Source organism: Magnolia sinica, chromosome 1, assembly GCF_029962835.1.
Source record: "Magnolia sinica isolate HGM2019 chromosome 1, MsV1, whole genome shotgun sequence".
Lineage (NCBI taxonomy): Eukaryota > Viridiplantae > Streptophyta > Magnoliopsida > Magnoliales > Magnoliaceae > Magnolia > Magnolia sinica.
The window spans coordinates 14,281,502-14,353,590 of record NC_080573.1 but is presented as its reverse complement, the minus strand read 5'-3'; the positions used below and the strand labels follow the sequence as shown (position 1 = coordinate 14,353,590).

Genomic DNA, 72,089 nt, shown 5'->3' with positions numbered 1-72,089 from the left:
AGAGAGAGAGAGAGAGAGAGAGAGAGAGAGAAGTTTCCATGAATTCAGAAAACTCAAAACGAACAAGTCACAATCAATGATAAGTTAAAGAAACTGAGGGAGGATAAGAAGAGAATGGATTTACCCTTTTCTCTTCCAACTCTTTCGAAGAGGGCAGGTCCAGTGAAAACCTAAAAATAAAACTAAAAATAAAACAAAATAAAAACAAACCTTCTCAGCGTTCTCCGTCTTTTCCTTCTCTTCCTCCCTTTCTCTTTCGTTTTCCCTTCTCTTTCTCTCTGATATGTCTCTCTTTCCGTTTTCCTACGAGTCTTTAGCTGCAAGTTTATATTACGGGCGCGAAGCGCTCGACGCGGTTTTCCCGCGAAAGCCTTTCACATAAGTTCCTTTCTTTTTTGTCTAAATTACACACGCACACACACCCCACACACTCACGCTAGTGGATTTTCACCACCTTTGGACACTCGAACGCTTGACGGCGTGTTGAAACTCCCGAGAGTCTACCACCCGAGCAATAGTAAGGATCCAGATTCCACGTAAGTTCCTGCGCTCGAAACCTGGGTGGTCCCACTGTGATGTTTGTGAGAAATCTACTCCGTACATTCGTGTTTTTTAGTTCATCTAAGGACATGAGGCAAAAAATGAGATGTATCCAATACTCAGTCGGCCAAAAACGTGAGAATTGAACGTCCACGGTTGAAATATTCGTGGGGTCACAGCAGTTTTGAATCATGCTAATATTTATTTTTCAGTTCCTCTTATTACTAGTGGAGTTATCAACGGTATGGATGACATTTAAACATCACTGTCGACCGTAAGAAAGCTTCAACGGTGGGAATTTCCCTAACCACCTTTTCCTATAATACAGCCTACTTTATCCTTGGATTCTGCTCACTTCTGGTGTTTTAACCTAAAATGAGCTCACAAAACAGATGGACGGTTTGGATCTCTCATAAATACCAAGGAGCCAGCAAGTTTTCAGCAGAGGAATTTACTACGACAGGCATTAGCAGGAAATCCGCGTACCGAATTGCCGCGAAACGGAGCGGATTAGGTGAAACCCCGGATCCTCCGAGGTGGGTGGGACCCTGACTGTGGGGCCCACCGTGATGTATGCGACTACATCCACGGCGTTCATCTGTATTAAAAGCTCATTTTAAAGCTTGTTCCAAATCCCAGATGGACCATAGTACGGGAAACAGTGGTGATTGACCATTAAAAACTTCTTACAGGCCACTAAAGCTTTGGATCATGATGATATTTGTGTGATATCTTCATCTAAGTGTTTGTGACCTTATCAACAGGTTGGATGGAAAATAAACATTTAGGTGGAATCCATGAAGTTTTTAAAGGATTCAACCACAACTGTTTCCTGTGGTGCGGTCCACCTAAGATTTGATTCGGCTTTATTTCTTGAATCATGCCCTAAGATGAGCTTTTGAAATTAGTTGAACGGTGTGGATTTAAGGCATATACATCACTTTGAGCCCACAGTCTGGGATTATGGCCTTGCTCCTGCAGAAGAAAACGGGTTGTTTACTGAGTTACTCAGTGTGCTCTTATGGTACAGAGTAAACTCAGTTGGGCCCACCTTGAATATTGTATGTGGTCTATCCACGTTGTCCATCTGTTTTTCCTTCTAATTTAAGAGGTTGAGCCCAAAATTGAACCATATCCAAATATTAAGTGAATCAGTGAGGATAATGATTTCCACCGTTGAAACCTTTTTAGGTCCACAGTGATGTTTATTTGTCATCCAACCTGTTCATGAGATTATACAAACATGGATGAAGGGAAAAAACAAATATAAGCTTGATCCAAAACTTCCATGGCCCCCCAAGATTATTTTTTTATAACCATAGATGTTTAATTCAACTATTTCCTAAGGTGTGGTCCACTTGAATATTGTATATGATTTATTTTTGGGCTTAAGCCTTAAAATTATCTTTTAAAATGGACGGACGCACTATAACAACTAGGGGTTTACCCGGTGCTTTCAGAGTGATCTTTTGCCAGCACTGCACAAAACCGGGTGATGGTAAAACATCTATGAAAATAAAAAATAAAAAATAAAATAAATAAATAAATAACCTACTCCTTACTCCCCCTTCTTCTAGTGATGGTGCGGATAAAATAAATAAATCATGGTGGACCTCATAGAGTTTTCTCAGTACATAAGTGTAGTGAGTTACTCACTACGCAATCCGCTTCCGCTATGGAAGTTAGATGGGACCCACCATTATGTTTGTGAGAAATTCATTCCATTTGTCAGTTTTTTACCATCATAGTAGAGCTTGGGCAAAAAAATGAGGTAGATCCAAAACTAAGTGGATCAAAATAGAATTGCCTACTCCAGAAATCGGCCTGGTTCACCATAATGCATATACGTCATCCACGCAATTCATGAGTTCATTCCCACTTTGATTAAATGAAAAAACAAAAATATTAGCCTGATTCAAGACTTCAAGTCCCATAAATGTTTCAACAGTGGACATTGAATTTTCCAGTTCCTTGGTTTGCAGCATGAGTTTTGGGTCTACCTAAATTTGAGCACTTTTGATCTCAGAAAATCAATGGAGAGGGTGGATTTCTCGCAAACATTATGGTGGCCCCACTCAACTTATGTTTGCAAGTTACACGCTTCTCAGCACGCAAAGGCTAGTGGGCCACTGTGATTTTTCCTGGAAATTTACCTGGTCCATCCAACGTACCGGATCAAGTTCAGAGATGGTTCCAAAACCAATGCAGATCTAAAACGCAAGTAGCCCGTTCAACCATAAAGACTCTGGGTTGGACCGCACCGTTGAAATCTTGAACTATTCTGGAGGTCGTAAGTTCTAGATACGAGTTAATATTTTCATCTTTCAGTTGACCTTATGAAATATGAATAACACACGTAAGATAATGGTGGGTTTCAAGGTTTGGCATTTATCTATCTACTTTTTCCCATACCGTGGCCCACTTGAGTTTTTTATCATCCCTCATAACATGATTTGCAAATCCTATAGATAAAGTGCATTCCTCACAAACATTGCAATGGGCCGCAACTAGCTTCTCATTCATAAGGTTATGGCTGGCAACCCGGAACGGATTAGGTGAGCAGGGGCCTCACCAAGTCGGTGTTACTTTGCCTTGGGTCCACCTTAGGTTTTTGTAACATGATCTAGTAGGTGAACCCTATTATAGGAAGTAGTGGTGATTGAACGACCTACCATTAATTAAAAATTTCCTAAACCTACTAGGATGTTTACTTAATGTCATTTATCATCCAACCCATTGATAAGGTCACATTGTTTGTCATTGTTTTCTGCATTAGGTGTGTGGGTGTGCTAGAATTGACGGCTTTAATTCAAACTGAACAACAATGACCCCGAGTGTCGGGATAGGAAGACACGTAGTTTATGACCGAAATCAGTTGCCTATTCAGCCACTCGTTCAATGTGTAAAATCAAATCAAGCAATATTCAAAGGGTGGGGTTCGTTCTCTGATGATGAGTTACGCATTTGTCTTCCGTACGAAAGTACTTTCCAATACAAACAAAAAGAAATGAGAAAGAGATCCTTACAATCGATCGTGAAAAACAAATGCGAAAGACCTTTCCGATAGATGAGGCGAATCTAACACAGGAGCTTAGATTCAAATTACAGCTAAAGATTACCAAATACTTGGCTATTGCTACGAATTACACTACGGAATGTAAAGCAGCATGCTTGAAAAATAAAAATTACACTAATAAATGTAATTTGCTTGACCAGGAAAGTAAGAGATTACACTATGGAATGTAAATTGCTAGGATAATTCAAAATGGTAATTTGAAAGATAGATTTGATTTGTTTGGTTTGATATGAGACCCCTTTCTTTGCCATTTTGCTTTGTTATTTATGTCTTTGATCTAATCATCTGGGTCATTCTCACATTCCGACGGTTTCCCTAACCGTTTTTCATTACTGTTCTCTATATGCTTCCCATGTCTTAGCTCTACTACTTAGCTTCTTCTGCTCCTCTTACCACTTGTCACATAACTGTTTGAGCACGATTGCTCCTTCATTGACTACTCAAGCAGTAAACGACACTGCCTGAAACGTTCCGGCTACACTTATCGAGAAATCTCCTTGTACATATCTGCAAATCTCGAATACACCATGCGGATCTGTACATATCACACGTGACTCCGCCTGATTGGCTGTTGCAGAGTATGGTGATAATGAGAATGAACATTTCCCCCCATGTCACTTCACCTTTAGTAGAAAGGTGACAATGACGTACAACCCCTCATTAATAACAAATTTATTATGTACACGTGTTCCCATGGCATTAATGTTCACAACTCCAAGTGTAAGGTCGCGATGTAGTAATAATCTCAGTAAGACCGAGGTCGAATCCACAAGGACTGAAACTTATACATTTCTGAAATTAACTAGAATAAGATGTGAAACTAATTTTGAAGTATTTGAGAGAGTAATTGTGAATAAAGTAATTAAAATTAAGAATTTAAATGTGGAAACTAGAGTGCCAAGGATCCACTTGTAGTGATCAGGGAGCCCTCTTGCTTGATTCAAGTAACATAATTAGAATTGGAGTCTTATCCTATCCAATTGGAAAATACATCAATAAAATCAAATCTAAACTTCCATTGACCTAATTCTCAATGAAGGAGAACTATGATAATTGGTAAGGATTTCATCACTAAACCATGCTCAGGAGACAATGATAAACAATGAGATTTACCAATCCCATAATCTCAAAGAAGGAAAATTGTGAAGATTATGAAGGACTCCATCACCCTACCGTGCTCAAGGGACGATGATGAACAACAGGACTTACTAATTTCACAATATCAAATCAGAAAAAGAAGATACTCAGAGCTATTACAGATCTACTGTAATTTGAGTCACAATAAACCATAAAAAACTGAAAGCATTCATTAAATATCAAATTAAAATCCATGGAGTTCAACATAAACATGAATCAAAGCAATAGAAACATCTCATCATGTTATAAGCTTCACCTTTTAGCCTTAGCTAAGAGGTTTAGCCAACCATAAACATTATTGGACCAAAGTCTCTTAAGAAATTAAAACATGAAAACAACTAAGGAAGAAGAAGAAAAACTCTTGGCGATGGCTTCTCCTCTCTTTTGCTTCACTCTTTAAACCATCAACGATGCCTTGGAGGATCCTAGGGAGTCCTATTTATAGTTGTGCAACTCTAACTTTTGCACATAGTTGAAAAACTTTAGAAACCGCCTCAAATTACGCAGTTCCCAAAATTGGCTTCTACGCAATTTCACAGAATGACCCAGAAGTTCGGAATATGCTTCTTCAGAACACTTTCAGGAATATGTTTATTTTCAGGACAATTTCAGGATTCCTTTTCTTTACTTCAAATAGTATGACTCCTCATTAATAGCACATTTATTGTGTACACGTGCTGCTAGGGCATTAACCGTCTTCGACTGACTCGTTGCAAGACGTCAGTGACGGTCACACGTTATCGAAGTGAGGGAGGAACCCTGTGCTGACACATGCACCTCCATAGATTCTAACAAAATCATAATGATGCCCTAATAAATGTTTCATTCCTTCGGTCAATATAAGTGGCATTTTAAATTCTTCTTCTTCCCTATGCTCTCATTTTCTTTTCCTCTATTCAAAACTTCTTGCTTCTAAAATCCCAACTCTTTGTCTCAATTTCAAATAATGGTTGTCTCTTCCTCTTCTACTCATTCCTTCGAATAAATAGATCTAATGGCCGTGATAGAGGCTCTTGTTGACAAGTGCATCGAAAAGACTATCTTTAAATCGCCCCTAGGAGATTATCTTTGCTTGGGTCCTGCATTTTCTCATGGATAGAGATGGAGGAAGTTCAGGCCATGGATCCTTTATTCCCCATCTGCCCTGGCGAGACACTTTTGATTCAACCCGACTCGATCTCTAATGCTGCGAATGCCTCGAAGAGTCTTAGGACATGGCCAAAACCACTCTTGGACTGGGAAACCTGGTTTGTTCGTGTGTCTTCTCAGTATGAGGAAACTTGGAGAGAAGCTGGTATTTACGAATGCATCAAGCTTTCTGTCCGTGAGTATCCAGCGAATCCAGGGCTTCTCCTTGCTGCTTCAGCTTTCTGGAGCACGTCGACGAACACTTTCTTTTTTGGTTGTGGTCCTATGAGCCCGACTGTCCTAGACATCTTGGCTTTGACTCAGTTACTTGCCTTTGGCATCACCGTTTATCCAGGTTTTACCCCCAGGTAGTACAAGAATTTCCTCAACAAGAATGTAAGAGCCTCAACTGCTTTTATGAAGACCTATTGCAATCTCAATGGCCCCGATCAATGAAGAGGAACACGTGGCCTTCTTGCTTCTCTGGATTTTTAGGCATCTTCTCTATGTGAATGCTCAGTAAGTCACTGCAGAGTATGTTACCTTTTGGTCGAAACCCTCGCCTTGGGCCATAGGCTTGCTCTTGCTCCCTTCGTGCTTGACCACTTGTATAGGGGGATTTATGAAGTCACCCACAAAATCTTGTATTATGGAGGATGATCACTGTGGCTCCTACAAATATAGCTTTATGAGTATTTCCACCATAATCTTGTACATCATACCATGCATTCTGGTATGAATTACACTTAGTATGGTGAGCAGATCATCCATTCCCTTCAAGAGCATCACTCTTGTGAAATCTTCACGTCTACATTATTTTTCTCTTTGAATAAAAATAAGAAGTCTTAGTCCTTCATGCCTTTCTCCGTAGGAGAATACGCCCCTTGCTGGCTCACTGATCACTTTGCATCAGATGATGAGGAGGCAGCGACCCAGTCGCATCAGGCTTGGGGGAGCTATCTTATCAACCGAGATCTTCCATATGGGGGGTCGGTCGAACAGGGCAAGAATGCCAAGGCTGGGGTGGAATAGTACTGCCTCAGTTACTTGCTCGGCAGTTCAGCTTCGTTTAGTGCATCCCTTGCCCCTCACTCACAAGACTTGTAACCAACCACTATTAAGTCACCATGTTGTGACTGACTCAGGCCTCTTCCCATCTTTGAATTCTTCCTACCGCAAGGCTGCTAATGCTCTCGAACTCTCCAGCTACCCCAACCGACCACAATCAATGGATAACTTTTTTGAATGGTGAGAGAATCATTATCAAAAGTTGCTGAAGAAATACCCAAGAGAGATCGCTTGTCACTTCTCTTTGCAACTCGAGTCGAAGGGGAAGAAAAGAGTAGCAACCTCATTGGCCACAACACTAACCAAGAAAATAATTAAGCTGAAGACAAGGTTGGTCACTCTCTCCCCTTCTAAAGCTCCACCGACCGAGTATACTATTTCAACAAGCTAAGAGGTCACGACAAGGATTTTTGTTGCCTCTGCATCTCCGCCAGCTTCACAACCCACAATAGCCCCTCAGCCTCCAGCCCTAGGGAGAATTTTGGACGTGGGAGCCCTGCTCAGTCCACCTCCTAAGGCATTAGTTCTAACCCTTCAGCATGTTAATCCTCTTCAACCAACATGAATAATCAAGGATCGACCACTACTAGCATCTTCGGGGCCTCGACAACCATCAAGTACTTCTTCAATTGAAGTCATATATTCTTTTGAAACATATTTCAAAACCAAGTACTGGCCAAGTCTCTCCATTATTGATTACTAAAAAAATATCGAGGAAGGCTTAAAACGTTACCAGGAGGCTCATTATAATAAATACTGGAATAAATAATTGTAGGATAGAGAGAGATTAAATGACCCTAATCTTCCATTTGATGGGAAATATCTTACTCCTTATCGTCCTAATCCGCCACCATTCCGTACTTTGACTCGACCGCTGGCAACAATAATAAAAAATCCTCAGGCCATTGGTAATTGGCTCATCGTCTATGTCATCCGATCTGACTAAGTTGGATTTCGCTCACTTATGTTTGCCATTGTTTTCTCACACAGTGAATGCGTGCGTGTCCAAATTGGATTTACGACTCCAATTCGAACCGAACAACAATGACCCTGAATGCCGAGGTAGGCAGATGATCGAGATCTGGAGAGATCGGTCGCTTATTCAACCACTCGTTCAATGTGTAAATTAGATCAGGCAATTTCAAATGAAGAGGTAATTGTGAGGTAATTGTGCCATTGAAACATAAGCCATCCATGATGAAACTAACTAGATGGATGGTCTTGATTAGTAATTCACTTTGTGACTTGTGCATTATAGAGAAATTAAACATTTTAGATGATCATTGAAAATGAAAAATCTTCAATGACCTTATATCGAGAAGTAAGTGTCGGAATTTAGAACTTAGTTGACAGTGGGTTACACGATTTAATTGATTTAATTTAAATTAATGTATGTCATTCTCTCGTGCATTGAGTTATTATCAGTATGGATGGTAAATAAGCATTACAGTAGGCTCTAGGAAACTTTTGATGCTGGGCATTCAATCAACACTGTTTTACACACGCGCACACAGACCCTCACACACTCACGCCACCTATGGGTATTCAAACCCTTGACCAGGTGTTGACATTCCTAATAGTCTACCATGGGAGCAAGAGTAAGGACCCTCCATGGGGCTACCTTGATATATGTATTATATATCTGCTGTCCATCCATTTTCCGAATCATTTTAAGATGTGATTTCGAAAATGAAGCAGATCTAATTCTCAAGTGAACTATGCCATAAGAAATAGTGGTGATTGGCCATTAATAGACCACAAAATTTTTTGATCAAATTGATATTTGTTTTATCCCTTCATCCATGTTTACATTACCTCATCAATAGATTAGATGGAAAATAAACATTACATACACCTTAAGGCGGGCCTAAAAAATTTTAAATGTAGGACATACAGTATCCATGAGATTTAGGTCTTCTTAATTTTTGTGATCATATCCTAAAATAATACAAAAAAAGGGATAAACAAAGTAGATATAGAATACGAGATGGGCTGTGAAGTAAGAGACGCACTATCTTGGCTGAGGATAGGCCGCACCTAATCCATTTCCTTAAAATTCCCCAGTCCATCCACGTGCTCACGCAAACAGAGGTAACAAGTAGCACTAGCATTCAGATCTTAGCGCGCGGAGCATCCAACTAAACATGTGGAGCGGATTAAGTGCCGCCTCGCCCCGCCTAACACGTGCAGCACTGAATGTGAGCCCACTTCTTTTTTTTTTTCAATTTTTTGAATTTCATTTTAGTAAATGATCCTAAAGATAAGCAAATCCAACTCGCAGGTTAGCCATACAACAGGAAACAGTGGTGAGTGATGATTAAAAATTTATTGTAAGCTACGGTGGGCATTTTGATGGACGTTCAATGATGGACGTTCAATCACCACTCTTTCCCATGGTGTGGTTAACCTCGTATTTGGATTGCATTCGTGTCCTAAAATGAGCTCAAAAAATGAATAAAGGTGAGTCCATGGTCAGGGCCGCACCGTGCACCATTGGAGATGGCTGGCCCACTGAGAGAACCAAGTGGGGCTGTTCAACACCATCAACGGCTAGAATATACGGCCAGCGGTCTTCAAGTGGGTGAATGGTTAGCACCATGGCCTTTCATCTTGTGGCCCACTTCGTGATTGGTTCCAATCAGTGACAGTGGACCCCCTTTTGTGGAGAGCGTTAGAATTTCCGTGGCGGATTCTATCAGGTGCGGAAAACATGAGTTCGGTCATGCGGTGACCGAGGAGGCCACCTTAATGTTAATGTATTTGTTGTATATCTATGCTGTCTATCCATTCTTAGGTGGACCACACCATACAAAATAGTAGTGGTTGATCATTAAAAACTTGTTGTGGGCCACAAAAGTTTACGATTAAGCTGATATTTGTGTTTTTTCTTTATTTAGACATGCACGACCTTATCAACAAAACGGTAAATAAAAATTACAGTAGGCATTAAGAAATTTTTAATAGTGAGCATTCCATCACCACTATTTCACGTAGATTGGTCCACCTTGATATTTGGATCTACTTCATTTTTTGTCTCATGCCCTGATATGATTTGAAAAAGCTAACGAACAACATGAATATAACTTGGGTTGACCTGACTTGGGTTACTTCTACCTGACCGAATCCGCTCCCTAGAATATTAGCCAGTGGTGGACAGGACGACAGCAAAAGGCTACTTTTTTATGCACGACTTCGCTTTTTGAGGTGAGTGAGGAATCTCGGACCACAACTTCTACGAGGCCTGGCCCCAGTCGTCGTAGGTGACCGTGACTGCTAGACACGGACAACACGACCTCCACATGAATCTGAAATAGGGCTGTTAACTGGACGGGCTTCGGTAGGTTTCGATACGGATTTTGAACCGTTTCGGGCCGGGCCATCGGGTACGCTCTATTCAAATTATCTGATTTTTTTAAGCCAGGGGCCGGCCTACTGAGGGTCCTTACTCTTACTCCGGGTGGTAGACTCTCGGGAGTTTCAATACCTGCTTGAGGGTTCGAGTACCCATAGGTGGTAAAATTCCACTACAGCGTGAGTGTGTGGTGGCGTGTGTAAAAAAAAAAGAAAAGAAAAAAAAAAAGGGAGGCCGGCCTATTGACACCCACTGAAAGAGAAATAACTTTGATACTCTCTGGCAGAGCTTGATGATTGATACACAGGCGCCAGGAAAATGCATGTTTGACATATGGGTGGCATAAAAAAAAAAAAAAAACCGTCCAAATTGTGGATCCCAATTCAGAGGGCTCATATGATTTTAAAAAAATAAATCACTGATACGATCTCAAAACTGGCTGATTGGCAAACATTCATGGACGGCTAAGATGAGAAAGATTCATTGGTTCTGGTTCAACAATGAAATGACCATTAATCAAAGGTCAAATTATTTTAACCAATGCTCCTTTCTACAGTGGGTCCTGCAATGTGGGCAGTTTAATTTAAATTATTTTTCTACGCGTGCATTAACTAAGTGTCTGCGTACAAACAATCACCCACCATCAGACTATTAAGTAACTTTCCACGGGTATCAAATGACTATTCACAGTTATAAATGTATGGCATCATACCGGGGATTGTTGATTTTTAATGATTTTTTACTTCTGTTATTCAGCTGTGTTCTAACTCGACATTGACCAGCACTATTTGAGAATATTCCGTCATGGAAATTGTAAGAACAGTGGGCCCACTATGATATATATATATATGACTTATCTATGCCATCCATCTCTTTTATAAGCTCGTTTTAGGCAGCCTCGTTCTAACGCAACATTGACGGGCACTATTTGAAAATATTCCGTCACCGAAATTGTAAAAACAGTGGGGCCCACTATGATATATATATATATATCTGTTTTGGGCCCAAAGAGATGTGGTTTTCAAATCCAGCCCATCCATTATGTGTGTCCCACTTTCATGAGGGTTCGGACTAAGTTTCAGCAGCATTTAAAACTCATGGGGCCCCACCAAGTGCTTTTATATGTTTTAATGGTGTTTCACATGATTTTAGATGGTATGGCCCACGAGAGTCGTATACGCCTGATTTTTGGGATATCCCAATTTAGAGGGTACCCATCAAATGCAGGGTGTTGATGTGTGCGTCCCACCAGATGTATATGTTTTATCCACCACCACGCCCGGCTAATTTTTTGTATTTTTATCCCAAAAATTAGTATATAAATATGTGTGTGTGAGAGAGATATTATCTATGCCATTCATCTCTTTTATAAGCTCATTTTAGTCTGATTCAAGGCCAATCTCCCCATTGTCAAATAACCAAAAATAGTGGGATTTGAATGTACACCACTGAGAACTTCTTGAGGGCATGCATTACGGTGGGCCCCTAAGAAGTTTTTAATGGTGAGGTAGATGACCATTTGATTCATTGGAAATGTGTCATAGGGCTACACTAGATTAGCTGAGACAAGTTAGATTCGAATTTTTATGTACGGGAGATGATGGACATGGATCATTGGTGACCATACCACTACCTTATCTAGTAGGGGAATTTTGGTAGAATCTACACTTTGCTCGTGGTCTAATCAAATTCCGTTGTAGAAGAATATGTCAATGAGACCAATTCATTCCAGAAGACTCTCCTTTGGAGTTCAAAGCACCGTACTAACACTCCACATTTGCAAGTATAGTTAACAACTTGTTCAATTTTAGAATTATGTTGATCCATACTAGTAACTAAGTAGGATAATATTCTAACCATCCATTTTTGCTATTCAAAGTCTATTTAAAGTTCTTATATACGTACAACAAAATACAATAGAAATTCACAATCCTTCATATTTTCATCAACTTGAGTATATTTCTATATGGTATCAGAGCTCTACTAAAAGACCAACGTCTACTCCCTTCCAATCCTCAATGGCCTCCTCATCCTTTGAAACTTCAAATAATTCTACCAAATCCCCCCACATCCCAACATCCATGACATAATTTCTTCCACATGATATGTGGCAGGTGATTGATAGATTAAGTCTACCCTAAAATTGCACATAAATGGCTTTCGTTTAAAAAATGAAATCCATTAGAAATCTTATCAAGGGCCCATTTAGATACCACCAAATAAGTTACTTACAAAAAAAAAAAAAAACCTTACAACAACAGATAAGTAACTTACTTCAGATTAGCTAGTTTGGTTTTATAATTAGTTATAAGTAACTTTTTAACCACTCAATGCAATTTAACGGTGGGCGTCACTTTCCCCTCTGTTTTTTGTGGTGGGGTCCTCTCCAGCTTTGGATCTGATTCATTTTTCGGATCATGCCCTAATATGATCTCTCCAAATGGATGGACGGTGTAGATACAAAACATGCATCATGGTGTGGCCCGCAGAACTTGGAGACGTCATTTCCCTCTCTTACCGAAAAAGTGCCGCACGAGTCCTCCTTCAAGAGACTCTCTTTTGCGCAAGTCTCTTGAATCCCAGCTGATGAAGGGATCTAACGACTGATAACCGAGCTCTCATTTAAGGTCGGTGCGGCCTTGTGCGCAGGAGACCGGCACTCCTCTATATATATATATATAGAAAAGGTACTATGCGCTCCACCTCACCATAAGCTCCCGTGAGGTTGAGTTGTGTGGGCCCCACCGTGATGAGTATCGACCATCAACACCGTGCATTTGATGGGTCTCCTCTAAATTATGGGATATCCCAAAAATCAGCCATATACAAAACTCAGGTGGGCCATACTATCTAAAATCATGTGAAGACACCGTTAAAACATATAAAAGCACTTGGTGGGGCCCACCTGAGTTTTGAATGCTGCTGAAACTTGGTCTGAACCCTCATCCAAGTGGGACACACATAATGGATGGGCTGGATTTACAAAACACATCTCGACGGGCCCAAAAAATGATTATGAATTTTTTAATGATGCACGGCCCCTCCCCACTTCTATATGTGGTGTGGCCCACACAAGTAATGGATTGACTTGATTTTTGAGACCTAGGCCCACGATGGAATGGTGCATTTGACTGATGGGGTAGATGTTGAAAATGCATCACGGTGGGGACCACACAGCTCGACCTCATGGGACGGACTCATGAGGTCGAGCCCATGGTACCTTTTCCCATATATATATATATATATATATATATATATATATATATATATATATATATATATATATATATATATATATATATATATATATATATATGTCTTATCTATGCCATTCATCTCTTTTATAAGCTCATTTTAGGACATGAGTCAAAAAATGAGGCAAATTCAAAGCTCAAGTAGACCACACCACAACAAATAGTGGGATTTGAATGTACACCACTGAGAACTTCTTGAGGGCAGAAGTTTGGGATGAAGCTGTCTTTTATGATGGAGAAGCAGATGACCGTTTGATTCATTGGAAATGTGCCGCAGGGCTACACTGGATTAACTGGGACAAGTTGGATTCTGGATTTTTATGTACAGGAGATGATATGGGCGCGGATTGCATGGTGACCATACCACGACCTTATCTAGTGGGAGAACTTTGGTGGGCCCTCTTTGACAACTTCAGGTGGTCCAATCAAATCCCCCCACATCCCAACATCCATGACATAATTTCTTCCACATGATATGTGGCAGGTGATTGATAGATTAAGTCTACCCTAAAATTGCACATAAATGGCTTTCGTTTAAAAAATGAAATCCATTAGAAATCTTATCAAGGGCCCATTTAGATACCACCAAATAAGTTACTTACAAAAAAAAAAAAAAACCTTACAACAACAGATAAGTAACTTACTTCAGATTAGCTAGTTTGGTTTTATAATTAGTTATAAGTAACTTTTTAACTTAAAATTACTAAATCACTTCAATTATTATTATTATTATTATTTTTAGCTTTTGTACTTTTCATGGGTAGCTGAAGAGACGCATCAAGACAGATGGAGGGAGGAGAAGCTGATAATTATGTTATTTGCCAAATATACTTAGCTGCTTAACAAGTAGAAACTAAAATAAGCTACTTGAATCATGAATCATAAGTGGCTTATCTTAAACTTGTTTTCTACCATGCCCGCATTGTAAGCTGATGATAAGTATATGATTGTTTGATATGAACACCTTAAAGAAATAAACCATCCATGCTGGTGCCCAACAGATGGCCGGACTCAATTTACACATCACCCTGTCATATGTACAGAGAGGATAGATCGGGCCATATCCAATTCCTATTGTGCCATTCCCTTACAAGGAGTTCTATGAAAAAAATTCTCATAAATCTCAAGTTTTTCAAAGAATTCTCTCATGGATCAAAATACCAATGATGCTTTTGGAGGAAGTTACATAAATACTCTTATATATGGCTTTTCTTTAAAAATTGCCATAGTTTGAAAATTTTTCACCAATGTGTATGACATCAATTTAGATACTCACGCCAGTAAAAAAAAAAATCTTTCTAATCTGATCGCCAAATGAGCTATTCATGCATTTTATAAGTGGTGTATATTATTTTTATGGTGTGGCTTAACTTATATTTAAATCGCTCAAATTTTTATTTCTTTTATGAACTTCATAACATATTACATCTATTGGACGGGTTGGATATGATATAAATATCACATGGGCTCAATAATTCTCTACTTTATTATCTTTTAAACAAAAATATATGTAGAGCATAACAATAATTTTATTAGTTTGTGAAGGCATTATTTAGTAAAATTCCCATAAAGTTCTAAATTTAAAGTTCCAAATTTATATAATATCCAACTCCCTTTCAAATTATTATTAGATGATAAGTATGATTGATAAAAAAAAGTACAAATTTAAAAATAACCACATAAGTGCTACTCATGGTATATCCGAATAGTGGTAAACATTGTGAATTTTAATAATGACTTCATGAATCCCTAGAGTTGTACACGAGTTGAATTGAATTGAGCTTGACATATTTTGACTTGGCTCAACTACTAGTTGACCCTAGCTTGAACTCAGCTTGGCTAGGTCTTTAAGCTTGACTAACTAGCTCAGCTCAGTTCAGTTAACAGCTTGGGCCAATTTGAGCTGAATTCAAGCCTATGCGACATTTTCTTAAATTCATAAAATGTACCTTTAATTTCTCACAGTTTGCGAAACAACAACAATAGTTTATAGATATTTAATCAAACACTCAGTGAGGAGCATCAAAATTAAGATTCAAGGTTAGTTTTATCATATAATATTTATTTCTTTAGTAGTGATTTGTTTAATATGTATACACTCCTTGCCATTGGTTGATCCTACAAAGAATGCATCCATCCGAAACAACAATTCATTGAGTCATTTCATCAAACACTTGGTGAGCAACATTAATATCAAAATGACTGAGTCATTGAACTAGCTCAATTTGTGTTCGATTTAACTCGAGGTTCGATCCAAGTCGATTAGAGATCGGCCAAGTTCAAACTAGCTCAAAATTTTTTCGAGCTCCAAAAATCAGCTCAACTCGGCTTGAGCTCAATTTCGAACCGAGTTGATTTAAACTTTTTTAACTACAAACGAGCAAGTTAACTGAGCTAACTTGGTTCGTGTACAACTCTACCAATGCCTGTGGTGTGTATTGGTCCTATTTACAGCCAAACCCAACTAACGGAATCCAAATGTGAGACCTAAATCTAATTAAATGAAATAAGCTATTTGATGATGGAGATGTCATGCTTATCAACTTTTTTTCCCTAAAATAAACGTTGGCCACGGGGCCCATCTAATGAATCTAGTCCATTTAATGGCCAGTGGGAGGCACCGTGATTGAGATGCGTCCCGACATGGGAGCGGATTAGGTGCAACCCGGGCTCACCTTACAAGGTGTGACCATTACCGTCGGGCCTACTTTGATGTATGTATTCTATATACACACCATCCATATGTTTTTTCAAAAATCATTTTAGTGCATTATCCCAAAAAAAAACAAAGCAAATCCAATTATAAAGTGGACCATACAATAAGAAAGAGTGTTGATTGATCATTAATGGCCTACTAAAGTTTTGGATGGAACTGATATTTATTTTACCTTCATTCTGGCTTACGTGATATTATGAACAGCTTGGATTGCAAACAAACACTACGGAAACATTACGTTATGACGTGAGAAGTTTTTAACGATGGTAGGCTGTTCAATCACTAATGTTTCCTAGATTACTATGATCTTCTTTCATTTTTGGGAATTTTGACTAAAATGATATGGAAAAACGGATGACGGTGTGGATATAGAATACATACATCAAGGTGGGCCCCACGGTAAGCACCGCACCGTATTTGGTGCGGCCGGAGTCTCACATACTCCGCTCCCACACGCATCATGCCGCGTGGACGGTGAATGCATTGCCACTGGCTTTGCCCGGATTGGGGAATCGGAATAGCATCTGTGTATAAATATACTGCCAGTGTTCTTGCTCGCTCTCATTTAGGGCTTCGTTTCTCCTCTTTTTTCCTGGTACTTTCATTCTCTCTCCCCATTTGATTTTTTATATTTTGATTTTCAAGCTTTTTTGTTTGAATGTGAGATGTTTCTTAAATGAGTCTGATGACTCTTTTTTTTTTTTTTTCTCCTGTTAGATATTCGATAACAATGGAAAATTGATAACTGATTTTCATTTTCCAGTAGTGCTGATGACTGGAAAATCATGGAAATTATATTTTAACCCCATTTTTTAAAATGTTTATACTTCTCTTTACTTATACTTTTTTATGCTTTGATCGTCTAATTTTGGTATTTACTTATACTTTTTTATACTTTGATAGTCTAATTTGGGTATTTACTTATACTTTTCTATGCTTTGATAGTCTAATTTGGGTATGTACTTATACTTTTTTATGCTTTGATAGTCTACTTTTGGTACTGTTCCGGTCCCACAAGTAGATAAAAGGGTTGAATGATAGACATAGGGAAGTGGATTGTCTGTTTTACCCGTCTCTGGCCCAGGCTCTGTGGGGCCCACCGTGATGTGTGTGTTTTATCCACAACGTCCATCCGTTTTTCCAGCTCATTTTAGGACATGAGGCCAAAAATGATGCAGATCGAAAACTCAAGTGGACCACACTACAGAAGACGGGGGATTGAACGCCCACTGGTTGAAAACTTCTTGGGAGCCATGGAAGTTTTGGATCAAGCTTATATATGTGTTTTCCCTTTATCCAGGTTTCTGTGACATAATGAACAGGTTGGATGGAAAATAAAATATCACGGTGTCCCCTAAGAGGCTTTCAACGGCGGGTGTTCAATCCCCACTGTTTTCTGTTGTGTGGTTCACTGAGCTTTGGATCTGCATTGTTTTTGGGTTCATGCCCTAAAATGAGCTGGCAAAACGAATGGACGGCGTGAATAAAACACGTACATACGGTCGGCCCCACAGAGCTTGGGCCACATCGTGCCACAAGGTTATCCCTGCAGCGGTTGCAACAGGCAATCCACTTTCTAGAAAGCGAGGGAGTAGATATTGCATTTCCTGCGGAAGTCGGAAAATGGACTGATGCTTGATCGATCTGGGATAAACTAAAATAGAGATCTTGCACAATGCAGGCAGGATCTGCCTTTCTGTGATCAAAATCATTCATCTGGTGGACAATGGCCAAAATTTAAAAAATCCACTGTTTGCATTGTTGTTTTGACATTGTCTGGTTTGTGGGCCTGGTCCGTCCATGAACAGTATGGCTGTATCGGAGTGATGCGTAAAAACCAAGTTGCAAACCCATGCATGTTTCGTCAATTATTGGGCTTTTGGTGTATTGGTTAAGATCTTAACATTTGGTATCAGAGCCAACACCACGTCCTGTGTTTGAATCCTGAAGGGGGTGACTGATGAAAAGGGCAATCTGGACCAGAGTAAGAGCTGCCATAAGGTTGAATTGAAAGGGCTATGTGGAAAAGAAAATAGAGCAAGTTCCACTTGAGAGTAGGCTGCCACGGGCTTTGGCTGTGGAGCATGGTGGAATGCTATGATCTCTAGGGGTTTAAGGGTCTAGCTTGACGTGTTCCATTAGTCTTGGGGCTTTTAGATTCACTTAAGTTGGCTGGATTGAGCAGGACCCAAGCACGGTTCGAATTATAGTCCAATACATCTCAGGACTTCTAGAAAACCATCATGATACCTTTCTTGCATGCACCACTGTCACAGGGCTTAAACACAGCATGGTAATCTGGCCAAATGGTTAGTAAAATATGAGTAATTTTCTGCACGGGTTCTGGATATCTTTATGAATATGCTCATGAGTGTCAGAACATGAATTGACATGATAATGGTTTGGGAACTCATCTCTTTAATGTCTACCAAAGCCATATTCTTTCTCATTGATTGAACTTGACCCATGAGCCATCATTGAAGCGCTCTTTTGTATTGTTTCATGGTTTGATTTGTGCAAGATGCCAAGTGTTTCGGTTGGTGCATTACTCGTTTGTATTGTTGCATGGTTTGAATTGCTAAGCACAGTTCAATTGGTGCATGATGCAAAACGATCAATCATCTAATTAACTTCTGTGGAATCCATAACAAGTACAAGAGAGAGTGGGAACCCAGATCTTATGATACCATGGAATCCATAACCCTTCCCATAATCATCCAACTTGTTACAGAACCCTGAAATCCATAACAAGTACCCAACCTTCCTCTAATTACTTAAATTGAGGTGTAATAATCTGTTTAAATTGTGATCCGCACAGAACTTGTCCTGATGGAGAACTGTATCTTCATTGGATTTTTGCTATAAGTCATACAGAAATTTAATTTGAATGAAAATGGGCAAGTTATGAGATGTCAAGTAATTTGCTGAAAGGAGTCTTTAACATCAACAATTTTGCTTTGCAATTGAATTCTATTCTGTACTGGATTTAATGATGCAACAGGCATCTAGGGCATTTTACATGACATTTCATTGGTATTGTCGTTTGTTCCCAATTTCGATGTGATTGAATAGAAATTCAATTTATGGTAGTCATAATCAATGCCTCATGTTTCAGATGGAAATGGTCATTGGTGATGTTCATTTTTCTTGTTGTTTCTGAGCAAATAGTTGTAGCTGACATTTTTGTAATTTGAACAGACAGATCAGATTCGGTTGAGTTATGGCCTCTGGAGCAGAAGCTGAAACGGGTCTTTGTAGTGAAAATGTACTAGAATGGGCACAAAAAGACAAGCGTCGCATGCTTCATGCTGTTTATAGAGTTGGGAATCTTGATCGAACCATAGAGTATGCCTTCTTTTCGCAATATTATTTCATCTTGAATCCATTCATTATCATGATGTGGAATTTCAGAGCAATGTTTTCTCTCAGTCTCACACAGTTCAGTATGTTACCAGATTCTACACAGAATGCTTTGGCATGACGCTATTGAGGAAAAGAGACATTCCAGAAGAGAAATATTCAAATGCTTTTCTTGGGTTTGGGCCTGAAGAGTCTCACTTTGTGGTAGAGTTGACATATAGTATGTTCCTAACCCTATTCACTCATATGTCCTGCATTTTTGTATTTTCATGATATAATTTCAGACGAATATTAACCATAGCCAGCTCCTAATTAATTTGTGAAACACTTCAGCCTGGTGTTCATATGTTTTAGGTTTTCAATTCCTATTCTATTTGCTTATTGAATTCACATCTTTTGCTTTACTTCACAGATTATGGAGTGGAGAGTTATGATATTGGCACAGGCTTTGGACATTTTGCAATCGCAAGCCAAGATGTGTGTATCATTTTTTAGTTTATGGTTGGAGGGAGTGGGTTACTTGGCTCCGGAGGCACAATACTGTTGTGCCTATAGAGTGTGTACCACACGTGGCACATGCATATGATGATCTAAAGTCTAAACCATACATCCTATGGGCTCTGCCATTGATTGACCCCCGACCAAATTTTTCTTTGATTGGACAGTCTTAAGTATCTAATGAATAGATCTTTCCTCACTTAATGGAAGCCCTTGCTGGTTTTTGTTTTTTAGTGTTTAATTGTATACGACCATGTTAAGGGCTAGAACTTTCTAAACATTGTGATTTTGGACCATGGTCATTCACTATTGGAAGCACAAAATGAACGGTTTCGATCTTATCCATATGTGCTGCGTATTTAGAGTGATATGGAGGAATAGAAAGTGCTGTGCCTCTAGAGTCACGGAATCTGCTCCCTTGGTTGAAACAGATGATTTTGATTACATAATATGGGATCTATATTCTAACATAAGAATCTTTGTGGGTTCCTAGGTCTATAAATTGGTTGAAGACATACGAGCCAAGGGTGGTAAGATTACACGTGAACCAGGTCCTGTAAAAGGTGGGAAGACAGTCATTGCTTTTGTGCAGGATCCAGATGGCTACATTTTTGAGCTTATCCAGAGGGGCCCCACTCCTGAACCTCTGTGTCAGGTTATGCTACGCGTGGGTGATCTGGATCGTTCTATTAAGTTCTATGAAAAGGTATTACAGTCTCAAATCATGTTCTCTGTGTTGATTAAATTTATAAATGCAGTTACTCATGGAATGCTTATTTTACTCTGTAATTAGAATCTTAATTTGCTTACACAATTCTTCTACATTCGTTTTTTTATTAGCACGGAATCAATCAAAATGATGATTGACAAAATGTCTCATGTGATTCTTTTTTACTGGTTGCTAGTTTTCTTTCCTAGATCTTATTTCACTTCTTTTTTTTCTTTTTTTTTGGGATTTTTGTTTGAATGTCATTCACCAGTTAGTCACTAGTTTTGGGTCTTATTTTATTCATTATCTGCTCTTCTCAAAGAAAATGATAAGGGGATAGGAAGAAGTGGAAAAGACAAGCTTGCTAGATGCAAAATTTGACTTGATTCAGCAAAGACTTTCCAGTCTTGAAATACTTGCAATAGTTTTCTGTCTTATCCGGACTTGGTTTTTAACCTTCAAAGGTTTACTTGAAATTTCCCCATTTCCAGAACTTGTGTGGAAAATCGTAAAATTAGTGGACTTGTTTGCCTTAGACATCTGTGTGTGGTTCTTTCATTGTATTAATCTAGCTTATGAATTTTGTATGTAAAGAATCAAATCAGATACGAATTATTAAAGGTATGTTACACTGAGCTTCTCTACTAGGATTAGATTTGCATACCTGTTAACTTTAAAGACTACACTGGGGGAGATCGTGTGTCTTTTATTCTATTGAGAATCACGAGTACATAAACAAGTGGTGGGAGATCTGTAGGAGGTTTCAACCAATGCACATATATCCATCTATATATACCTATCTATGGTATGTATACATCTACAGTTGTAGATACATATCTTATACTCAAATGCCAAAACTCAAGGTGCTCTAAGGAGTAGCTTGAGTTGGAAAGGCATGGAGAATATTTATTTTGAAATAAAAGAAAATTTCCACAGAAAATTTGACTTGCGACAAGTGGCATGACTGCACTTCAATTGACTTCTAGGAGGTAAACCGTTGATACTTCTGGTGGCTGGGATTTGAATCATTGGCTCTTCTAGTGGCTCTAGAATGTTCCAGCAGCATATAGAAGAAACAAATCTGCGATTAGAGAAGAGGAAGATGCTGGATCAACAGCCTACATCATAGATGGGCTCCGATACTATGTTAACTTTAAGGATTATATATGGAAAGATCGTGTGTAGTTTATTCTATTGAGAATGAATATACAAGAGGTGGGAGATTGAGACCCAAGGCTAAGACGAGCGAGCCCAAGACCAAGGCCGAGCCGAGAAGGACAGAAAAATCCACAGGACATTAGGTGCTTCATCTGCTCCAAAACAGACTATGCGACTGCCCGCAGTTAACTGGATATACATGCATCCATCCGTATATTTGTCTATAGTATGTACAATTGCACATGTACAGCTGTAGATACATCTTATACTCTAACTATAACCATCTTTGCCTGTTGATTGCAAAAGATGATGATGACATGGATGTTGGTTCATCATCTTAGCCTTTATCCGAACAAGTTGGGGTTCCCTTTTAGATGGTACATTGGCAAACATTCTACTACCAGCCGCCTGCTAGACCAGACATTGACCTTCCTCCTTTAGCTGGGCTCTTGGAACCAGTCATGGCAGAGGCTTATGTTGATCCTAACATGCGATCATGGTGCCACCTAATATTGAACCACTGCCTAAATATGACACGCACTTTCCTAAGGCTGGTAAAGCAAAGTAGGGTCTATGGTGGGGCAGTTGCAAGAAAATCTGCTAAAGCCCAAAGGACCCATGCATGAAATGTCGTTCGGGTAGTAGAGTTCGTGAAATAAGAAACAATCAAACAACCCACTCAATACATGATTACCAACATGCTCACATGGCAACACGACTGTGGCCCTACAACATCTATTGGACACCACCCATGAAGGAGGGATGCAGACAATTGATGTTTGGAGCATGTAGTGCCTACAACGTATTCAATAATGGTAATGGTGGTTGTAACTGCCAGCCTTATGGCAGTTACGGCCCTGTAACGCTCATAATTTTCAGCCTCATATTAGACCATTACTCCATTATGGGCCTTCTTTTATTTTATTTTATTTTTTCAAAATGGGCATTATAGCCTCTTATTGAGGGCCTCCTGGTTTCTTGGCACACTGTTGATGGAGAGAGCTTGGGCAGGAAGAAATGGAGGCCGCTGCTGCTTGTGGCTGTTTGGGCCATTTGGGGAGAAAGCAACAATAGGTGTTTTTGCAACAAAAGCCTTTCTATAGCTGGGGTCTTCAATAGGGTCCTCCTGTCCTCTGATATTGGGCCCCTTGATCTCTTGAGTTTTGGGGGATTTGGTTAATTTCTGGGGTATTTTCAGTTGTGGGGTAGCTGCTGTTGTAGGTTTTTTCTTTTTCTTTTTTCTTTCCTCTTTCTTTTGCTTTTTTCTTCTGTTTTTGGTTGTTTTGTTTTTTGTTTATTTGGCTTCAGCCTAATAATATTTCATCTTTCGATTATTATTTTTTTATTTATAGCCTCGCATCACATTAATGGCTCCCACCATTACCGTTACGCAATTGTTTTTAAATACCATGAGTGCCCAACCACCCCTTTAATCCACTCACGCATGTCACGAGGTATTTGGCAATCTTAAGAAACTCCCAACTATGAGCCAGTCAACCTGTGGCTAGATAATTTGACATATGATCAACTTAATGGAAAATCTCAATAATTTGATCATTTGAGTTTGGATTTGGATGCAAATAGTACCCAAATAAATAAATAAATAAAATTACAGATTGAGCTGCAAAGACATAGCAAAGTCGTGCATGGTAAATTCAACCATCCAGATGCGTGTGATTTTCTCAGGCCCATCTCTCTTCTGCTTCTGAACAACAAAGTGGTGGGGGTTCAGTAACTTCAGTCAGCATGTATTCATTGCTGTGATTTCCGAGAGATAAGAGATACCATAGGTAGTGGTTGGTGATTGAAAATGTCGTATATTGTATGTTTGCCACTGATCAGAAGCTAGAAACATTTGCCAAGCACTTGTGGTGGTAGAGGCATTGCCCTAGCCCTGTTCTATATTCTGTAAGGATATACAAGCTTTATTTCTGTGGTTACTCTCTTGCTTCAACCCAAGGATCTGTTATTCACCATTTTGCATGTACATTAGCTTCTGACAGGAAGATTGAAATCAAATTCCTTGAGCAGTCGATGTGGTAGTTAAATACTTCTGCATTGTATTCCACAAGTATATAAAAGCTATATGCCTGCCCGTTTCTTCAATTCAAGGAGCAGTTACCAAATTCGATCTGTCATTAATACTACTCTTTCTGAATCTTTCTCTATGCAGGCCTTGGGAATGAAGTTACTGAGGAAGTCTGATAACGCTGCGTACAAGGTAAATTTTATAGTTGACATTTGAATTTCATTGTGGTAATCTTATTCCAACGAAAGCTAAGTACTTTCTCTGAAATGTCATTGATATCTGTTGGACAGTACACTATAGCTATGATGGGGTATGCGGATGAATATGAGACGACTGTTGTGGAGCTGACGTATAATTATGGTGTGACCGAGTACACAAAAGGAAATGCTTATGCACAGGTTAGACACTATCACTTACCCAGGTCTCTTACATGCCATCTCTAAGTAAATATATTCCTAATGCACGTAATGTATTCTTTTCCAGATTGCTATTAGCACTGAAGATGTGTACAAAAGTGCTGAGATGGTTAACGCAGTTACCCAAGAGCTAGGAGGGAAGATAACTCGGGAACCAGGACCGATTCCCGGAATCAACACCAAAATTACCTCTTTTCTTGATCCAGATGGCTGGAAAGTGGTCAGTCTTTCTCCTCAATTCTGGAAGTCGTGTTGAAATAAGTGTCTTATACATGCTTGCATATATCACTTTGATTTAAGGTTGGCTTTTATGTTCTCTAAATCTGGCAACCGCTTAACATTTTTGAGATACTCCATACCAAGTTAATGGATTTTAATCCAATCATTTTATCTAGAGCTATAACTTTGGTTGGGGTCAACCCGAACCTGACTAACCCAACGCGACTTCGGGCTGGGTTGTTAGGGTCCTCAGGTTGGGTTAGGGTTGGAAAACTCCAACCTGATTTGAATCAGGTTGGGTTTAGGTTGAGCAAATTCGGGTCAGGTTAGGAATAATCACGTGTATTTGGGTTGGGTCGGATAGGGTTGAGTATATTGGTATTCAAATTCGATTTGGATTAGGCACCTTGGGTTAAAATTTGGGTTAGGTTGGGTCAGGCTCAAGTTCACCCTCAAACTGACCCAACCAGCCCGAGTTGCACCCGTAGTTTCATCTGATTCTCAACTTCTGTGAAACATATGCACCTGATAGTTGTTATGACTCACTTTGGTCATGTAGTGTATACTTGTGCTCAATCCACCAACACTAGATATTATCAAGTAATTTTACTTTTGAAGGTATGAGGGCTTATGTTTGTATGCCCTCCCAGGCATTTTCAGTGGCTTGTTTCATCATTGTCATCCCATTCAAGAGTAAAAGAACTTGAGTTTGCTTGTCTAAGATGTTCTGTTTGTATCATCATGTTGATATCATTGTCTGAAATCCCGATCCACCTTCACCCCACCCATGGTCTTGAAAGCTTTCAGACTTCCTACATGTTTACTGTCAAAAGACTCCGAAGGAGTGCGCCTGTCTTTTCTATTACCATGTCGGTACGCATGTTGAATCTGCTTCTCTAGCTGAGAGACTCTGGCATGATTTTTTTACTATATTTTTATGAAATAGCCCTTCCTCAACTTGCTTGGTGTGAAGGGACAATTTATTGAGAGATGTATGACTTAGATACATGAGTATGTTGGTGTTGGATACTGACAAGATGCCTTTTTTATTTTTAAATGTTAATACCGATGAGATGTCAGACATGGGAACCCTAGAAAAATGTTGTGCTGACACATTTGTAGAGTTATATTTTAAAGGAACAATGCATACATATTTGATTGTGGTGGCTGTTCCTCCTTTGCTCCCTGACATGGTCGAGGCATGCATCAAAAAACACAGAGTCAGCTGGTCCTATGAAGAAAAAAAAATGCTCCTCCCAAAATTTATTTAGAATTTTTCATGAACTCATGAGATCTTGATTTCTTTCTTTTATTGGTATTTTAAGCACTACATTGGTCTTCTTGAAAGCAATTTGAGCTTCTATTTGTGTTGTAGGAGATGTTAAAGATGAATTTGGGATTTTTGTAGAATTGGAATTTTAGGTTAGACGATTTGGGATTTTGAAAAAATGGATTTTGGTTGAGGCCTAGTTGGACAATTTAGGGGAGTTGATGAAATTTGTTAAATTTCAGTTGGAACTTGGGAAGATTAGGGTTCTGAATGCAGGATTTAGGAAAAAATGGAGATTTGGATATTGCTCTTAAGGGTTGGGAATTTCGTGAAATTAGGATTATTCGTAGTTGGGAAATTGGGGGACTAGAAATTTTTGTGTTTCATGGATTCATTGGAATGTTTGAGTAGATGTAAGTTCTGAAAGTCGTGTCCAACTATTAAAAAATTGAATATGTATCTACATATACAGCATATACGATATAAAAATAAATTGAATAAATTTGTACATGGATTCCTCATGAGTGTGTACAACATATACGATATAAAAATAAATTGAATAAATTTGCACATGGATTCCTCATGAGTGTGCCTAGGTACTTGGGGTGTTCCAAGGGTGCTTGCTCTTGGCTTGTGCGTAGCTCCTTCAACTACACTCTGGTGGTAATCATTAGCATGTTTGTTTGTTTAATCTGTTGTTTGGCATTCTTTTTCAGGTATTGGTCGACCACTCCGATTTCCTGAAGGAGCTGCAGAAGGAAGAGTGATCAATGGAAATGAGAACAACCGTTGGTACTGCTAATTCACTATAGTATGCATGCATGTAACTGAATCGTCCATACCCATCATAGCATATCTATAGAACGTGTGTGTGTGTGTGTGTGTGTGTGGCTAATAAACTTTGTGGTCTGAAACTATCAACTGTGGTTGTTGGTTGTTTCGTTGTAATCGGTGGTAAATGGATGCACGTAGGCAAAAAAGATCATTTGGTTGATGGTAAACGGTGGCTATTGGAACCAATGCGAAATGGAATGCAGCAAAACTATGTGAATTGAAATCCTCTCAAAAGTGCCAAAAAATGGTGGGATTTTCGAAAGTGGTTCCCTTGTTTTTGGCCGAAGTATATATTTCAATGGGCTTATTACAAGTATTATAACAAATGTCACATACACTTGGGAAATTAAAACTGATTTACTTGATGCATTCAAATTTCAGGCATCCAAACACAATTTTTGAGTGTATTCTAATTACAAGCATAGCTGATTATTCCAATTGGCATAAATTCCATTTCCCATATTCCCATTACAAGCATCCAAATGATTATGAGCATGCTTTGTACAGCTGTTATCTAATCACTATATTGTCTTAGTAACTAGCGTAGAACTATCCATGGGAATTGGGCCTCTTGTGAGTTGTGCCGTGATTGGAGTTGGGATCTGTTTGATAGTGGGCGCCCCTCCATTCGTGTTGTGGCCTCAACGTTGGTCATTTAGGGCACGTTTGGATTACTTAAGCTACTTATACCTTAATATCTTGGTTTCTACTTGGCACATAATATTTGGCAAACAATGTAAGTACTCCATCCCTTAATTTTGTTTGGTCCGCCCGTGATATCCAACGTCCATCATGTGGTCTTACCTCTACGGTGGATCGTTTATCACTAGGGGCTGACCTTTGATGTGAACTGTCCTCATGTGGGGCCTACCATCAATGTTATTGTCCATTGTGAGGGCCCAGATTTTGATGTGGGCTGTCCATCATGTGGGGCCTACCTACCGTGGGTTGTTTATCACTAGGGGCTGACCTCTGAAGTGAACTGTCCTCATGTGGGCCCTCCATCAATGTTATTGTCCATTGTGAGGGCTCTGCCTTCGATGTGGGATGTTCATCATGTGGGGCCTACCTTGGATGTGATCCATTCATCATTAGGGAGCTGATCTTTGATGTGGACTGTCCATCATGTGAAGCCCACCTTTGATGTTGGCCATCCATCATGTGGCCCCACCTTGATGAGGATACATTGAGGGTCGCAGACATTGGACGCTCCCGTGCTCCCGTCTATACAATAGTTTGGAATATTGGAAAACAGAAAAATCTTCTTAGAATTCAGATAAATAGAAATAAAAAACGACATTGGAATTGTAAGGTTTTTAAAATACTGAATCACTTCAACATAGGTGGTGAATGAGGATCATCCATCAACTGGCCACTGCCTTAGATTGCCCATGGTCCAAAATCCACACTAGGACGACATTTCTATCGATTTTATCTCACCTTTCCCCATGGATTGCAACCATCGATTATACGTTTTATGATCCGTATAAAAACCAGGCCATCGATGGATTGTTATGAATTATTCTAGCTGAGGAATAAGATTTGCCAAGCCATAGGATACCATGATATTTGTCTGAATGGCTCACGTGTGAGTCATCCACTCCATTCATGTTGATGGAACTTTAAATCTCATTATTTTGACATGGACCTGACCTTACCTGGTCAATTCTCGAAACCAGGGTCCAAAGACCTGATGGGTACCCGAACGGCTGAGACGTGGAACAAAAGAGATCCGGACCCGATCAGCCAAGTCGGGGAACGATAGGACCATTCCTAAACCCATCTTGTTGATAACTTACCATTTACTATGGATTTAGCAGCATCGTTTTAGAGTGCTATGGATATGGGAGCAGATACCGTTCATTTCAGTGATGCACACATGGCTCACATGGATCAGATCGACACCGTCCATTAGTAGGTTCCATAGTCCAAGAAAACACTTTCTTTACGCTGGCCATAACCCTATAATCTACGGCAAAGGCTCACAACTCAGTTCGGGATGCGAATTTCTTTATTATTATTTTTTAAAAATAAATAAATAAATCATGTTGTTCTACTCTTTTGTAGCGACACAGGGTCTTGATTTCTTTATATATATATATATATAACCAAAAACGAGTCCATGGGATGAATGCTTTGGATCAACACACACATGTGCCACATGTGTGGTATACGCTCCATGGATGCATGGAAATGGAATGCCTGCAGCTGACAATGGCGACAGCCCAAAGCTTTAAAAGGCACGATTGTATAATCAATTCATTGATTTGGATCTCCACTCATTCCGCACCACACAAATGTACCGGCCTTGCCACACGTCCCTTACGTGGACAAGATCCAGGCCATTAATTAATCATGTCCAATAGTAAATGGCCATAAACTAATAAAAGTAATCAGGCAATCAAACCATTGTCATCTTTCTCAACCAATGTATGCATTTGGAAAGGCCTAATATTTTAGACAGGACATGTTCATGAAAGTGGCATCATAAATGGCTGATCTTTCACACGTGTGCACCACAAACCACCTCTCCAATATCTTTTATTGAAAATCGCATAACTATTCACTATACAAATATTATAGGATTTATTACTTAAATGTATAAATCATCACAACAAGCTGGAATAGCTCAGTTGGCTAGAGCGTGTGGCTGTTAACCACAAGGTCGGAGGTTCAAGCCCTCCTTCTAGCGATTATTTTTTATTTTTTCATTTCAAATCCAAATCCAATGATTTCTTATTTCTTCATAGGATTTTTATTTTTATTTTTATTTTTTTCCATTTCAAATCCAATGATTTGCTTATTTCCTCAGAGGAATAAAATCACAATTATGCTTCAATAAAATCCACAAATGGATGTTTCAGTTGTCCCATGCTTATATGCTAACAGAATTTATTTCCTTGGACAACTAATTTTTATTTTTTCATTTCAAATCCAAATCCAAATCCAATGATTTCTTATTTCTTCATAGGAATTATTTTTTATTTTTTATTTTTCCATTTCAAATCCAATGATTTGCCTATTTCTAAAATCACAATTTTGCTTCAATAAGATCCACGAATGGATGTTTCAGTTGTCCCATGCTTATATGTAAACAGAATTTATTTCCATGGACAAATAAAATCACCATTTTTTTTTCTCAACAAGATTTGTCATATCATAATTTATTTCTCAAAAATATTATAATTTGCTACGAAGCGATAGCAAGTTAGAAGGTATATATTAAGTAAAAGTGAATTGTTAGGAGTTGGTCTCTCCGCATTCAAAGTTTTAGGCCTTACGAATAGTTTCAATGTCATGCCGCTCCTCTCGAATTCACATATCTTGGGCTCTCTTTATGTCTTGTTATCTAGCTAATCTGTTGTGGGACTTGGTGATGAGAGATTTGAAGAAAAGTTGGTGAAGTAGAAAAGTAAGCATGTATTTATAGGTGGCTGTTTGACTCTTATTAAAGCGGCTATGTCAAATCTTCCAATTTATTTCATGTCACTTTTTAAGTGTCTAAAAATAATGTTATTTAGGCTAGAAAAGTTAAGATGGGATTTTCTATGGCAAGGTTCAAAAGTAAAATGCAAGTTTCATTTACTCATGTGAGATGAGTTGTGTGAGCTGATTGAGGAAGGAGAAGCGAGTTTTTGGAAGCTTTAGCAAATGAATATTTTCCTTTTAGGGAAATGGATATCGTGGTTTGGAGTGGAACAAGAAAATCTATGGAGAGAGGTGATTGCCAACAAATATGGAGTGCAAATAGAGGGCAGTGGATGAGGGTCTCATCTTTGTATCACTTTGGAAATTGGTAGCGAGCTTAAGACATAAATTTCTAGAGAATCTCAGTTTCCCTTTGGGAAATGGTATAACTGTTCAGTTTTGGGTAGGATGTTTGGTTGCGGAAAATGCATTTTGTGAAGATTTTTTAGGTTAGAAAGAATTTCAATGGAGGTAAATATTCCAATGGATACATGTTTCTCTTTTTGAGATGAAGAAGTGATTTGGGCCCCTTCGTTTTGTAGAAATTCATTGGAATTAGAGGTGGAGGATGTAGCAAAGCTTTTGTTGGTTATAAGCAAGGTATCTCCATTGTTGGATGAGAGGGATGGGTTATTGTGGAGGAAAGAAAAATCATGAGTTTTCTCCATAAGTTTTTTGTGTGAGTCTCCTGTCAGTAATCATGGTTCTCATACAACATTCTCCCAAATGTGTGTATTATATGTTTCAGAGAGGCTGAGTTGGTAGATCATCTCTTTCTCTTTTCCTTTTGTGAGAGGCATTTGGGATTATAAAGGAATCTTAACGATTTGAAGAAAGTCAACCTCAAATTAGTAGGATTGAATCTCCATGATCACGCCAAGTCATACACAATCCCAATTGATCCCGCCAACTAATGTAAATCAAATTTTGAATATCCTCAAAATTTATAGTTGCAACAAATCTGTTAACTCTATATATTTGTTGTAATCCTACACGATAATACAAGAAAGATACAGTGAGAAAAATTATTTTCTTCACATGGTATTAGAGAGTAATGACACCACATCAATGGTGTCACATTCTTCCTACTTATCACACTTATCTACAAACATTCATCACTTCTTGCCAATCAAACTCTCGCCAACCATCTTCTATGGCGTTCTCTGTTTTTGCCAGTAGTAAAGGGCTATGAGCTTATAGGGTTTGTCGATGGGTCTAACCCGTGCTCATCATAGCTCTTATCCACAGACAAAGATGGCATCGGAGAAGTCAATCCCAACTACGTCGCTTGGCATCGTCAAGACCAACTCCTACTGAGATGGATAATCTCCTCTCTAACTGAAGGAGTGCGTGCACAGGTTGTTGGGTTCTCAATGTCCAGAAAAGTATGGTCGCATCTAGCAACAACCTATGTGAGCCACTCCAAGGCACGAATTATGCAGTTTTGATTATAGCTGCATCAATTAAAGAAACGTGCAAACTTCATGTCTGATTATTGTTGAAGGCCAAAAGCATTGTTGACCAGTTAGCAATGGTTTTGAAACCCGTTGAAAATGAGGATCTCATTCTCTATATCTTAGGGGGACTTGGGCATGAATACAGCCCGTTCGTAACCTCTATTACCACACGAGATGCACAAGTTCGACTCTCTAATCTTCAAGGCCTTCTGCTAAGTGAGGAGATTCACATTAACGACTCCCAGATCCAATCAAGCAACATTGTTGCCAATGTTGCAAATAAAACTCACACAACACTGATCGAGGACGTCAAAATCAAAATATCTGTGGACGTGGGCGCGGCCAAGGCAATCATGGACATGGGAGAAATTAAAACTTTGGACATGGGAACCATCCTCAACAATCTGATACATTTCCCTCGGAATCAGGACATGTCAACTGTTAAGTATGCCATCGACGTGGGCATTCGGCATTACACTCTTATCATCGATTCAACCATGCCTATGGCACAAACAGTACTCCTCCAAATGCTCTTTATGCTGCTCAAAATCAAGGATCCTGCTCAAAATCAAGGATCCTTCAATGAAGCATGGTACCCCGACTCCAAAGCAATTAATCACATCACCCCTAATTTAGCCAACTTATCCATTCACGCCGATTACAACGGAAAAGATACTGTGAAGATTGAAAATGACACAAGTTTGCCAATCTATCAAATTGGATCATCTTCTATAAAATCTAATTATAAGCCCCCTGCATTGAATGATATATTACATGTGCCATTTATCTCAAAAAACTTATTATCTGTTCAAAGACTTACAAGTGATAACAACATCTTTTTTGAATTCCATGCTAATTATTTTTCTATCAAGGACCGGGACATGGGGAATGCACTTCTACGAGGAACGAGTAAAAACGGCCTATATCAGTTAGCTACTGGTCACGTAGGAAGCAATAAAGATGCGTTTATCGGTGAACACACCTCAGTTCGGCACTGGCACCATCGGCTTGGTCATCCTACACTCCCAACTGTTCCACAAGTGATCAATAACCATCACCTACCAATGATTTCTTTGAACACCAATACACTTCGTGACGCATATCAACCAGCGAAGGCACACAAATTACCATTCACAAGGTCCATGTCATCAACGACAACTTCCTTGTATATGATCCACACTGATGTTTGGGGGCCCTTACTAGTAGCATCCATGGAAGGTTACCAGTGCTATGTTCATTTTGTAGATTATTTCACCATATTCACTTGGATGTTTCCATTACTCATCAATAAATTGTAAGTGCTATCCAGGTTCAAAATCTTCAAATCTCTTGTTGAAAATCAATTAGACAAGAAAATCAAGCAGGTGCAATCCAAGTAGGGAGGTGAATATCGCTCCTTGTCAAAGTTTCTTGAAGAGTGTGGAATTAATCATCACATATCATGTACAACTTACATATGAACAAAATAGGGCAGCTGAATGAAAGCACCGCCACATTGTAGAAACCAATCTATGCTCTCTACAACATAGTTCCATATCTCATTAATCACCTACCAACACCACTGCTTGGAAATGTCTCTCTGTATGAAAAGTTCATTCGAACAAATCTGGAGTATTATCATTTTCGCGTCTTTGGATGTGCATGTTATTCCCTCCATTCATACAACTCAAATAAACTTCAACCACAATCACAAAAATGCATCTTCCATGTAATATTCGATGAGCTCTCATTCCCATATTCCAACATCAACACCACACGGTTGTAACTCTATATATTCGTTGTAACCCTATATGATAATACAAGAAAGATACGGTGAGAAAAACTAATTTCTTCACAGGGATAATATTTCGAAGATTTTTTGGATCCCTTGAGTAATGTGGGGATCAGTTGAATCTTGTTTTTTTTCCTATTCTTGGATTAGTGGTAGACCATAAGTTTCAACATTGAAATCATGGGTTCAAGTGTCTATTGTGGTGTGTGTGGGTGTGAGCATTATTTGGGGAGAAAGGAATAATCATTGATTGTTGTTCATTTGAATTTATTTATTTCTTTCTTTTAAAATAAAGGGTTATTTGTTTTCTAGTGACTAACTAACTATGATAAATATCTAAATATATGAAAATATATATTGATTATTTCTTACTCTAATTCCAACATCATTTTCAAGGTGGAGTTGACGTTTTGATTTTTGAATGCTAAAATGTGAATTTTAGTGAAAAGAAAAAAGAAAAAAATCAAAATCAAATGAGCCACATGTATGATGCACTAAGTGAAGGCATGGAAAGATATTTACAGCTATTTACAGACCAAAATGCAAAGATCGCACAGATGGACCGTCCTTGGCACACGTCCCTCATTTGGACAAGATCCATGGCATTTATTAATCATGTCCAACAAAATAAATGGCCATAAACAAATAATAATAAACTATTACAATAACGGTTATAAGGCAATTGGACCGTTGTCATCTTTCTTATAGCCATGTATGCATTTGGAGAGGCCTAATATTTTAACTAGGGTATGTTCATTAAAGTCGTGTGATAAATGGGCTGATCTTTTACACGTGTGTGCCACAAATCACCTATTCAATGTCTCCTAAGTGAAAATAGCCTAACCATAGTTCAGAAGCCGAGATATTTCACTCCGTGTGTTGCTGCATCAGATTACTCGAACGTGGAATATTTGCTAGTTTTTCTAAACCGTCCATTCTCATCCAGAGAGTGGCCCATCATAAGACTGGAGAAATATACTAAATTATATTAGAAAATATGTAAATTTTAATATATAGCTGGAATAGCTCAGTTGGCTAGAGCGTGTGGCTGTTAACCACAAGGTCGGAGGTTCAAGCCCTCCTTCTAGCGATCTTATTTTATGTTTTATTTTTTAACTTTGGCAATTTTTCTTCAATAAGATTAGAAACAGGTCTCTGAGGAAATAAAATCACCATTTTTTTTTTTTCAATAGATCCGTTCCGTGCTTTTGACGAAAAAAGAATTTATTTCCTCTGAGGAATAAAATCACCATTTTTCTTCAATGGGATTTGAAGTGGATGATTCACGCGTTCCATGAATATATTTCCTAGGAGAGGATTAAAATCACCATTTTCCTTTAATAAGATTCGAATTTGGAAGATTCACTTCTTCCACGCTATCCAAATGGAGCTATTCCAGTACTTTTTTTTAATAAAAAAAAAAAATGAAATTTATTTTGTCAGGGTCAATTTGGGATTTAAATTTCTGAGTGACATTTTCTTTGATTAGAGGATGTGCAAAGTATATACGGGTTTTAAGTTTGTAGAAGTGGTACCCATGTTCCAATTTTTCAATAGAACGATCCTGGCTGTTTAAATTGACATTATCTTCAATCAGAGGATATGCAAAGTATACTTGAATTTTAAGTTTGTGCAAGTGGGACCCATGTTCCAGTTATTCAAATCTCAATAGAACGATGCTGGCTCTTCAAATTGTCAATCAGTGGATATATTGCATCTTTATCCTATTAGAAGACTGGCAGAGAAACCACCTAGATTGCTACAGACGAACGCTAGTGAAGCTGAAGATGGATCCTAGAGGATTAAAAAAAAAAAAAAAAAAAACCTTTTAATTAGGGGTACCTAGACCGGCTGTTTGCCTTATATTAGGCCTGACCCAACCCATATCTATTTAGTAAATGGACAGGTCTGGTCTATGTTGCAAGGGACTCATCTAGGTTCAAACCTATCCAAACATGGTTTTAAACCCAGTAAAAATGCTTGCATACGTTAACAAGTAATATATGAAAAGGAGATCCAAACATGGTTTTAAACCCGGTAAAAAGGTTTGCATACCTTAACAAGTAATATAAGAAAAGGAGACCCGTTAGACCCAATCCACTTATAAATGGGACTGAGCGGATCTCCCTCTACCAGACCCAGACCCAGACCCGTTTATAAATGAGTCTGATGGGTTAACTCAGACCTGACCCAGATCCGCCCATTTAATTAAAGAGGGTGGGTCTGAAATTTAAAACCAGGGCCATTTAGTAAATGGGCGGGTTTGATTTTAGCTAACCCCACCCTAAACCTGACCATTTGCAGCCCTATGTGATATAAGGTCGGACAAGTCAGCCTCAAATAGCTCAAATAAAGGTACTATGTTGATTATGATGATGATGACAATGAAATATACATTTAGGATGAACAACATAGCAATGGTCCACATTCAACCAAAAAAAAAAAAAGGCGTTCAACAGTTTGGTTGGCAAGGATCTTCCAATCCACGTTGGACCCAACAAGCCAATGTTCTAGATCACTGAACAACATCCCCACTTGTACAATTGAACATCTCAATATGCTGCACTATATCCTGCATTGCATTGTTGGTAATTATAGACCAAATGAAATGATATTCTCTTTTCAATGGCACTTTTTTCTTATTCTTTTTTTTTTTGCCTTTTGTTTCAAGTGTACAAACATGGCTTCTTTTCCTTTCTTCTTTTTGAAGGGTGCAAGCATGGCAATTTCCAAAATCATAATCCAACTGAAGATTGCAGCAGCGACCTTAAAAACTTCGAAGATCAATCCATGGTCAGCTGATCTCCAGGCATTTTGCCTTGCCAAGATACCGGCCTTCCGAAAAAGAAAAAAGATAAAAGAGAAAAAACCAACAATCTCATAGCATTGCACCTCAAGATTAAGCTAATTTTCAAGTTGCTTTCTTTGAGTGCTATCTTGCTGGGTTTTGAACCACATCCCTCATAGAATGGTCTATACTCTGTTTCCTGGTAAGAGTAACACTATGCTTTCCCTCGACAAAGTCCCTCCCGAGGCATTTAGCTGCTGTTCAACTAACATATTTGTACAGGCAACAGGAATTCATGCACTCTGGTGATATTTCTGGAGGACAGCTAAAACAGCATAGATAGGCACATGCACACAACTATGAATGGTTTTTCAGTGCCAAGCATCAGGTTGGTCCCACCATTTTGATGACCTGGTTGAACAATATGGGCGGTCAATTGTCTGCACTGTGGATGGTTGCAAACTCTTTTTGGGCTGTCGATTGCTTATGTACATGCGTGACCCACCTGATTTTCCAGGTCATTTGGTTGGTGAGATGGTGGTGGGCCTGGTGACCCACCACAATAAAAAACTAGAATGGTCTAAACCAATATAAAAAAATGATGACAAAGGTCATGAGCAAAAAGGTGTATATTGTTGTTCCAGTGAAACAGATCATATAATCCCAGAAACATACACAGGTGTCGAGAAGAATCATCACCTTGAAATTTTCATTTGCCCATTACTTTCTGAGGGGGAGAAGTGATAAATGGTGAAGAATGAATGGATTGGAGACTCCAACCTGCCATTAATCAACATCAGCTGTCACTCGTAAGTTGAAGAAGCGCCATTTTGGGGTTCTCTTCTACAAAGGGGAGTGGGTATTGTGGATACAATTAAATAGAAAACAAAAAACAAAAATCAATCACCTGAGCATGACTCAAGATGACTGAAAGAATAAAAAGGACAATACTGGCACAACTGCCTTGCTGTACACAACAATTTCACTGTCTAAGCTTAACTCCCAATCCTAGAAAGCTATATATAGGTTAAGACCTTTCAGCCCCCCTTGATTACAAGAAAAACACTTAAATCCAAAGCATATTATACCCATTCGAACCCAACCCCAATGGAAGAATGAAGAAAAAAATAGATGATTTGTTGTTGGGATCCCTCCTTGGTCATGCAGCCAGTTTGTGGAAATCAGTCCCAAGGATTTCTCTTCCGCCTCCTGATTCAACAGGAGCTAACATATTAACAAGAAAAATGTGGACCAGGCAGATTTTGTTCTGTGGGCTTGACACTCCACAACAGAAAGCAGGGAAGTCTATAAAGCTGTATCCATGGGATAGCAACCGAGGACTCGAAGAAATGTTGCAAATTCCTGCAAAAAATGGAATTTAAATGTCATTTTCTACTCCAAGATCATGTCAAATATTTCCATCCGGTCACACCACAAACACAATACAGTTACATGCACTTGTCACTCCCAGCAAAAAGGAAACGGCGTGCTTGGTGATTACACATAATAGATACTAATTTGACAGGAATGGTATCCAAGGGCCTGTTTGGTAGACGCCTGAAAATGGTTCATCTCATTTTAGTTAATCATGATTATGTATTAGAGCTCATGATCTCTAATACATAATTAAAATTAACTAAATGGAATTATGTATTAGAGATCGTGATCCCTAATACATAATTATGATCAACTGAAATGAGATCTCAATTTCAGGCATCTACCAAACAGACCCTAAGCATTTTTGCAATAGATATCTCCATCTAAAAATATAAATTATTGCAACAAATACTCCAGTACTAAAGTAAACGGCCGAACGCATGCTTTAACATCATCCAAGAATCATCCCTGTCACTGTCAAATTCAACATTTCATCCTCTTTTACCCAACTGTCGATTTTATCATTTTATGTAGTGCTGGTCTATCCAACAACAGTCGTTTGTGACTTTTATCATTTCTGTTTTCTTTTTTCTAGTGTTATTTTTTTTACGAGGCGATTCTGTGATATGTATCCATAAATATCTATTAAAAATTAACTTAGTTACAGTCGGTGAAGTTTTATCTTGAAATGGATACACTTAAGTATATTTGTATGCTAGTATTTTACCTTGCAAGCATACCATTCTTGTTTTGTTTCTTTCATTGCTACATGAGACATGATGTGTGTGTCGTCAGGCACCATGTTTGATCATTTACTCAGTGGATTGTATCTACCTTTTCCTGATTGTTTATAGTTTTCACTGGATATTTCTCTATCCAAGGGGCGATGGATTTCTCATTTTGGAGGATAAGTGTATTTTTGGGAACACAAAGTGTGATCAAGTGGAACAATCAGAATCATTGGCACAGAGAACTAATCTACCAGCATGACGTAAACTTGAAATGCTGCTAATGGGAGAATAAGTTTATAAACTTGAAATCCTCATCATTAGCATGGATCAAGAGAATTTTCTCATATGGTTATTGTTTGTGGAATTGATGCTGGATGAAATTTAATGCCTTCTCAGTTGCGTACACTTGCATGTACACCTGACACATTGAGCAGGATCTCTGTGAGCTTATTATCACTTTGGGTTTCTGTGTACTCACTCGTGCACAATCTTACTATGTCCTTCACCCAAAGATGTGGTAATCTCAATGGATGAGCTTATTGGCTATTAAGACAAACCAATAAGTAAATGCTTCTACATCAGCTACCTAGATGCTTTGGGATAATCACTGAGTAGCCTAGAAGATTAACTGGATTCAATCATCATCATCTGTGCCTTATACCAATTAATTGGGGTCAGCTGCATGAAACCTGTTCCGGAAAATTCCCCATTGCTGCCTCCCGTAGGAGTCTAGGCCATGTGACTGTCCCAGTGTGGCTTATCATCCTCTCGGACCAGCTATTGATCATTGCCTTGGTAAACTATTGCCTCACCAACTAGCTAATCAGACACGATCCCCTCCACTCTATCAACAGCATGCCTTTAGTTAGACCATAGGTCATCATCGCCTTGGCTTATCATCCTCTCGGACCAGCATGGGATTACACATTCAATGATCAGAGTGAATCTCACGGTACACATCATGGTGGGCCTTGTACAAATATAAAGGGTGGGCATCCCTCTTGGACCGTTAATTCTCATAAATGTGGGATGTTCCCAAGAAGGTGGGGAGTGGATCAATGTTACCCGGTTAACAAATTCATGGGGTGCCTCCCTGACCGTGGGGACAACCTTCATGTATGCGCTATATATCCACACCATCCATCAGTTTTCACACATCATTTTAGTGTATGCAAATGATGCAGTTCCAAATCTCAAGTGGATCACACCACAGGAAACAGTATACATAGAATACCCACCATTAAAAACTTCCCAGGGCCGATTGTAATGTTTTTTGCCATCCAACTTCTTGATAAGGTCACGGAGACCTGGATAAAGGGAAAACACAAATATCATCTTGATCCAATACTTCTATGGCTCCTAGGAAGTTTTCAATGGTAAGCGTTCAATCCCCACTGCTTTTGTGTTGTTATCCACTTGTACTTTGGATTTGCCTCATCTTTGGGCTCGTGCCCTAAATTTATCTGGAAAAATGGATGGACGATGTCAGATATAACACATTCATCATGATCGGGCCTACATATGTTTGCCATATAAAAGCAATACTGAACTTGTTGCCATGTTCTACGGTACGCAATTCGAGTCCTGGCTTTTCTAGGGAATGAACAGGGAGAGATGGACGCCTGCCCTTTATTACCTAAGATCCACTCCAACCATTAGATATATAATCCCATGCTACACCAATATAAAAGAAATCAGGCTGACCTGTAATTCAAGTGGGCCATACAAATAGAAGCAGCTGGGAGAGAGACAACCACCCTTGATTTTTATAGGGCTTACCATGATGAGCATGTGAAATCCACTCCAACCATTAGATGCCACACCAAAAGCTATGCCTGAGTACTAAAAATCAGGCCCATAGGTGATTCAAGTGGGCTCCCAGGGAAATAGTTTGGAGGGTGAGCTTTTGATGTACTTTGTTTCCAATCGTATGGTCCACCTGAATGACGGATGGAGCTTATTGTCAGGTCCTGGGTCTAGCATGGGGTGACTCACCTGAAGGTTGGGGTGGATTTCACATTAGCACCACAGTGTGGCCCATCCAAGCCGCTAACCCATTTTCCTCTTTGAAATAACTTTTCATCCAGAGACCACCCTCTCTCTCTCTCTCTCTCTCTCTCTCTCTCTCTCTCTCTCTCTCTCTCTATATATATATATATATATATATAGTACATTATTTTAGACTGGATCATAATCATTATCAAAGCATCATCTGAGCAATTAGAATCCAGCATTACAAATGCTCACAATTTGATGAATATAAATTCCAACTATCATCAACATTTTTCTCATGCCTTCTTTTTTTAGTGTTGCGACTGCTGCCAAGTTCTTAATCTTCTTCTTAACCAGGTGGAAATAGTTATCGTTCCAATCGTATGGTCCACCTGAATGACAGATGGAGCTTATTGTCAGGTCCTGGGTCTAGCATGGGGTGACTCACCTGATGGTTGGGGTGGATTTCACATTAGCACCACAGTGTGGTCCATCCAAGCCGCTAACTCATTCTCCTCTTTGAAATAACTTTTCATCTATAGCGTATATTAACATTAATTAGTGCTTAAAGTAGACAAGTAGTTGGACGTACAACTAGTTGCGTGTGACCTCTCTCTCCAACTAGTTGTGTGTGACCTCTATAACATTATTTTAGACTAGATCATAATCATTATCGAAGCATCATCTGAGCAATTAGAATCCAGCATTACAAATGCTCACAATTTGATGAATATAAATTCCAACTATCATCAACATTTTTCTCATGCCTTCTTTTTATAGTGTTGCGACTGCTGCCAAGCTCTTAATCTTCTTCTTAACCAGGTGGAAATAGTTATCTTTTCAAACCTAATGGTGGGGACTACATAGCAACATACTTCATTACCTTTCAAGTTCACTATACCCAATATCTTTCTAGAATACAAATACAGAACTGATTCTTTCAAATATGCATTTGTAGAAAGTCTTCCAGACTTAGCAAGTCAATTATCTCCATTTACAAGTTTTTCTGACATGAATAATCATTCATTAGGATTCGTCATTGTGTTCAAATGCATTTAGTTGTACATTTTTTTACTAGCAGATTAAAAAATAAAATAAAATATTCGGGAAAGATGACTAAGATTCATTGAACGAAACAAAAGGCAATATCTCGGGAAGTGACCCTCTCATCACCAACCTAAGAAACAAGACAAGAACAAAACAAAAGAAAGCTAGGCGACAAGGGATAAAAATACCTTCAAACCGAGGGCATTATCTAGAATGTCCAAAATCGCCATCCCAATCCCCCAGGACACCAAAAACGACCAGCCATGAAACTCAGACTGAACTAGAGCCCAGCTGATTACCATGGTCTAGATATTCCTTTTCATAATTGCACATGAAGCAAAATTATCCTAAAAAATCCTGTGGTTTCTTCCTCCAAATCCCCCATAGAATGGCAGAAAAAGAAAGGGTTCACAAGATTCTTTTTTTTTAAACCTTTGAAAGGCCCATTAGCCACCTGCTAGCCGCCTCACCCACAGACCCATTAAACACCCACTGCATTCTGAATCTTGATAGGAAGTAAGCCTAGATATCCTTAGCCACTGGTCAATGAATAAAAAGATGAATGATTATTCTTCGTTAGCCATACATATTATGCACCTATTCGGAAGCATAAAGTCCCTCTTCTTCAAGTTGTCAACAATCAAAATTTTGTTAGCCACAACAAAGCCAAACAAATGCCTTCACTCTTCAGGGCGTCGGGAATTTCCATGCGAATACACATGGGGAATGAGCATTAGACCTTCCAGCCAGTCTAGAAAACATTGATTTCGAGGTGAAGACCTGCTTGGCGACTATTTCCAAGACCACCTGTCTTCCTGCAAGATATCAATTTGGTCACCATGCAGTTTGGACAGCAATTCCGCGAACATGGTTGTTTTTTCATCATCCAGGTTTCTCCAAAGACTAATAATCCAAGCTTTATTGGACCCATACAGCTCATAGCACTCTCGGACCTTAGCCTCCTTGTAAACAGCAATCGAAAACAGCCGCTCATACGATAATGCCAGTGGATAATTATCAAGCCATGCATCCAACACGAATCTGACTTTATCCCCTTTGCCGACAAGAAATCTCACACCATTAAGCAGTTTGAGCCCAGTTTGACAAGCAATGTCAGGACAGTTGTCATTGATCAGAAGGCCCAGTGTGCGGATGTCCCTCCATATCAAAGATCCTTGGGACCTTGCATTTATGCCCAGATTTTCAGATTCCCCATATTTGCTTCCTATGCTTTCCTCCATAGAGCATCCGGTTCCTCCCCTAACCTTCACCACTTACTTAACAGGGACCAATTTTTCCTCTCTAATAATGCCAATGCCAAGACCCCCATTGCATTGGCTTTTGGACATTCTTCCAGCTCACAAGATGAAACTTATGACCCCCATCAATTCCTTACCACAAGAAATCCCTTTGAATACGATCTATCTTCGATGCCACAGCGGCCTGCTTCTTGAAGAGAGAAAATAAATTGGGAGATTAGAAAGGGTGGGTTTGATGAGAGTAATTCTCCACCGGAGAGAGATATTTGCCTTTCCAACTGACCAGTTTCTGACCTATGCTCTCAATGATGGGATCCCAAAACCTCACTGACCTCAGATTTCTGCCAAGAGGAAGACCCAAATAGGGGCACAGGAACCTCATCGTCTTGCACCTGACGCAGTCTGCCAGAGATTCAATGACATCTTCGCTATCTGCAATACCACCATAGCAGTCTTTGAGACTTGCGCACAACCCAAAAATGGCCTTGAAGCATTTGAGGACACGTTTGACAATGGTCAGTTGATCCCTTCTAGCATCGTAGAACAAACAGCAGTGTCATCAACAACCTGAAGGTGTGCAATCGCCATCTCCAGACTATCAACTCAAAAACCCCTTAATAAGACCTTGAGCTGTGCTTTTTTTCCACTAAGAGGCTCAACCTTTCTGCTGCAATTGAGAACAAGCATGGGGACATAGGGTAACCCCAACAGATCCCTCCAGAAGTAGAGAAGAAGCTTGTCAACACTCCATTCACGAGGATCGCAAAGGAACAGTGAAATACACTCTAGGATCAACCTGTCCACCTCTTACCAAAACCCATCCTGGATAAACAATAGATAAGAAATTCCCAATCAACATGGTCGTACGCTTCTCCATATCACTTTTACAAATGATTCCTGCCTCTTCTGCTTTCTCTGTAGACTCAATTAGCTTATTTGCCACCAAAACCCTGTCCAGGTGCCTTTGCTTAATGAAAGCTCCTTTGAAAAGGGATATGACAAATGTAAGGCTTCTCGCACCAAGGTAGAGGGGACTGTAATTGTATGATAAAGATTGCCTGTGTGGTGATGATTCATATTTGTAAATAGGGGGCAAGACTCCAAAAGTAAATATGGATCTTAGCCACTAAGAAGGTTGATCATCCATTGGGAAGCCAGTTGACATCACTATCCAGGCTACAAATTAGGATGTAAAAGTTTCACACCTTCGGGAATGGGAAATTTCATGGGAAATATTAGAAAATGTTTTGGTATGGTACAAAGCTGTGCATTCTGAGGGAACTAAGGAAACTTTAGGGAAATGGTGGAATTTTGTAGTAAATTTTAGAAGATAACTAACAGACATGATTGCACACTTAGAACTCAAAACAATACCATAAAAAAAGTACACATAATAGTTTCCATTGTTTAAGTGACAAAACTACACATTGTCCCAAATGTAATCTTTGTATCACACCCTCTTCTCAGGCCATTCTGTGGACCACTAAGTCACTAAGATGATGAGGAGCAAGTGTTGGACAACCTGGCTATTCAGACGTTCATTGATTGTGTTACTATTTCTTTTTTTAGTAACATTTGATCAGGGAGCTTGCAGTATTTATTAAGATTAGATGAATTAATTTTTAGTTACCGGTACACAATTTGCTTAATTCATTTTGTTTTTCTTCAAAAATTTCATCCTTGACTCTTGGTTCCTAAAGAGTCGTGATTTCATTAATCAACATCTATAGTTATGTGAGCCCTCACATGTTTGAGCTCATTGACTCTAATGGTCTGTTTGTTACACCAATTACTATGGTAACGTAAAGGAAATATGCAGTGATTACAAATTACTTTATCTGTTTCTTGACGACATCTGCATCTCATTGTTGATACCTGTGTTGGTTTCCTGGTAGTAAAATTGTAATGATGACATTTTTACATTACTTTAATGTCAATCATCAGTCATCACCAATATACACTAATGTTGCTATTTGGATTTGAGATTTTCAAGCCATGAAAAAGTGCAATGATTACAAATTCCTTTACCCGTCTCTTGACTACATCTTACATATGCATTTGACCGACTATTCCCGTGTTTGGCTTGGCAGTGATCAAATCATAACGATGATACTTTTCCTATACATTACCGGGGTAATTGGCGAAACAAACAGGCCCTAAGTGCGCCCCACTTTGTGGTTCACTATCAAATGGAACTCAACTTCAAGATCATTTGTGCACATTTTATCTCGTGAATATTAGGTTCAGCATGTTTACCCACAACAAGTTCATAAATTACTGCAGTACACAAGATCCAACACAATCATGCATCAATGCTATATCTAAAAATACATATCTCACAATAAGCTACCATGTTTCTCCATACACCCCTTTTTTTATGATTGCCATACACTGAGGACATGGATGTTACAAAGTACTTACCAAATATTAAGCATTTGATGTGATTATAAGTCAAAACAAAATTGATAAACTAGATATTTCATAGTGCATAAATGATAAACCACATACCTGTAAATGGCCCAGAGCATTTTGTGCACGGGAATCAGCCATGGATGCTTCAAAATCAATAAAGAAAAGATAGTCGAAATATCTGCATTTAGGACTTGAGCACTTAGACTCATGGAGGTATCTCATTTAAAAAAATAAAAATAAATAAATAAAAGAAGAGGAGGAAGAAGAAAGCTTGCTTTTCCTATATGATGAGCAAGTTCATTTTCCCATAAGGGAACTGTCAAGGAGACCATGTGCAGACAGAATGAAGAGGAGATTCGCTGCTCATGTGCCTATCTGTGCCTATCTGGACTATGCATCAGGTGAGTGATGCAAAGTATGGCATGCCCTGGCCAAAGCATAAAATTAGGCTGGTTGACACAGATATGATAGCCAATTAGCCATCCGATTCATGGCGAGACTGGGACGGTGGGTCCACTGGGCCAGTGGCGGAAGCCATATCATATACGTATCCACCTTCCAATGCATGCTATCTCATTTCTGGGCGTGTGAATCTATCTACCAGCACACACTATGCTACCTTTTTTTTTTTATTATTATTATTATCATTTTTTAACACCCCCCACACACTCACGCCGTGGTGGGTTTTCACCACCTATGGGTGCTCGAACTGGTGGAACGGCTTGACTTTGACCTCGCCAGTTGCGAGAGTCTCTCTCCAATTGGCAACTACAACTCATTAAAGGAGAGGATCCAGCATCTCATTGGTTGAAAGAACTAATGCCATCTCAAGCCTCTTTTTTTTTTTTTGAAGGATCATTTCATGCCACTTATCCTACGCTATTTCTACAGCATCTCTTTCCATCTACTTTTTTTTTTTTTTATCAGCATTAGATCATATCTGAGGTGGGATTTAGATTCATATCTAAAGTGGAATTTAGACCGGTCATAATAAAGGTATTCTGGGGTGATATTTTATATTCATGCTTTGAATGAAAGAGTGGTTCTTTGATTGAATTGAACTTTGGGCAAGTTTGTCACGTGTGTATATGATCATCCTTCCCCTATTCTCTTCCCCTCATCCCACATCTTGACTTTGGATTGCTTGATGCTATCAAGCAGGCTGCCATCAGATTGGTTTCAGAACCAAAGTTGTATCATCCATGGAAGATCGAGGTCGAGGACACAGACGATCAGTTCCTGTTGTGAAACCAATGATCGATCCACCGGTCGACCCATGTGAAGAAGAGATGGAGTACATGTTAAGGCAGATCGAGCAACTTACCCAGCGCCTAGTGCGATACGAGCCAACATCTCATATCAGCAATGATTTTTTTATATATATAAAGATGAAAGAGCTTTATTAAGGCCAAAGTTGAAGAGGATAAAATGAAACAACAAAACCAAAAAGAAGAAAAGGAAAACTGTACAACCCCACCCAATGACCCAACCCTACACAGACATTAAGACACAATCAGAAATACATTGCAACACCCAGCCTAGAACCTTCAAAGTCGAGTTTCTCTCATTCCTAAATGTTTGATTATTTCTTTTGAACCAAATCGACCAAAGGAGAGTCAGCAGCATGACCCTCCATTTACAAGCCCCGAAAGAGCCTGTTCCCCTCCCATACCAAGCTCTAAACAGCCCGTTCCCTCTCATGTCAACAATGATCCAGAGTCGTCGGAGGAATCTGAAAATCCCTTCCATTGCCAAGTGCTGTTGCAGGTGAATGGAAGGGAGGACTGCGGGAATTTTAATAGAAGCTGTCATCCTAAAGATTTGGAGGTGAGATCTCAGAATTAAGCTTGAGATTCCCAATTACCATGGCGGACTCCAGGCTGAAGAGTTCTTTGATTCGCTTGACACAATCAAGCATATCTTTGACTTCACTGACATTCCCAAGAGCGGCAAGTCAAGCATGTGTCCATCAAAGCTAAAAGGACAAGCCTCCCCTGATGGAAACAGATTCGGTGAACTCATCATCCACAGGTTTGATCGCAAATCACCAATTGGGCACAGATGAAGAAATTGCTGAAAGAAACATTTTTACCTTATGCTACACTCAGAGCTTGTATTAGCACTAGCATGCATTGAGACAAGGAGAACAAATCATGGACTTTTACATGGAAGAGTTCAACAAATTGGCCGCATGCAACGACCTCGCTGAGACGGATGAGCAACTTGTTGCCCATTACACGGGTGGCTTGCTACCTTCAATTCGAGACAAGCTTCAGCAACATCCTGTGTGGACTGTCACTAAGGCTTACAACGTAGCTTTGATGATTGAGTCCCAATAATCTCAAGCCGGAGCACGAGGTGGCATGACATGCGACAAATCTGGTTGTTCATCTACCAGATCTACCAGCAGTCGTGCCAACAAGGGGCCCAACCACATAGGCCCTACTTGACCAACTAAAGATTCTTATGTAGGAAAGCCAGTTGTGCATACAACTACATTAGATAGCTTTGGCAGCCGTTTCTGGTGTTTTAAGTGTGATATGAACCACAAGGCCTCTGAATGTAACAAGAAGCCCCTGTATATGATGATTAAATAGATGTAGGTGACGCTTTGGTGATGCGGAAAAGCCTCCCGATGCTGAAACAAGATGACATCGATGACTGGTTATGGACCTGTATCTTTTGAACAACTAGCATGATCAACGGGAAGATCTACAAAATGATTATAGATAATGCAAACACAAGTTCCACTTGCTCAAGTGGGAAGAGGTAGGTGCAGCTCGATGATCAAGTCAATGAGATATCGATACCCAAACTGCAAAGAAATTATTATTTTATATATATATATATATAAAAAAAAAAAAAAAAAAAAACATACCCATAAAAACAATAGAGTAGAGAGGGAGAGAACTTTATTGATATCAACCTTCTTCTCTTACAAAAACTTTAAGAAAACTCACATTTAGAAAAATATTTGAATCCCTAACTCCTACACCACCACCATCTTTTATAGATCCTTAATGAATCTTTAATTAAAATACCCCCAACTAAGAGATTGATTTTAAATCAATCATAATTTATTTCAAACCAATCTAGTCTTCCTTATCGTAAAAGCCTAATAATAAAAAGAAAAAATGAAAAGTAATTATTTATATCTCTAAAACCAGCCCATATCTTCAATCATATAAATTACATCCCCTTCGTATCTTCAATCACATCTTCAAATCAGCCCCCCATATCTCCCAAAAATAGTAAATTACAATCCTCAATTTAGGCCCCGAAATCAGTAAATAATCAACCCAAAAATCAGCACATGCTGGGCTCTATGATGGCTATGGACCTACGTCTTATTGGGCCCTACAGTGGGCCTGGATGGGCCTACGTGGGTTGTGAGCCCGCATCAGGTATGCAAGCCTCTAGCTAAGGGTGATGTTGGTATAAGAGACCTTTAATTTATGAATGTGGCTCCCCTCGATAAGCGGCATTGGATATTCAGGATTGAAAAAGGCAAGCTATGGAGTGAAGTTATCACATCCAAGTACAGTTTGGAAGAGGGTTGGGAGATCAAGAAGCCATCACATTATCATGCCTTGGGAATATGGAAGGTTATCATTTCAGTAGCTCCTTTGGTCAGATCTAGCCTCACCTTTTCTCTCGGGTCCCTATTCATGACTTAGTGGTAGACTCACAAAAGCTTCAACACCAAGGTCATGGGTTCGAGTACCCATTGGTGTGTGTGTGCGCGCGTTAATTTAAAAGAAAAAAAAAAAACTCACCTTTTCTCTCGGCAACGGCTCTCGAATTTGTTTTTAAGAGGATCCGTGGTGTGGTGATAGATCTTTGGAGCGGGATTTCCCGTCTCTTGCAAGATCATCTTCCGTGAAGAATATTATTATGATTGTTTGCTTCTCAACTGATGAGGGTAGAGGAGCTAGGTGTCCCCCATGACGTAGGGACCTGACAGATGAGGAAGTTGAGGACCTTACTAGGTTCTTGATGCGCCTTTAAAATATTTACCCTTTCCTAGTATTCTCGGACTCCCTAGTTTGAGGTGCCTCTCCATCTGGCAGATTTTCAATCAAGTTGCTCTACTCAAAAGTGTCAAACAACCATTTACTCCAAAAGCTTAAGCTGTCAGAGTGTGGTGTATCAATGTATATCAAGGGACTTTATCACTTCAACCCCCCCGCACGTGCGAGGTGGGAACTCCGCATGGGAACATATTGACGAAGGTGAAGAGACACTCACACCATAAATAGGTCGGGCTCGATTTCCCGATCCCTGGGCCGGACCTGATTTTCCTAACCCCCCGTGGGAGAATAATATATTAGCGAGGCATATTTGCTGCTCTCAAGATTCGAACATAGGACCTTCCACTCTGATACCATGTCAAACAACCATTTACTCCAAAAGCTTAAGCTGTCAGAGTGTGGTGTATCAATGTATATCAAGGGACTTTATCACTTCAACAAAAAGGTTCTATGGAACTCCTCCTAAAGTGGCATCCTTCGCCTAGTTGGTTGAGAGGAAGTGCATTTTAACTATAGACAAACTTCAGAAGTGGGCTATGATTTTGCCCAACATTTGTCTCCTATGCAAGAGTAATGCAAAATCGGTTGATCATTCATTCATTGTCCTTTCGCAAGTCATTTGTGGTATAATCTTCTTAGGATCTTCAGCATAATCTGGGTGATGCCTCAATCAGTTGATCAATTGTTCCAGATGTGGCATGGAGTCTGGTTGGCTAAGGAGAGGCTTGATCTATGGCATTTGAATATGGTTTTAGTTTTTTGGAACATTTGGGGGGGAACATAATGCGTTGTGCTTTTGTAACAAATCAGGAAGAAGTCTTATGGAAATCTAAAAGGGGCATTTTAGATTGGGATGTTGGTCTTCGGCATATAGTTGCTTCTAACGTTCAATCCATTTTGGGGTTGTAATGTTTATTTATCTTTTTCCTTTTTTATATTCTTTGTTGTCTTAGTAGTTGCCGAGTGATTTTTAATAAGATCTTTATCCTTCAAAAAAAACAATCATAGACCGTAGAAGTTGCGAGAAAGTGATCTCGTAGGAAGTGGCAAATAAGCCGAAATTGAAGGTTGAAGAACACCCCTCACCCTACAAACTCTCTTGGATCAGCAAAGGGAATTAGGTAACTGTTTTGAAACGATGCCCGGTTGCATTTTCTATTGGAAACAAATGTACAAAACAAGTTCGGTTTGCCATGGATGCTTGCCACATCCTTTTAGGTAGATCTTGGCAATATGATCAATAAGTTGTACAAAATGTAAGGAAACATGCACCTTTTGGAAGGATGCGCTAAAAATTATTTTAGGCCCACAAAAGAGGAATTTCCACCTGAGCTGAGTAAAAGGGAGGGTGAAAATCTCCTCTCATTGGAAACATCCATAAAAGAGGCCCAATAAAGTGGGAAGGCGTACGCACTGTAGCACTTGAGAAAGAAGATGAATCCCCCATGACTGAGGAGGTGAAGTCCATAGTCGAGGAATTTTGTGATGTAATGCTCAAGGACCTCCCAGGTGGTCTACCCCTTATGAGGGATATACAACATCACATTGACCTTGTTCCCGGGCCTAGCCTACCGAATGAGTCCGAATGAACATGAGGAACTCGATCGACAAGTTTAGGATTTGATGGTTAAAAGGTATGTCAGAGAGTGCTAGATGAGTCCATGTGTTGTGCCTAACCCGTCTTACTCCAAAGAAGGCTGACATGTAGAGAATGTGCATCGACAACAGAGCAATCAACAAAATAATGATCAAGTACTATTTCCTCATTCCTTGGTTGGACAACATGTTGGACAAGCTAGCCAGCTTTGTGGTCTTCTTGAAAAATCACTAGAAACTGGCTACCACCAAATTCACATTCATCCGACGATGAGCAAAAAGCACCTTCTAATGGACTCAATCAGCCAAGGACAATTTTCAGTTGGTAAAGTAGAAGTTGTTTGATGCAACCATCCTCGCTTTGCCTGACTCTAGCTAGGTGTTTAAGGTTAGTTCCGAAGCCTCACGCCTTGGCATTAGAGTTATATTAAATCAAGAAAGGCGTTCCATTGCCTTTTTTGGCAAGAAACTCAACGGATCCAAGTTGAAATATTCAACATATGCCGTTGAGTTCTACATGGTAATTCAGGCCTTCATCATTGGTGTCATTACCTGGTTCAGCAGGAATTTGTATTGTATTCCAACCATAAATCTTGAAAATATATAAACCGGTAAAATAAGCTATAACCTGGAGGAATGCCAAAATGGTGACATTTTTACAAGAGTACACTTCCACCCTCTTAAGCACAAAGCCGTTGTCCTAAACAGGGTGGTAAACAACCTAAGTAGAAGGGTCACCATCTTAACCAACATGAAAGCTATGATTAGTGATTACAGGCTTTGAGCATCTTAAAGATCTCTATGCCAATGACCCAAAATGAGGGTCGTTGTTTGCCAAGGCTCTCAACGGTGAGTAGACTGAGTAGTGAGTACCACATTCATGATCAGTACCTTTACAAAGGGATCCTACTCTATATTCTTGATTGCTCCCTTCCAGGAAAGATTTTGCAAGAGCTTCGTGGCAAAGAACACTTTGGTCGAGACAAGACCATGGAATTTGCTGGGGTACAGTATTATTGACTGCAATTGGCATGCAATATTATTTAATGGGTGGACCGCTATCGTTCATGCCAAGTCTAAAAGGGTGGTATCCGGAATCTAGGATTATACACACCTCTACCAATGCTTGAGGACCCCATGGCTACATGTGAGTACAGACTTTGTTTTGGGCCTACCAAGGACACAATGGAGGCATGACTCCATAATGTTGGTCGTAGACCGATTTTCCAAAATGGCCCACTATGTGCTTTGTCGGAAACAATGGATGCTGCAAACATAGCTCACATTTACTTCGCAGAGATCATACGACTGCAAGAGCATCATCTGTGGGCCACTTTTGGAGGTCCTTATGGTAGAAAACAGGAACCAGTTAGCTTAAGAAATGCATATCACCCTAGGCCCTAGACAGACGATAGATTGAAGCCGCTAATTTGGGAAATTTACTTAGAAGCTTGGTTGGAGAACGACCAAAGAATTGGTACCAAGCTCTGTCTCAAGCAGAATTTTCTTATAATTGATCAAAGAACAGGACCACCCAATTTAGTCCCTTCAAGATCATGTATGGGAAAAACCCCACTAGCGTACAAGACCTAGCGCCACTGCCAAATCTGAGAAGAGTTAGTGACAAGGCTTTGACCAAATCAAGAACATACATGGGCAAGTGCAATTACAGATTGAAGCTGCTAACAAGCATTACAAGGAAGCAGCAGATAAACGGTGACAAAATGTCATGTTCGAGGTTGCCGACTATGTGTAGGTTGTGCTTACAAAAGAAAGATTTCCAACAGGGGAGTAGAACGAGCTTTGCATACACAAGATCGGCCATGTGAAATTATCCAAAAGATCAACAATAACGCCTACAACTTGCAGTTGCTGAGCAATGTCCGTACGTCCACTGTCTTCTACATTAAGCACCATGATGAGAGCGAAGCTAACGCGAGGGCAAGTTCTTCTCAACCCGGGGAGACTGACACAGATATGATAGCCATCTGATTCATGGGCCCAAACGGGGTAGTGGTCCACTAAGCCAGTGAAGGAAGACATATAACATAGGTATCTGTCACCCAACGCATGCTATCTCATTCTTGGGCATACACATCTATCAGTGCATCGTAAACTACTTGCTGAATTCCTACTTGTGGAACAGCTTGACTTTGATCTTGCCAGTTGCGAGAGTTTCTCTCCAGTTGGCAACTACAACTCGTTGAACAAGAGGATCCAGCATCTCATTGGTTGAAAGAATTCATGCCTCTATCCTACACTATCTCTACAACATCTCTTTCTTTCCACAGGTTTTAACCATTTTTTTCACTGGCCAGTTTTTATCAGCATTAGATTCATATATAAGGTGGGATTTAGTTCAAGATGTAAGGCCACTAATATAAAGCCTTTAGATTGGTCACAATAATGGTTCTTTTTTTTTTGCTTTGGGGGGGGGGGGGGGGGAGTGTATTCACTTTTTGAATGAAAGGTCATGAACTTTGGGCAAGTGCATCACTTGTGGATCTGATCGTCGTTCTTTCTCCTATTCTCTTCTCCTCAGCCCACGTCCTAACTTTGGATCGCTTGACTATCGAGCAGGCTGCCGTCACTGGTCCACTCACCAGGTGGCCAGCAAATGCTTGTTCAATACAGACCATTGTCATTTTTTTCCCCAACTGTCCAATTTTTTCATACATGAGAGGCCCACCTTAGAGTGGATTGGCCTAATAGTTGAACAGGGATGGTTCACGGTGGGGCCAGCCTGATGAATGACCAGGTCTTGCATGCTTCCTTGTGTGCCACAAATCTTCTCTCCACCTTTGTGTGGATCTTCTTAGTATTTTCTACTTTCAGAATTGTAGAGTGACAATGACAACCGGAGTATAGTACAGTTTTTTAGCAGTAAATACTACGAAAATGAGTAGCAGCAAATTCAAAAGAAAAATGGCTCTCACTTAGCACTCCCAGTGTTTGAGTCATCCACAACCCTCAATGGTCTCTTTCTTTGTGGCCTGCTTTCAATCTGCAGTTGCATACAAACAAGGATATCAAGATCTCAGCCAAACAAGATTTCAACCAAGTATATTTCAGTTGCTTTCAATCTGCAGTTGCATACAGACAAGAATATCGAGATTTCCGCCAAAAGGCTAAACTGATTCAGAAGAGCTCAAAACAAGGGTTTTACACCATATCCGAAGATACCTTCGTCAAATTAATATTCCTCATAGCAAAGACGGCCAAAGCTTTAAATAGTACTCCAGGACCTTCTTCCAATGTGAAAACAATGCTTGTCTGAAAGCAAAAGTGAAGTTTCTGCCTCAATAGGCTTTAGACATAAATATATCTGAATAAAAGACCTTGAGAATTAACTTTACCTTAAATGCCCTATCTGTTCTAGGAATTATTGGTTCCCGAGCCAGTATCAAAAAACGTGTAATGTTTTCGGGGTCATCCTGCCAAGGAATTATGAAATTTTAAGGAAAACCAAATCAACTCATGGGTAGCATTTAATGCAAAGCATCGCAAGTAGTATATGTTCTTCATAAATAAAACTTCGATGAAATATATGTACAAAATAGATTTAAGTGAAGATCCTCACCTGGATTCTTTCTGCAAGTACATTAAGCCCATAAATTTCTGCAGCTCGAGCACTTGCAACAGCTGCAGCATCCTTCAGATTGTTTGAAGCTATAAACTGTCTTCACAAAAGTTAAAATTTGAATATCTTTTGATTTCAACTTCAACAAAATTATAATCATCACGTACAGAAGAATGTCTCACCTGAGCAGCCCCAGCAGTATCGTCCACGCTCTCTCTGATAACACCCAACTTGCTCAGCGTGATCTCACATTGAGCAAGAGCCTGCAAGAAAGCAGTAGCCAATGTGCAAGGCGATGATGAAAATGTTGTGATTTAGGATCCAGTGCGTCAGGTACCATTTAGTAGATAGGTTCAGGTTGCTAAATCTACAAGCCCCTGGGCCTTGATTGGTGCACTTTGGCAATGGATGCTGAGTGTCTAATTATTGGACCAGCCCTTGGATGAGCCATTGCCCAAAAATATACCCGATCCATCATCCATTCTTCGCAATCATGAAAACTTTCGAGCATAAGCATGGGAAAGAAGTCCACAGATTGAACTGTTGAAAAAACCAATCACGGTAACCTTTTTACCATTGCTCCATCCATTCTGTGGTCCATCAGGTGGTCCTGATCGATTGATTTATTTTCCAGATATTCCAGTTAAAATAGTTGATACCAATTTACATGGTAGTTGACATACACTGGATCAGGCCTCGGAACTGTCTAGGCAGAATTTTTCTTTCTAAGAAATAAAAAGAAAAAAAAAAAAAAAAAGAGAGAGAAGAAACCAACCTGGGCATGGCTCAAAACACGTTTTAGATCCTCCATTCTCACACCTGGTAACCCAAGAAGGCAGTGGTTAACAGCCAACTGCACCTCACCAACAATGTGAAGCCTATGGCGGAGGAGCAAGTCATAATTACGATGAATGCTTCCACCTAAAGAATTTTCAATAGGAAGAACTGCTTTATCAACCAGCCACAGTTCAACTGCCTGCAAAACAGAACTCAGTATATGGAATTTCAGCATGATGAATGGATTGATTAAACTACAGAGAGAGTCTCTCCCTCTTTTCTTTTCTTTTCAGAATCTATAGAATAACATTTAATTGAACCTTGAATGCAGCTTCAAACTGGTCACAAGGGACAGCCTCACATTCAGGGTATGCTTTGAGGGCGGCAGCCTCACTGTATGCACCCGGTACACCCTACGTTAGTAGAAGAAACCAAATAAGAATGGCTAGCATGCTAGAATATTTACGTGAAACTCATGTAATAAGAAATAACTGAATCGACTGGATAAATAAGCACCACACCTGATATGCTACACGGACATTGGAACCACTGCTGGGTGAAGCGGAAAGATCAGTTACAGATAACGGCTCTGCATTTTATATAAATATTTAAGCCATCAAATTCTTAGAATCTGAAAATTAAGGATCTTATGCGACAGCGAATCAGTTGGCAGCATGAGACACATACAATCATGCTTACAAAGTGAGCCACATCAGAATACTGCAAATGGGAATAGATGGTGGAAATGCATGCAACAACTAATAAGGCCTTCTTGGACATGGATAACCATGACAAGATCTGCAATTTCATTTTCCCATTTCAATTTAAGACCACAGTTTATGTCCCACCATTACCGTCTACAACATATTTCTCAACAAGAATGCTACTTATTAGAGGCTCTCCAATATAGCCCAGCCACCACTGCCATTTTCCAAGCAAGGCAAGATTGGTGGTCCAAATATCCCTACTGACTAGGCCCTGGGACTTGAAATGGGACTTGAAAGCCTTGGAAAATCCGGACCACATAACAAGATGGAACTTGTGATTCTCATCAGTCATTCCATAAGAATCTCCTCTGAATGGCTTTGAATCTGTCAGCAACCTTGACCGGGCACCAGAGGATGGAGACTAAGTGCACAAGGAGACTAGCCAAAATCAACTTGATGGGGGTGATCCTTCCACTAAAGGAGAGGAGCCTTCATTTCCAAGTTACAAACTTCTTTGCGAACACCATAGCGTCTAGGGCTGACAAAGGGCCCAGCTAGTTCTGGTGAGGCCAAGGTCTGTCCATGCCCGGTCCATAAAGTAAAACCCACGCTTGAGTTTGTCCGGGCCCAGGATGGGCCAAAACAAACAGGCCCAAGCCCGGTCAGTTATGATTATGCATGGCCCGAGTCCGGCCCAGGCTCACCCTCTTTTATGCAAGATCTAGGCTGTTCATTAGCCATGCTGTGTGTCCATTCATACATGATATTGACAAGAAAATTCCCTTGAAACCTTAACCAGGCCAGGCCTGATGGGTTTGGGCCAGGCTAATGGGTTCTTAGATACAGCCTGAGCACAGCCCAAGTACAAATGGGCTTAAATTTTAGACCCGGGTACAGCCCTTGGGCCTCGTATCTTAGCCCAAGCCAGCCCAAAGTGGGCCAAGCCCAAAAGCTTGATGGGCCAGCCTGGCCCATTGACAGCCCTGACAGCATCCCACTCCTACATTCCTGCTCTACCTTGAGCAAATGGTATATAAAGATGCTTTAATGGGAAGCCAACAATTCTACACCCAATCTCACTAGCTATGATTTAGCACTTCACCTAATTAACACCCATGATACAACTTTTTGATAAGTTTACCTTCAACCCAAATACCACTTCAAAGCACACAGAGCATCCGCATCACCCTTGTTTCTTGCACAGAACCATCGCTAAAAAAGAGTGTTCGGAGGGTCACTCTAGGATCATTGCTTCTAAAAAGGGGCCTCCACAACATTTTGAAGAAATCTGGATAGACTTGGCAAAAAATTGAAACAGGAGGGGAGAATGGGCATCTCCCTACCTAATTCCCTGCTCACCTCTAAAGAAATCCTTACGGTCCCACCCATCATAATTGAGTACTGCACCGACAAGACACAAGCATGAATCCATTGCTGCCAGTTATTGCCAAAATCCATGCATCCAAGAAGATGTACAAGAAAATTCAAGTTCACGCAATCATACCCCTTGAACCTTAAATGGAAGCCCTTTTGAATCCCATAACAGTAACGGTGGGCATGTAACGGTCCCTAACATTATCGTTACACATAATGGCCATCATAGGGCATGTAATGGCCATCACGCCCCTGTAATAATTTTAAAAAATGAAAAAATAAAAAAATTTAAGAAAAAACTATGGAAAAAAATCAGAAAAATCAGAATATTGAGAAGATTTCAAATATGTATTCTTTTGTGGGTTTTTTAAACATGTTTATGAACAATGTTTATGATGGCATAACAATCCACTCTTTCGTAAAAATGTTATCTCAGCTCTCAGCTTGTCTAATGATTTTGTTAATATGACAAGCTTAAGATTAACCCCAAATTAACCCGAAATTCATGCAGGGCTATGGCACTCATCCCATTGATGCACATTTCTAGGCATTATGGCCCCGTATCAACCATCACAGTGCTGTTTTTTCAGTGGTACCAGATTCGACCCCGAATCACGAAATGGAGTGTGTTGATACCGTTAAGGCTGTTACGTAACTGTTTCGGCACACGTTAGTCGTAAGGCTATTTCTTGGGCTTTTATATAAGGAATGTGGTACCATTCGGTATGGACTTGTTAGACGATCGATGGAAGGGGCTGTTAGAAGAAGGAAGAATCGAACTTGTTATGCATGCTCTTTGGAAGCCTCCTCCAAGAGGATCATGAAATATAATTCTACATGCTATTAGTCTATCGCAGGAACTTGGGGTGGGCAGGGGCCATTGGGACCATGAGGGATGATTTAGGGGATTAGAAGAGAATTCTCAGACCCGGCTGAGTATTGCAATTCAAATCAAGTGGATGTTTGAGCTCTTTGGACCATTGACAGGGAGCTCATTCACATGCATGCAAAGACATCGATCATCAAGAGTGATTCTTCACATCTGATCTGTTGGCCTTCCTCCACAGGGGGTTTCTGATTGGAGCTGAACGAATTGGGTGGGAAAGAAAAAGGCAGCTTTGCTAATGGTGTTACCACATCTTTCACCATGCATTCAAAAGAGGGATTTGTGATGCAAACCTTAGCGGAGGAGGGAGTGTCTAGGTTGGCTTTGGCGTGGGAGGTAACTTCCATCTGTATGTCCTTGTGTCCCTTTGGTTCTTAATAAAATTTCCCCTTTAACCAATGAAAACAAAAGCTGTAAAAAAATTTAAAATGCATTTAAGTGCCACTGAATGGAAGGGGGGAAAAGAGACAAATTGAGATCTTTCCTAGATAGAAGTGCCAAAATATGTCTGCTGCCTGTCTGTCTAACTGTCTAACGCAGGGGTCAGTTATCGCAATTGGCTTTATAAGTGAAGTGCACTCATCACATAGGTTGCATTTAATTCTTTCAGGCAGCAAAGACCGTTGCGCTCATTAATCTTTAGAAAGGGCTTGGCATATATTTTCTTGATTGTTTTAAAGAGGCTTGATGTACTCATTCTTTCAGTCAGTCTCTCTTGGAAGGGTGGTCATTTGGATTTCACAGAGAATCCTTTGGAATCTGTCTGGTGGTGCTATTATGATTGCTATGGGAATAGATGAATAACAGGACATTCTTAAGACAATAAAAGCATCAGCCTACAACCTTAGGAAGACCATAACAAGTTTGAGTCAAAACAGAAAAAACCCAAAACACAAACCTGTCAATGCACTCCCTAATTAAAGCACCAAAAACATCATAGCCCCTCAATGCAAACCCACATTGCATGTTTGGAAATTACAAAGTAGAGAAAAACGGAATTACAACAAACACCTACAGTGCAACAACGTAACAAATAAAAAGCAAAAGGAAGAAAAGGTAGAAGAGAAAACCCACTTGGGAGAGAAGCTAAATCCTTGAGCAGTTTCCTCGACTCATTGCCACTAGCTGGATCGACGACCCGCTGGAGCTCGACCGGCGGCGGTGCTGAAGGCAACGAAGGCGGGTTCTCGTCCCCAACGGGCGTGGCAGGCTTCGCCAAAGGGCCTGCGCAGACGCCCATGAAGCTTCTCCCTCTCCATTTCACAACCCTACCAGTCTCCGTAGTCAAACGGACAGGGAAGCTGTAACAGAATGCGTCGGGATCGGTCTTCTGCAAGAGATAAGAACAACCCCAAGAAGCAATAACTCTTGAAATGGCCATTTGACAGAGAGATAGTAGCAACGCTGCTGTGATTTTGAAGGAGGAGATTGTGAGGAGGAAGGAAGCAGATTCATGAGAAGAGATTGAAGTCTTCTACAAACATCTCTGTAGAATCAACAACAGCATTTTCATGGAGGAAAGATAGAGAAGGAGGGTAGGTAAGGGATTGTTGGCAGCACGTTGGCTTCAGCTAAAGGAGAATTGTTGGAGAAGGCGATGGAGATTGATATACGCAGGCGCTTGAGAAGAGGAGCTCTGAAACCAGAGGGGTTTATATGATACTCAGGCAGCGTGTTACACTTGATACACAGGCACCTAAATTTTATACACGTGGCATATATAAACTCAAATTAGGTCTGTACAGTTTTTGGGAATTGAAACCAAGTTTCTCTAATTCACACTCCCAAAATCAGATAGTTTGATTCGTTGACTATTGGATTTTACATTTTAACCGTCCGATAAATATCAACCAATCTGATAGTCAACGTATTAAATAAAAGTGATTTTTGATTGGTTATACATCTAAACTCTGATTCATAATTTAGACAGTTTATTTTGAGTTACAGATATGTATTTTATAAGTAATTTCTAAATGCATGAGTATCAACAACGAACGCTGCCAGAGTATCAAAGTTTTCTATGGGCGTTTTTCGTTTTGGAGGCGAATGAGGTGATTCGCGCAAGGGGAGGAGATATAAGGAGATGCGATTCGCGGCACACGTGTGTGGTGTCGAGGAGTCCGGTCACCGGTAATGGGACCTGGGATGGTTCTTTAGGTGGGACACGTGTGTGTGAGAAATATCGACCATCAGAAGAAAGGTGGCTAACACAATACCCGTGATGCACGTGAGCCGCCTGGATTGAGTTTCGAGGCATGTGTGGAGTGGGACCCACCTGATGGGCGGAGTGGATTTATCCCGCACGTGTGTAATGTCGGTGGAAGTGCCTGCGAATTACTATTTAGTCTCTCTTCGCGCGAATCGCAATAGTGGTTTTCGTGATTTGGGACTAGTTATCGGGTTCTGTTCATCACCTACCCACCAATTTCTGTGGAGAAGGTTTACGTACATAAGGGGGCTACATTTAAATAATCAATACAGTTGATCTTGTGGGACCCAGCATTGATGAGGGTTTTATTAAAAATATTTCGGATCTGAATATTTTAACTATTCTATCAATGGCCTACGAAATTGACGGTTAAAAACCAAACACAGACATGGTCCATATCCAATGAAAGACAGTCCAAAAGATCTATGGATCAGATCGTTGAAACTGAGAGATATTAGCTACATTCCCCATCCACTTTGGGACGTATCAGATTAACGGTTTAGATGAAAAAAATCTGACCCCACATGGACAGAATCCATTCTGTCGGCAAACCGCATTGTTGCCGATGCCGACGACTTTTAACATCGTCGAGTGGTTTAGGTTGGAAGGACTTCCAGAGGACGCGGATTTCCTGCGAAAGCCTTTCGCAGGAAGTTCCTGCGCAAGGATGCTGGGTGGGGCCACCACCATGTTTTTGGGAAATGTACTCTGTTCATCCGTTTGGTGAGCTCATTTTAGGAAAATCGACCAAAAACGAAGTGGATCCAAAACTAAAGTGGACCACACGAGAGGGAAAGAAATACCTACCGTTGAAAGCTTCCTGGACTCCACCTTGATGTTTATATGCCATCCAAACCGTTTATAAGGTTATTAACACAAAGATGAAGTGAAAATACAAAAAATTTAGCCTGAAACAAAGCTTTTATGGTCGTAAGAATGTTTCAACGGTTCTAACTGAATCCCTACTGTTTCCTCTCGTGTGGCCCACTTGAGTCTTGGATCCACTTCGTTTTTTGTAGCTTGTCCTAAAATTATCTTACAAAATGGATGAACGGAACATATTTCCCAAAAACAATGATGGTGGCCCCACCCAGCATCCTTGCGCAGGAACTTCCTGCGAAAGGCTTTCGCAGGAAATCTGCGTCCACTTCCAGAGCCCTGCCAAGTCTACTCAAGCGAGTGGATTTAGGGCCTGTTTGGGAGTGTGGATTTGGAACCCCCTGGATTCGCAACCCCCAGGATTGGAAACCCCCTGGATTGGCAATCCTCTCTGTGTGTTTGGTACCCTTGAGTGTGAATCAACTTTAATTCAAAAATACCTATACATGGTATATTCACGGGGGTTTGAATTTAATTACTAAATCAACTTTAATATCCCCGATTAGTGAGATATATAATTTTTGATACTATGGTTGTGATAAGCCCGCTAAAATATATGTTTTGTTTAAAAGTGATGAAATTCCAAGTCTTAGATGGACCGCAAGCACAAGATCATGTCTGAGTGACTAACCAACGATTTTTAATCATTGATTGATATGGACAATGTTTGGACGGTGCTGGACAATATTTGGACGGTGCTGATCTACATGAACAATGTTTGGACGGTGCTGATCATCGTTAGTGGGCCATGTGCCTAGTAGAATGATAGTGTACAGTGACATACATTTATACATGCAACTATTCAAATGATTTTAAGTGTAATCCAAGCTCTCACCTTGGATTACAAACCCCCTCAAAGAGGGGATTGGAAACCCCTGGATTGGCAATCCCCAGTTGCTTTATGCTGCCAAACAACCATGGGGATTTGAAACCCCCTCTAATCCTCTCCAATCCCCTCCAATCCAAGGTGCCAAACGACCCCTTAGGATACTGCACAAAGGATGCACGACGGACGTGGATTGCGCCCTACCCTCGCCTGGACGGTAATCCGTCCGGGCAGGGATCTGTGGGGCCCACCGTGATGTAAGTATTTTATCCACGCCGTTTACCGCTTTTCTCAGATCATTTTAAGGTATTATACTGAAAATTAGGCAGGTTCATATCTTAAGTGGACCACAAAGTGGGGATTGAACGTCTACAATTAAAAACTTCCACTTCATCCACTTCCACGTGAACTTACTAATAGGTTGGATGGTAAAAAAACATCACGTTGGCCCTTAGAAAGGTTTCAACGGTAGGTGTCATTATCAAAGCAGCTTCCTTTGGTGTGGTCCACTGGACCTGTGGACCTGTCTCATTTTTAAGATCATGCCTTAAAATGATCTGATAAAATCCGTGAACAGAGTGGATAAAACACTTACCTCACGGTGGGCCCCACAGCGTCACCGTCCGGGCGGGGGTAGGACGCAATCCGTGTCCGTGCAAGACAAGTGCAGCTGATCAGGACACCCCACCACACGTGTTCCCAGGCCAATGTATCACGTGGGCCACACATGTGAAGAAATGAACGATCGAAAGAACTACCAACCGCCCCGTGATCTCTTTTTTCATTCTTGGTAAAGATCAACCATCCATATTCAAGGTATGAGTGTGGCCCACCCATTAAGCAGGCTGACCTGAATTTTGGCCCACAGTGTATGTAAAATGAAGAACACCTGATGAACGGTCCAGATCAATACCATTTCCCCATGCGTAATGGGGAGTATGATTATCTTATCCTGCTTGCGAGTAGCATTCTCACTGGAATTTGATGATCATGGATACGACAAGTGGGGCCCATGGATTGTTTACCAATAACATTGGTATGATAGGCCCACTTTGAGTAAATTATGCCACGAGAATTCCCTAATTCAGAATATTCCCAGTTGAATGGACATCTCATCTTTACTTTTTTTGTCCCCTTGCGGGCCGTGTCATTAATTGAAGGGTTGAAGGGTCAAATTTGACGAGGGTAAAAACACTCGATTTAATTGGGTCACATGCTGCTATTAGGTAACAGCTATTTAAAATATGTTTTAAAAGAGTTTAACCCATAATACACTCTATATATGTCCTACACCATGACTAGGTATTTTCTAACCTCACCTAATCCAATTATGTTGATTGGTTGGTTGGTACATAGCCATGGTGGGCCCCATAATACCAATATCAGCATAGGGGAAGTGAAGTAAAGGAAACACTAAGTTTGGTAAGAGCTTGATATGGTAAAGTTTACTTGGATCATGTGTAGCAGCAAGAGGAGAACAGTTCAGTGAGGGGTAGCAGCGAGAGGGGTCTTTTGGAACCATGGGTTTGGAGAGATTTCAAATCCCTTGTTGTTTGGGAGCATAAAGTAACCAGGATTTCAAATTCAAGGGATTTCAGTGAGAGTTTAGATTACGCCTAAAATCCATTCAACAGTTGCACGTGTGCCATATGTGACACTATACTATTACTCCATTAGGTACGTGGGCTATTAATGATATCAAAAATTATTTAGATTATCGATTGCATCACTATAACTACTTTCATATGATGATCATCACCATCTAGACCTTGTTCACGTAAATCAACGACTGAAAATTGTTGGTTAATCACTGGTGCATGATATTGTGCTTGTGGCCTATTCGTGACTTAGAATTTCATTATTTTCATGCAAAGCATATATTTCAACGGACTTGTTACAATAATTGTGTTAAACATTACATAAATCACAAATTAGAGATATTAATGTTAATTTAGTAATTAAATTCAAACCCTTATAAATACATCATGCGTAGAAACTTGTGGATTAAAGTTAATTCCGACTCTGTGGTGCCCAAAACACTATTAGGATTTCAAATTCAGGGGGTTTCAAATCCACGCGGTTTGGCCTAGGGTTGTAGGGAGCCCACCTTAATACATGATACATGGGGTTATTTGCATAGTTTATTCATTTTGTTATATCATTCTAAGATATAAGTCTAAAAATGAGTAGATATTAAGCTCAAGTGAACCACACAATGGAGAATAAATAGCTTATATTAAAAACTTTTTCAAGTAGCGTAAGCTTTAGAGTAGCTGATATTTGTGTTTTTCCTTTTATCATGTCCCTATGAACAAGTTGGATGGAAAATAAATATTATGCTCCGCACTAAAGGCCTATTTGATTTTCTGGCTCAAGTGTAATTACTACGTAAATGGGTAATAATTATTTACCTAGGTAATTATCACATCTTTCCCAATGCAGAACAAGTTACTTTTTTAACGCTTTAATTAAGAAATTTACAACATCAATGTGAGGCCATCATGATGTATATTACTTATCCATACTACTCATTTGTTATGCCAGCCGAATTTATGGCATGAGCGAAAAAATGACGCAGATTCAAATGACAAGTGGACCACGCCAAAAGAAACAACGGGAATCGAACGCCTACCATTAAAATCTTCTTGGGGCCCTTAAAAGTTTTCGAGCAAACTGATATTTGTGTTTTCCCCTTGTCCATGCCTGTGTGACCCTACGAATGGGTTGGATGATGAAAAAACCTCAATGTGAGCCCAGTAAAGAAAATAACTTTCAATGATCGACGAATTAAGGCCACTATTTCCTTTAGTGTGAGTCATTTGAGTGTTGGATCTGCCTCATTTTTCAATTCATATTCCAAAATGTTCTAATAAAATAGATAAACAATGTAGATATATCATATACATTACAGGGGATCCACATATTTAAGTCAGCACTTTTGTTTCGATTTTTGAGATGAAATTACTCTTGTCTTTTCAAACAAGGTGAAAAGGTAATAATTACTTGTTTACTCTTATTTACTTGTATCACATAAAATCAAACAGGCCCTAAGAAGGTTTCAATGGTGGGTGTCATCATCACCGTTGCTTTTGAAGTGTGGTCCACTTGATCGTTTGATTTGACTCTTTTTCTTTGGGCTTATAGCTTAAAATAATTTTGGCAGAGCGGACAGACAGCGTGGATAAAACTAGGGACATGCATAGGTAGGACCCAGTCTATGTCCATGGAAATTCCCTTAAATCCGCGTCGTAGAAAAGCAAACCGTGCGTCGGCCAGAGGATGATGCTATGACCTGATGAAGTCCTTGGGCGGAGGATAATAAAAAAACACTCCCTCCACGGCTGGTTGGTTGTCGGTTCCTAACTCGCGGTCTTCGTCAAAAAGCGGTTTGGCTACTGCGAGTAGGAATTATTCACCGCAAGGCGATAGACGACAACACAAATGTAGTCCACAGGAGTACCATTCATGTGAAACACCTTCATAGATCAGAACCATTCATCCAGTGGGCCACGATGAAAAATCATTCTGAATGTAAGATTCTGATAATGGGATGTATAAAACTAGGACTTTCATTTAACCATTCATTTTCCGGCCATGCAGGCTCACCAAACATCCGTGTACCTTCTATTGTGGGGGCTACCCTGATGCGTTGTTCCAAAGCTTGGCCTCACGTGTAATTGATGAGCTTGACTTCCTTTTTTAGTTTTGAACCGTTGGAAAAATTGTAGTAACACGTGAGGAGTTTTGCACCGTTGGAAAAATTGTGGCGAGACATCATCCTCACATGTGGCATTGATGTAGAGATATCCAAGCCATCCATCATGTCCATAATCAGAATGATCAAATTAATCCTAGTCATTCAATTTATGTTTTCCAAATGAGTGGCTCAAAGCAAAATAATAGCGTGTTTAGTATTAGTTTAGGATCTATTTTTAATTTTATTATTTAATAAAAAATTGAACAAAAACATACGTAAAGAAGATCGATTCAAAACTTTGCTGTCCTCATGAATGTTTCAACCGTAGATGTTCAACTCTGACTGTCATCCATAACAGCGTGTTTGGTATTAGTTTAGTAGGTATTTTTAATTTTAGTGTTAGTTTGCCGGTCTATTCAAAACTTCATGTCATGCTGCTAAATGAGTTTTGGAACTGTCTCTTTCTGGATCATGTCATGGATGGAGAGAGTGGATTTCTCACAAACACAACTGTAGGCCTGGCCTAGGGGTGTACACGAACCGGGCTAGCTCGGTTAGCTCACTCGACTTGACTCACAGCTCGATTCGACTCTGTTCGAAGCTAAGCTCGAGCTGAGTTGAGCTGATTTTTTTAGCTCGAAAATGATTTCGAGCCAAGTTCGAGCAGGCCCAGGCTCGAATCCAGCTCGAATCGAACTCGGATCGAACTAGTTCGTTGACTCGGTTACTTTGCCATTGATGTTGCTCACCAACTGTTTGATAAAATGACTCAATGAAATGTGGCTGGTGGCAAGGAAGGTTTGGTACAAGCAACTGCAACGTGAAGCAGTGCAATAGCTACCCACACTAGCTTCTTGTTGATGAAAAACTAGATAAGTTTTTTATTTGATTACCATTGTTGATGATGTATAACAAAGAAGGTTTGGTACAGGCAACTGCAACATGAACCAGTGCAATAGCTACCCACACTAGCTTCATATAACCAATTTTAATTGCAATGGCTACCCACCTTGATAGCAAAAACAATCCCATACCCAATTCAAAGGTGGCGAGAACCAGAATAGCATGAGCTTTCAGGAGAAATTCGTGATGTGGGTTTTCATAAACCCTGATGGAAATACCTTTTTTCTCTCTTTTTTTTTTTAAAAAAAAAAGTTTTTATGTTACTTAGAAAGTGTTTGATAAAATATCTTTAAAATCATTGCCTTTGTATATAAGACAATAGAATTTTAAAGATGCAGTTCAGGTGTTTGTGAAAATGCCTCAATGGTGAACTCGGGTCGAACTCAACTCGAGCTGGCCCAAACTGCTGACTGAACCGAGCCGAGCTGGCTAGTCAAGCTCAAGGACTGAGCCGAGCCGAGTTCAAGTTGAGGTCAGCCAATGTTCGAGCCAAGTCAAGCTGAGGCCAACTCGACTCGTTTTGACTCGATGTACACCCCTAGCCTCACCTAGCTTCTCATTAGTTACCATGTTAAAGTGTTGTAGGCAATTTGCATCTATGCGATCCATGCATCCACACTGTCAATCGATTTCTCTAGCTTATTTTAGAGCCTATTTGATTTTTCATGATATACGTAAATCCTGATAAATAAGTAATTATTACTTTCTCACCTGGTTAGAAAATGTGAGAGTAATTCTATTCGAAAATTGATGCAATAATGTAGACTTAAATATATGGACCCTACCGTAATGTATATGATATATCTGCACTGTCCATATATTTTATTAAAACATTTTGGTGTATGGCCTTAAAAATGAGGTAAATTCAACGCTTAAATAGCCTACAAAAGAAAATAATAACCTTAATTCGTCTACTGTTGAAAGTTGTTTCATTCACTAGCCTACATTGAGGTTTTTTCATCATCTAACCTATTTCTTGGGTCACGCAGACATGAATGAGGGAAAAACACAAATATCAACTTGATCCAAAACTTTTAAAGGTCTTGAGAAGTTTTTAATGGTAAACATTTTATTCTCGTTGTTTCTTATGATGTGGCCCACTTGAGCTCTAGAGCTGCCTCATTTTTTTTTGCTCTGTCCTAAGTTCAGTTGGTATAATAATGATAAATGTGAATAAGTCCCGTACATCACGATGGGCTCACATGAGCTTCCTAAACTTATCTAAGTATTAAAAAAGTAAGTTGTAGGTAAATAATTATTACCCATTTACATGGTAATTACAGTTGAGCAAAAAAATCAAATAAGCTATTAGGGAATGACTCCAAAATTGTATTAGATACAAATATCACGTCGGCCACGTCACAGATAACAGTGGAGATTAAATGCCGACCATTAAAACCCATTGATAAAGTCCCGAGGATCCGGATTAAAAGGACCACACAAATTTCAGCTTCATCCAACCTGTGTTTCCCTGATAAAATTTTAACCGCAATCATCACTATTTTCTGTGGTGTAGTTCACCTGAGATTTGGATCCGTTGCATTTTTTGTCTCTTGGCCTGAAATGCACTGGTGAAACCGACGGACAGCATGAATGTTGAACATGGCTCACCTTAACAGTGGATGAAGTAGCAACCGTCCAATTCTCTCAACAAAATTGGGCCCACCTTAACAGTGGATGAGAGAGACATGAAACGAGCGAACTTACCATTCTGAGTGGGACTCTTGATTAACCGTTCAAATCTTCCAAAAATGGCTTCGCACCTAACGTGCCCTACTCATGAGAAAGTATGATCCAACCACTCTTATTTCACCAAACTCCTGTCTACAAATCAAAGTTTAGAATTGTTTGTTGAACCTAATTTTGCAAATGTGACTTATCGATGGTGTATTCTAGGATTTGGTCAGTTTAACTTTAATTAACATATGACTCGTGTATGATATCTAAGTGCCAGAGTATCAAAACCTAATACTCTCTCTTCCATCCGTCCTCTATTGCAAGGAAGATCGTGAGCTCGGTCCTCTTGCAGTCTTGCTCTACCACCGTATCTCTCTCAACCTCCGGCGTCACCCAAGAAGGTGCGTGCCTACCTTGATGTATATATTTTATATCCAGGCCGTCCACCCATTTTCCAGCTAATTTTAGAGCATGAGCCAAAAAAAGAAGTGGATCAAAAATTCAGGTGGACCATACCATAGGAAGCACCGGTGATTGAAGGCTCTACCATTACCTTAATGTTTCCTAATATTTATTTGTCATCCAACCTGTTGACAAGGTCACATGAACATGGATGAAGGGAAAAATTAAATATCAGCTTAATCTAAAACTTTTGTAGCCCATTAATAGACAATCACTGTGTTTTCCTAAGGTATGGTTCACCTAAGAACAGGATCTGCTTCATTTTTGGTTCATGCCTTGAAATAATTTGAAAAAAAACTGATGAACGGTGTGGATATAGAATAGATACATCAAGATGGGTGTGGATATAAAATAAATACATCAAAATGGGCCCCAGGGTACGGTGAGTCCGGAGTCTCACCTAATCCGCTCCCCTCTCCTCCCATCCAACCTTAAAAATTCCAAAATCACCGTGGATTCGGATTGGGGAGAGGCCAGGGAGCTCGGCACGGGTTGGTGTGCCCCAAAATGATGTATATTTTATCCACGCCGTCTATCTATTTTGCTAGCAAATTTTAGAGTTTTATGTAAAAAATGAGGCAGATCTAAATTTAAAGCGGACTACACTACAGGAAATAGTGATGATTGAATGCCAACCATTAAAAGCTTCTTTAGGGCTACAAAAGTTTTTAATCAAGTTGATATTTGTGTTTTCCCTTCATCCGGGTTAACATGACTTTGTCTATTTGTGTTTTCCCATCATCCAGCTTCATGTGACCTTATCAATAGGTTGGATGGCAAACAAACATTACCGTGAGCTCTAAGAACTTTTTAATGGTGGACGTTCAATCAACATTATTTTCTGTGGTGTAGTCAACCCGAGCTTTGGATTTGCTCATTTATGAATTCATACCTTAAAATGATTTGGCAAAATGGATGGATGGTGTGGATAAAACATAAACATCATGGTAGGGTCCAAGCAACTTTGGCATAGCTAGCGGCTGCTGTTGGGGTCACTAGCCAAACCGTCACCTATGCAGAGGATTCGGTCCATAAATAGTACCTTGGGGTTAAAAGCACATTTAGCGCTGGTTTGATTTTTCAATTAATTGAAAAAAATCGTGAAAATATGTAATAATTATTTCCCATATATTTACCTCACTTCTTTCGATGTTTGATTTCACGACACGCATTTTTTATGTAAAAATCAGAAATGCCATAACATATTTGTGGGTCCCACCGTGATGCGTATCGCTTATCTACACCGTTAATCTATTGTGCTCCATAAATTTATGGCATAAGCTAAAAAACAAAGCCCAAATTTGCTCATTTTTCAGCTCATGCCTTAAAATAGTGTTACAATAACTAAATGGAATGAATTTATCATATACATCACTTAGGGGTTCACAAATTTAAAATAATTCTTTTAAATTGGTTTCCAAGGTAAAAGATGCAGTGGATTTTCAAAGAATTTTAAGACAGGTGAAATGGTAATAATTACCCATTTCACGTGTGTTTACACAGCCATTGAAAGTCAAACATGCCCTTAGAAGCTTACCCTGGGAAGTGGATTGGCTAGTGTACCACACACTAGCTCTATAGCTATTGTAGGTACGTGTCGTGCAGTGCAGAGATGAGCACTGACGCTCCTCAAGCTCCAAGTTATGCGAACGGTTCAAAGGAGATCAAAGTTACATGGCCCCACAGTGATGTATTTATTATATCTACACTGCTCATCTATTTTTAGAGATCATTTTAGAGCATTATTTGAAAAATGAATCATATCCAAAGATCATCTAGACCACACCACAAATAGCAGCGGAGATAATGATTTTCACCGTTAAACAATTTGTAGGGCCCACCATAACGTTTATTTTTCATCCAATCTGTTTATAAGGTCACAAAGACCTGAATGAAGAGGAAAAGCAAATTTCATATTGATACAAAACTTCTGTGACCCCAAAAAGGGTTTCAATGGTAGACGTTCAATCTCACATTGCTTTTTTCATTGTGGTCCACTTGATAGTTAGATCTGCCTTATGTTTCTTCTCAAGCCTTAAGACGATCTCGCCAAATGGATGGACGGTTTGGATATAACACATACCTCATGATAAAACCCACAAAACTTGCTAACGTCAATTGAGCAGCTATATATCTGGTGTGATGTACACCAGCCAATCCGCTTCCCTTGCCCTGACTGTTGCCCCATCAAGGTTCTCTTGGCAGATGATTGGGACTGTTGATGTGATGGCCCACCGTATGGATGGAATATAAACCAAAAATTGCGGTGATTGGACAGCTTTGACCATCCAGCTGTAGTGAGTCTTAGTGGTTCGATGTTGGTCACCACTTTAACATTCCTTTGCAGGTCGCTTATAGAACGGCTAAGTCCACACCCATTATTTTTTTAGAAATGGCTTATTTAGGTGATGGCCCACCAGAATAACGGTTTCCATCACCACAGGTTTGCTACTCACACCGTGAGCGTACGCACAGAAGTTTCATGCAGCACCCGATGCATCCTACCATTTCTCCTCACCCAAATTGAGGATTTTTTTTTTTTTTTTCACCCATGAAAGTACACACACTCCATGTTAGCCACCCCCGCTAGGGATCGATACCAAGACCTCATGTGTTGAGACGAGGTATCTCCACTCAGTCTGCCGGTTGAAATTGAGGAATTATTTGCTATGTACAAGTGTGCTAATGCAAATGCCACAATATGTGCCAGCATGATAGGTAGCTACATGATCCAACCCATCCATCAGAAGGGACCTTCCATGCAGATATCCTGATCCAAGAATCAGGTTGGTCTACTAATCATTTGGACCACAGTTAGCCAAATAAATCCACGGCTACCAATTTTAGCTGAAGTTTTTGAAGCTGTATGACTGTTATTAACATCGCCACTCATCCGACGAGCAAACCAGCCTAATTTTTGTGCGACAACATCTTCAAGGTCGTCCCACGTGGTGGACGGCACGGACACGGTCCCATAGTGCATGCTATCATCGGAAGCTTGGTGGGGCCACCATTATGTTTATAAGAAATCCACCCCGCCCATCCATTTTTCCAGATAATATTAAGACACGACACAAAAAATGAGTAAGATCCAAAGCTCAAGTAGGCCACACGACAGGAAACAGTGGGGATCGAACACCCACAGTCGAAACATTCACGGGGCTGTAGAAGTATTGTATCGGTCTAATATTTTTAGAGTTTTTTCCTAATGTACAGTTCACTTTTAAGCCACCCACAGTTGTGGCTTCCTCCAAACTTACTTTACCAAACTAATCCCTGCTGTACCGGCAAGCTTTGACCGAACCTAAATGTCCCTGCCATTGGAAGTGGATTGGCTAGTGTGCGAAGACACGCACGGTTTAATAGAGATCAAAGTTACATGGCTCCACAATTATGTATTTATTATATCCATAACATTC

General features: G+C 39.8%; 3 protein-coding genes, 1 long non-coding RNA gene and 3 other non-coding genes across 7 annotated transcripts in view; 4 read left to right on the top strand and 3 right to left on the bottom strand.

Moving 5' to 3' along the window:
* LOC131244082 (uncharacterized) overlaps positions 1 to 304 on the bottom strand; it is a 12,827-nt gene extending 12,523 nt beyond the window's left edge. Inside the window, exon 1 of the mRNA XM_058243743.1 lies at positions 211 to 304. The gene's annotated coding sequence lies outside the window, so the exon portion shown is untranslated. The remainder of the gene's footprint in view (positions 1 to 210) is intronic.
* A 16,434-nt stretch (positions 305 to 16,738) lies between these two features.
* LOC131240615 (lactoylglutathione lyase GLX1) lies at positions 16,739 to 26,757 on the top strand. Its single transcript, XM_058238935.1, has 9 exons — positions 16,739 to 16,866; positions 19,470 to 19,616; positions 19,727 to 19,851; positions 20,044 to 20,108; positions 20,623 to 20,835; positions 24,170 to 24,217; positions 24,316 to 24,423; positions 24,509 to 24,661; positions 26,647 to 26,757. Exons 2-9 carry the CDS (start codon positions 19,492 to 19,494, stop codon positions 26,695 to 26,697), a joined length of 888 nt encoding a protein of 295 aa, XP_058094918.1. The 5' UTR covers positions 16,739 to 16,866; positions 19,470 to 19,491; the 3' UTR covers positions 26,698 to 26,757.
* A 2,625-nt stretch (positions 26,758 to 29,382) lies between these two features.
* On the top strand, positions 29,383 to 29,456 carry TRNAN-GUU (transfer RNA asparagine (anticodon GUU)). The gene has a single exon. It is a non-coding gene; the product is annotated as a tRNA-Asn (tRNA).
* A 2,319-nt stretch (positions 29,457 to 31,775) lies between these two features.
* Positions 31,776 to 31,879, top strand: LOC131223551 (small nucleolar RNA Z247). The gene has a single exon (XR_009160528.1). It is a non-coding gene; the product is annotated as a small nucleolar RNA Z247 (small nucleolar RNA).
* A 2,597-nt stretch (positions 31,880 to 34,476) lies between these two features.
* Positions 34,477 to 34,550, top strand: TRNAN-GUU (transfer RNA asparagine (anticodon GUU)). Its single transcript has one exon. It is a non-coding gene; the product is annotated as a tRNA-Asn (tRNA).
* A 2,577-nt stretch (positions 34,551 to 37,127) lies between these two features.
* LOC131240594 (arogenate dehydratase/prephenate dehydratase 2, chloroplastic) lies at positions 37,128 to 59,654 on the bottom strand. Its single transcript, XM_058238905.1, has 11 exons — positions 59,092 to 59,654; positions 55,572 to 55,639; positions 55,371 to 55,463; positions 55,049 to 55,249; positions 54,456 to 54,536; positions 54,274 to 54,369; positions 54,050 to 54,127; positions 53,877 to 53,966; positions 53,630 to 53,697; positions 45,163 to 45,244; positions 37,128 to 37,610 (listed from the first exon to the last, which is right to left on the bottom strand). Exons 1-11 carry the CDS (start codon positions 59,396 to 59,398, stop codon positions 37,554 to 37,556), a joined length of 1,221 nt encoding a protein of 406 aa, XP_058094888.1. The 5' UTR covers positions 59,399 to 59,654; the 3' UTR covers positions 37,128 to 37,553.
* Positions 46,436 to 49,159, bottom strand: LOC131240609 (uncharacterized). The gene is made up of 2 exons (XR_009168827.1): positions 46,975 to 49,159; positions 46,436 to 46,939 (listed from the first exon to the last, which is right to left on the bottom strand). It is a non-coding gene; the product is annotated as an uncharacterized LOC131240609 (long non-coding RNA).
* Positions 59,655 to 72,089: the final 12,435 nt, after the last annotated feature.

Excerpts from the sequence above, each read along its gene's own strand:
- LOC131240615 (XM_058238935.1), top strand. The coding sequence starts at position 19,492 with ATGGCCTCTGGAGCAGAAGCTGAAACGGGTCTTTGTAGTGAAAATGTA. Across the intron at positions 20,109-20,622 it reads TTGCAATCGCAAGCCAAGAT|GTCTATAAATTGGTTGAAGA; the intron begins GTGTGTATCATT and ends GTGGGTTCCTAG. Across the intron at positions 24,218-24,315 it reads CTGATAACGCTGCGTACAAG|TACACTATAGCTATGATGGG; the intron begins GTAAATTTTATA and ends TCTGTTGGACAG.
- LOC131240594 (XM_058238905.1), bottom strand. The coding sequence starts at position 59,398 with ATGGCCATTTCAAGAGTTATTGCTTCTTGGGGTTGTTCTTATCTCTTG. Across the intron at positions 54,370-54,455 it reads ATACTGCTGGGGCTGCTCAG|TTTATAGCTTCAAACAATCT; the intron begins GTGAGACATTCT and ends TTGTGAAGACAG. Across the intron at positions 54,128-54,273 it reads TACTTGCAGAAAGAATCCAG|GATGACCCCGAAAACATTAC; the intron begins GTGAGGATCTTC and ends ATTCCTTGGCAG.